Source organism: Trifolium pratense, linkage group LG4, assembly GCF_020283565.1.
Source record: "Trifolium pratense cultivar HEN17-A07 linkage group LG4, ARS_RC_1.1, whole genome shotgun sequence".
Taxonomy (NCBI): domain Eukaryota; kingdom Viridiplantae; phylum Streptophyta; class Magnoliopsida; order Fabales; family Fabaceae; genus Trifolium; species Trifolium pratense.
The window spans coordinates 49,410,975-49,483,063 of NC_060062.1; the positions used below are offsets into that span (position 1 = coordinate 49,410,975).

Genomic DNA, 72,089 nt, shown 5'->3' on the forward strand with positions numbered 1-72,089 from the left:
AAAAAAAAAAACTACTACGTATTAGTATTTACAATTATCATAAATATAAAATAAAATATATTGAATTAGAAGTCATGCATGTACTATTAATTAAAAGTACAATTGAAAAATGTACTTGCATTGAAAATTCAAAAGGTTTTTTTTTTTTTTTTTAACAAAGGAGGAAAGCCAAAGTGGCCAACCTCTAGAAATAAAATATAAAAAGCGAGAGAGATACAAAGGAGGGGGAAACACACCAACCTTCCCCAAGGTTAAGATAAATGAAAATTAGGCGGATCAAACCGATTACTAACAAGGTCGATCCTAAAAATAAATAGGACAACTATCAAACCACAAACTATCAATAATGTCAAGTCCTAAATTAGTTAACTTATCTGCCACATGGTTTCCTTCCCTAATAGATATGAGAGACTAGAAAATTCAATAGCATTGTTTATTTTGGGATTTTTTTTATAAATGAATCATTCATTATTATATAGGACACCCAAAATGAACATGCTCCTTTTTCCGTATTTATAAGAGAAAAACAAAAATAAAAACATATTAAGTGCAGTCGGTTAAGATGCAGTTAGTGCATAAAAATTGTCTGATTAAAACCGGACGACTTATTCACACTAAAGATAATGCAATGTTCCTACCAACTAAGTTATGCTTATGGGGACTGATTTTTTTTTTAATTCATAATAAGCATAAGTTGATTGTTATAAAAAACTAAATTGCATTACTTTAAAATAATATTCTACATGTACCAAGTTATTAGAAATCATCAATAATTGACTTTGAACTAATAATTGCACAAAATTGATGATAAAAAAAATTATGTTATGAAATTAATTAATCTAAATTATAGCAAAATAGGTATATATTTCATTTTGAAACTAATTACTCGGTTTAATTTGTTTGTTGGTTTGAATGCATGAATCTCAACCTTAATTTCCTTTTGGAAACAGACATTGTAGATTTAAGGAGATTGTGCATGCATGTTTTCAAAAATACAATTAGCTTTCAACATGTGGTCAATACTTTTGCTTAAATGACAAGTTACAATGTAAAGTCAAATTAAATAACCAAAATAGGACCACGATTTAACCTAATATAATGCTGGATAATTTAATTTACTTGATTTATTTGTTTAGAATGGTCCTCATATATATGTGGATATATAGTCATATGGTGATAATGAACTTAATTTTTCCACGATGTATTTGTTGTGAATAGTGAAATAAACACTAGTTACTGTATCCAATCGTAGGTTCAAAAGCCAAACTTGAAAATGACAGTGGTGAATAATCATTCTATCAATCAAAATATAGACTGTATTATGAAGAAAATTAACGTTTTTTGAGTGGAGATACTCCAAGCACAGCCATGTCAAACAAACTTAATGCATTTCATTTACTATGTACTGATTATATTTTAATCTTGAAATTCGGGAATCTAATAAAAAGAAGAGAAAAATAATACATTGACGGTATGATGTAAAATAATTTTATAATGTTAACCAATAACAATTAATATAATATAATTTATAAGATTACCGGTTTATATTTATACCAAAAAAAAATAAAATTACGGGTTTATCTATATCTATTCTATACACATTATATAAAGATGATACATTGTTTTTGGTGTGAATTTTTCATAATACCAACAATACACTTGATTTTTTTTTAACAATAATATTTTATTAACAAAGTCACTATAATATAAGACACATATTTTTTTTAGCGGTAAAAATCTTTTATTAATAAACTCACCATAACATAAGACATTTTTTTTTTGGGTCCGCGCCTGCCTGACTCGCTAGTAAAACAATAACAAGAAACCCCTAATCTCTCTCTTGAAATATTATTAGTGGATGTTGATATAGGACATTGACCCATTTAATTGGCCCATTATATATATATATATATATATATATATATATATATATATATAAAGATACTAATGTAACTCTAATCCTAATTCTTTCTCTCTTTTCTCTCTTGTTCATTTATATCGGCTCTGTTTGGTAAAATTAAGCTTATAGCTTATAGCTGAAAAGCTAGCTAATTGAAATTAAAGTGTTTGGTAAAATCAAGGTTGTTAGAACCGGACTGGTCATCGAACCGGCGAACTCACCGGTTCAAGGTTTAATTGGTCGGACCGGGTTCAATCGGGGTCGAACCGTTTTTAATTAAATATATATTTTAATTAATATATAAATAAAAATATATGAATAATTGCTCAATATTTCATAATTTCACACATTAAAAAGATAAAATATCACAAGTCAAAATAAAATAAAATTTATAATTCAAACCAAATGAAAAACAGATGAAAAACAAAAATCTTTCCTATTCCTACGAAGTTGTTGTTTTGTTTCAGATTTTTTTTTTAAAAAAAGTTAAAACGACGTCGTTTTGCTCTTTTTTTTTGTTTAAAAAAAAAAAAAACTGCAAAACCGCTTGAACCGCCCGGCCGGTTCGTCCCGGTTCGACCTCGGTTCACGCGTTTTTTTGCCGGTCGGTTTCCTATCCATTTTTTCTCAAAATCGAACCGTTTTCATGACTGGTTCACGTCCGACCGGCTGGTCCGGTCCGGTTTTGATAATCTTGGGTAAAATTAGCTTTTTAAATTATCGATAAATATATCCTCTGGTTGCTTCACTTCTCTCTGCTTCTACTCTCGTTTTTGTAGGAGCATCTTGCTTGTTATATTTGTAGCTGATCAAATAACATGGCTTCGAAAAGGCAAAGAGTGGATGAGAATTCTTCTTTGATTATGCATAAATATGAAGGGGATAATGATGACAGTGATCATGAACAAACAACTATTAGCCGGAAGAAATAGTCGCGATGTGGATGTTCGAAGGGACTGTCCTTATCTTGATACCGTTAACAAAAAGGTTTTGGATTTTGACTTTGAGAAGTTATGTTCTGTCTCTTTGTCAAATTTAAATGTGTATGCATGTTTGGTTTTGTGGTAAGTACTACCGTTAACACTGTTGAGGAATTTTTTTCTTATCCCTGAAAACTATGAACAATGTAAATCTCCACTTGTTCATCGATTCGGTGAACTGACTAGGAAGATCTGGCAGTAACAAACGGTTTCGGATAGGTGTGCAGTCTGATCCAGTTGAGTTTGTGTCATGGCTTCTTAATACATTGCATTCTGATCTTAAAACTTCAAAGAAGAATATGAGCATAATTTATGAGTGTTTTCAGGGTGAACTTGAGAGGTTATTAAAGAAAATGTTGAGGACGAATCGGATGGGGGAGATAAGGGATATGCATTCGACATTAAAGAAACTTCAAAAATGCCATTTCTAATGTTGGGGTTGGAGTTGCCACCACCTCTTTTCGAGGATGTGATCCCTCGGGTTACACTCTTTAACATACTAAAGAAGTTTGACGGTGAGACTGTCACCGAGGTGGTTCATCCTCGTATAGCAAGGATGTGGTATCGTGTTACCAGATTGCCTAAGTATATGATTCTTCACATGCCGCGATTTACTAAGAACAAAGATTTTGTGGAAAAGAATCCTACTTTAGTCAACTTTCCTGTAAAGAATCTGGAATTGAAGGATTACATTCCCTTGCCAGCAGCAAAAGAAAACCTGCAGAATTTCTGCTCTAAATATGATTTGATTGCAAACATTGTTCATGATGGCAAACCCGGTGAAGGTTCATATAGGGCGTTTGTGCATTGAAAATCACAAGAACTATGGTATGAGATGCAGGATTTGCACGTGTCAGAAACAAAACCTAATATGGTTTCGCTTTCAGAAACTTACATGCAAATATATGAGCAGCAACAATAGAAGGTCGAGAGCACCGTAGCCTGAAAGCAAGTGTTCTGAACATTATTGCTGCTGCTCATATATTTACATCACTTTAATACTTTCTTTCTGCTAAATATTTTATTTCATTTTCTGGTTACAAAATGTTTAATTCAAGATTAGGATCATTAGAATGTAGAGAATGTCAAATTTCAAAGATCGATCAGATATATTTAATTGATATTTATAGATGAAAGAGTATGCATCAATTTTTTTTTTTCTTTATTAACTTTTACTAACATGATTTTACTTTTATTTTTATGCTAATCTTTATTTACTTTTGTTGTTCGTGATATTCTAGGTGATCGAAATTCAATGCACCGTATAGAGTGACAATATTGTAAAATATCAATCTATATTGATTAAGAGAATATGTTTTAAGATAACAAATATCTGAATTGATAAAAACAACCATAAATTTAAACCAACTTCTTATGAATATAGACTATTTTTGAAAACTATAACTACTGTGAACTGTGAAGCCAATTGATGATTTGAACATTGCTTTTATGTATTCAAATTCTTACCGTACGATGATATTTTTATAGCTAAGAATGAAAATTCGTTACCGATGTTTAATCTCCATTGAAAATCTGTGAGGCACATAAGCTGCGTTTTCCCCGTTTCAACCGAAATTTTTTCATACGTAGGAGTTAGGAATAGAACCTAAGATCACCTGCTTAAGGAGCCTAAAACTAGTACCTGAACCAATTCATTATTAGTTTTGTTACATTTTCTTATTCTTGCCGGTAAGTATTCATCTCACCTATTAAAACACAGTCCTCCCTCTATCAAAAAAATAAAAATAAACACAGTCCTCCTATAAAACGGCTCTAAGGTAAACTCTTACTATTTTTAATAATAATATGATTCACCTTTAAAAATAGACCATTGTTTGATTAATCATGAAAGAAAGAAAAGTTTTTTAACACTGTACAATTTAAGAAACTTGCATCAAAATATAACTTCAATGAATAGTTAGTATGAGTCCCAAGTTTGAAGTTGTGCTCTAGGGTATTTTCTTATAACCCATAAGATTATTCCTTATAAAAATAAAAAATAAAAAGGTACTTAACTCGTAACAATGATCACAATTACAATGTTTGCAAACAACCCATAAGATTAGCAAACTAATAAATCTATTATTATGTGGTTATAAATTATTAGATTTATAACAGACTATTAGCCAGTTTGTTTTCAGTGACACCATTACCAACTTCAACCTTTTCTGTCAGTGTCCTTCCTAAATCTACAGCTTGTAGCTTCAACCACTTTCAATCAGAACATAAACTATATTTGAGTGTGTAATAATAAAATTAAAAAAAAATGAAAGAACAGTTTAAAACTTCAAATAAACAACTTAAATCCCAGGACCCAAATTTGAATCCTATAAGTACTTCATCGGTGGTTAATATTATGACATGAATAATAAATCATTGAAAAATCAACTATTCTTACTTTATCCACTTTAGAGGAGCTAAATCTATTGAAATAGGGTGAGGATAAACAGTCTTACACGTTATACATCAAACATACGATAACACAATTATCAGCAAAATCAAACTCCAAAAAACGTAACAATATTCTGCTTCATATGGAATTGATTTGGACGGCAAATTGATTTCTCTAGTAAAATCCACAAGTATCACTGCAGAGTCGGTCAAATTTAACTCGTCCCAACGTAAGTCCACAGATTGTAAACACAAAACTAAACATACGCTAAATTAGATAAGGATGCAAAGTGTATTTGACCAAAGCAATTTTGGTTTCTCCTAATCAGGCAGAGTTGTTATGGCCAGATCCCAGAGGCACACATTACTTGGAAGGTAATCAAGAAATTATAATCAGCATACATTCTTCGACTTTCTCTTAGCCTCTATAAGTGAAGTAACATAGGCACACTTGGCTTGGGCTTCCTTCAACTCCTTCTCCAAGTCATTGACCTATTTTATGTCAGCAACAAGAACAAAAATAAAATACAGTGACCTTTGTCATAAAAATCAAACTTAATTCTAAAATCACTATTACCGTCGTTTTCAACTCTGTTTCCTTTTGCCTGTACTCCTCACACCTGTAGAAAAGGGTTTCAGTGGAATTTATTCATTAGTAAAAATAGTAAATAACATGCCCAGGCACCTCAAGCAAGAGTATATATACCCCAAAGTGATTGTCATGTTGACCTTGAATGCCAGAATTTAAAAATATTTAACCGTTGGTCAATATGCCATAAAGTTATTAATGATTCATTATTTCTATATTGTACAACCAATATAAGATGTTTTAATGGAGCATAAACCATTTGATTGATGTGAAATTTCATTTATATGGTAATGCATGACATAAATATCAGTAACAAGAGACCTTATGAGAAAAACATCTAAATATTTTATCCTAACATATACATGTACATTTATAAAAGAGAATCATTCAACTAGAAGACAATGAGATTATCAACAAAAATGCAAAATCAAGAGAAAACTGAACAATGGTGGCTCAAAACCACATGCTTGTCATGAGTAGGATAAGTAAAAAAAAAATAATTAAAGAAAAAGTCAATATTAAGCTTTTGCTTGGTGCTCAACACACTGCACACCCATTAAGAGCATAAAAGAAAATTGAACAAGTGTTTATGTTCCTTAGATTGAGGGAAAGGGTATATAGCTTGTCGATAATTATTAACAAGGATTGAAAAGTTGTTTTCTTGAAGTATTTCATTTGTTTCTGTATAGTGGATAACTTGACAAAGTATTTACCTCGTGAAAAGTTTGATGTTTTCTTCACAGATGTCATCAATAGATACGGGTGCTGGAGCTCCAATTGATGTACCCTGTTGATAGAAACTACACATTACTCATGAGCCCCCAAAAGTAGTGTACTCAGAAAATAAAAGAAAAACATTATAAAAAGCCAATGTTTTTTGTTTTCGTAGAAGACTGAAGACTGATTTACATAGCTAATTCCAAGCTCAGATAAAAGTAGCAGTGGAAAACCAACTATTCAGCTACTAAGGTAAGACTTGGTTGTTGTGGAAAGGTTTAATTCTATCCATCTTGTCATTACCTTTATGCCAAAAGATCTACATAGATGCATACACAACCAAGGAAAAAAACAAAAGGAACTCTAACCTCTTTGTTGCACTACAGCATAAGAGATGTGTACAAGTATCAGCAACAAATTTAATTCACAACAAATGAAATGTTGGAAAAGTAAAAATCGTTTCTAAGTTGATATCATTGCAATCTGTGTACTTGAAGCCACGCCACATCAAAATTGTTTCAAAGTAGATATCATCGCAATCAATGGAGGTATACCCTTTATGTAAGGTTCATGTAGAAGACAAATCGTAAAATATTCTGAAGTAATAAACACAATTCCTACATCTTGACTAGCTGGCTCTATAAAAAAAAATTAATGTAACTCATTCTACTCAATATACATCATATTCATTAAGAAAGGAATAAGATAAAGCCAAAGACACTGTAAGAGTAATCCATTCAAGCAGATTTAAGCCATTTCAAATGTATACAGACATCACTTGACCCAATAATGCTAATTAACCAACATTGTAAGAAATTATGAATAGGACCACATTAAGGGAAAGAAAAACTTTGGTAAAAGAAAAGATACTGTACAAATGATGTAGCTATACAGGAGGGTTAGACGATAATGATTGTTTCAAATGCATGGGGGGAAAAGTCGATATCTACTCTGCTGTTTTGCTTCCCGCTTGAACACATAAAAGATATATGGAATAGGGAGATTAAAATGATTTTGGTAATTCCTATACAACTACCAAAACCCTTTTTTTTAGTAGATGGAGCCAACATGTCATGGATCATACAATGTCCAGCTATTAATCATGTCCAAGTTTCCCTCTTCCTCTCAACTATTTGGTTATCTTCTATCTAGTCTACCCTCCGTAACAGAGTTTATATTGATCTTCTCCACAGAAGCCCAAACAATATATCATGAGAGACTACCATTATTTTTGCTATGGGAGCTACCCTAATTTCATACTATCAATTTCTTTCTGAATTATATCATGTGTTGTGTGGATTACTGTCCACAGTAACACATTCATATCTTTGTAGAATTGAACCTTTTTTTCCAGGTTCTTTATTGCCCAACATTGAGTACCGTACAACATTGCAGGTCGTGCAATAAATTAGGTTTAAATGATATTTTTTTATTTTATAAATACTCCCATAGCATTTTACAATTAGATTAATCCTACTTGGAACCTATGGTTGTACTCTCCCTCTATTTTCCTCTACCATTTAGAAATTGTTGATAAGCCACTCAGCTAAATTGAGCACTCCTTCAATCCCAGTTAATATTGTCTAAAATTTAATGACCCCACTCTTGAACCAAACCCCAAATGCAATCAACTGAGGTGCTCTTCTGGCAAGTGCAACCTTGTATCAACTAAGCCTTGATAATCTGTTATACGTTTTCAAAATGTCTTCCTCTTTTTTGTTAACACTAGACATTAGAAGAACTCATGCAAACTGGCAGCTACTTCAAAGCATCATCAACATCTCTAATAGGTATGATTATGAATGCACTCTATTCACATTAGTATGCATCTACTTTTGTTAAATTAATTATTTAAAAAATATATTTCATTCCACATCCGGAAGCAAGTATTGATTATAGGTGGTAAAATTAGAGAAATACAGCCTTTTGCAGATTACATCAACTACTTACACACTGTTCATGAGTCGAACATTGCTTGTCAGTTGCACGAAAATCCTCATCTGGCTGATCTAAATTCACAACTTGTTGATGCCCAGATGCTAAGAAAATATCTTGTGGATCAGCAAGAAGCACATTCTGTGAATTAGTTAATTGCCCAGCTGATTGTCGAATAGGCTGATATCCAATAGGCTGATATCCAACTAAGTGACAGTGACCCTTCCTGTGTAGTCCAGAAAAAACTTCACCAAATCAAACAATGTAACCACATATTATGGAAATTCTAGAAAATAAATATCAGGAAGCACATAAACTTTCACATACTGAAGTCCTTTTTAGTTATTACTGGAAAATTCTCATAAACAATATGTTAGCAACAGACCTCCAAATGCAGGACCAACTGAATTATATTCATAACCGTTTTTTTAACAAAATTATATTCATAACTTGTAACTGCTAATTAATTGTGTTTGTAAGTGTAACTGCTTGGGATTATGACTGCAGCTATGGTAACTGTATTTAATTGTAACTGTCTGTGGTATCTGCTTAAATAGAATCAGGAATATGAAGTTAAGCAACCAATTATTGAAATTTGATATTGGTGGAGGACAGGCTTTCGAACATCATGTGTTGTTATTGTAATATTTTTCCATTTGTCAATAACCATTATCCTATATTCTATGAGAAACTGGGCTGACAGTAAAGACCGAGTAAAGTGTTGTATAGCACAACCGTCGGGAAGTCAGCTCGTAGGGACGGCACGACCCTCAAAGAGCAGAAAAATGTAATCATGGATTAAAATAAAGGAAACTGTTCATAATAAACTATGAAGTATAAACAAACCAGTAATCATTAATCATTTGTTTCAGCTTCCCTTCCAGACGTAAGAACAGCAGTGATCTCTCAAAATCTTGCTTGTCATGTGCCGGTTCTATAAAGTTGGCTTCAAGAACTCCTAAATAAGCACCAGTAAATTAAAAACCATGGATATTTTGAAGTTCCTATATGAAGAAATCAACACAGGCGGATAAGAACATACCAACAACACCATTCCCTTTAGATGAACCATCTGAGTTTACTTTCCAAAATGGCTACATTCTCACAAAAAGGTAACCACATCAGATGAGAATGGTATGCAAATATTACATTAATGAACAAATTTCTATTTGAATTGTCTTCTTAACAAAACATTGAAACTTCTAAACTTACCATGGTTCAATTGCCTTTCTAAAAATGATCGAAGTTTATTTATTAAAACATTATAAATCACTGAAGCTAAAATAAAAAATGAGGTTTGTGAGAATTAAGATGAAGAATACATTTTTGGGTCGAATAGGAATATTGGTAAGATCATCCAGAACCTCTGAAGCATACTGTTGATCTACCCAACCAAGCCTAATGAGATAAGGCCATACGAAGCCATAAGGCAGACAATCTTCTGACACAACCAATGTTGACGGAATGCATCTCGTCAATCAAGGCCGTGCTGGTTTAAGTTTTCACAAAGTATGGGATAATGCACCACCAATAGACTAGGGAAAAAATGCTAAAGATAAGGAATTATGTCATACATGATGCAAAGAAGAAAGTTCCCGATAACACAGTGATATAATGAGAAAGGTTATGTTGAGGGTGCCTTATAATCTCACTTAGCATTTGTTGTGAAAGTTTGGAAGATTTAGACTCTGCCTCATCCGCAAGGCGGGTGTCTCGGGATCTGAACCATATTTTAGCTTTATTTCATTAATTTGTTTTTTTTTTTTAAACTTGGTATCCGGCCTTAGGACCGACTAATCCAAGGGGACCAATCCCACCGCCCACTTGCGGGGGCCCCATTTAAAGCCAGAGTTTTTTTTTGCTCTGTATGGACTTAGCCCACCGAAATTGGCACCAGTGGGAATCGAACCTGAGACCTTGAGAGGAGCATACTCCAAGGGCCCAAGCCAACACCACTCGACCAACCCCAAGTGGGTTTTATTTCATTAATTTGTTGTGTAATCCTGAGAGATTCTTTGGAGCCTAGGGTGAAACCAAGAGGCGATTCTTAGGGAACTTGGTGCCTTTTGGGAGAGATTCTAGGGTTGGGAAACACTTGAGAAACACCTTCGGTAGCTAGGGATCATTGGAGGAAATCAAAGCTTTCTCTAATGGGTCTTGAGTGAAATCTATCGAGTGAGGGGTTGAGAGAGGATAGGAGAAAAATTGGGGATTGCTCTTGCTGAGCAATTGGAAACAATTTCTTGGTATCTTTTGTAACTCTTGTTAAGAGATTGGGAGAAAAGGGTAGAAAATAGGATTTGTTCTTGCAGAACTCTTGAAGCTATATTCTTGCAACTCTTTTGTATCTCTTGCAAAGACTCATTGATATTGGATCGAAGAGTTGCTCTCTCCTCTAGACGTAGGCCAATTTAGGCCAAACTGGGTAACCAATCTTGGTGTGTTTGTTCCTCTTTTCTCTTTATCTTGTGTTTTGGATTGACTGTGGTTTTGCTTTACACAGCTGCTATATTATTGCTTGGTTGTTTAGTTTGTTTGCTATTGTTATTTGCTCAACTCTGTGTTCTTGTTGGTGTTGAACAAAAGGTTTTGAATTCACAGCAGGTTACAATTTAGATTTATAACTTTTTCATGTAATGGGAGGCTCAGATTCAAGAGGCAGTGTTGGGAGTTGGACTTGGTGTCGAGTCTATACTAACCTCATTAGCAAAATGAGAACGTCAAAACTCCAAAGGACTGTGTCCAGAGGCATCGGTGGAGGTGGCTTACAATGGTAAAGTTTGAAATGATGAACATCGCTGAGTGTTCCTTAATGGGATGGGGTTATATTGGATGAACAGCGAGTGAGACAGTAGAATAGGATCAAGCACAGTAGGGGCATGAGCTCCATAGTTTAGAAAGGAAACTCTAAAAACGGAACAGATTCAAGGGGTAATACTGGCTAAGATGAGATAATGTAGTGGTCAAGGGAGCAATAATGATAATCCTTTAGGGGTTGAGCGAAACCAAGAGCGACACACTTAAAGGATCAAGCACAGCGTTTATTGAGAGATCTCATGTGAAATCATGTATGAAAAAGGAAGAATGCAAAGAGGCATTTGATTATCAAGGATAGAAGAGGGCATGTGATTTATTAGAATGTAAACAGTAGCAACATCACCACTCTAAAAAGGAAAGGGAATACACACACACTACAAAATGCCATAGTGCCTTTAAAGAGGTGTTGGTATTTATGTTTTCTAACCCCACTTTCTTGAAGAAGGTTGTATTTATGTTTTCTAACCCCACTTTCTTGGAGATTTTGAGATAAAAAACACTCAAAAATGTAAAACAACCCGTATCGAAAGAAGGCACAATACAACTAGGAACATAGACATCCAAACAAACTAAAGCAAATGAGAACTCAAATAAACTCGACCAAGAATGAGGATTTGTTGTATGAGAACGGTGATTTATTGATTTACTTTCCTAATTCCAACATACATAAGAACGGTGATTTGTTCATTTGTTGTATGGGAAAAGAAATAAAAATATGTATACATGAAAATGCAGCTGAAGTAAATACAATTTGAGATAAGCCATTTCAAGCACTCAAAGTCAGAACATACCTTGATTAGGCGGTTTTTGTGGTATACATTAAATCCAGCAACATTAAGATTAGGAGCCTCCTTTATAAATCCAATGGTCATCTCCACCATTGCCTAAAACAGACCGAAGTACTTAGTTTGAAAAATTTAAAAATAAATTGTTTTCTTAATCAGTTAAATGTTTGCAGGGCGATAGGATACTAGACAAATAATTATTGTTTGTTAGTCATCCCAATCAGATAATATTATATCTTCTTCTGATACTGAACAAAGAAAAAGATGCACAAAGGGAGTAATGGGGAAGGAGGGAGACAGTGCAAATCTTGGAGGGTCTGCTCATCCCAATCCTTTCATCATTCTAAACCACCTACTCTCTCCTCACACTTTTCCCCTTTTATAGACTCCACTAATCAAATACATTTTGATTTCTCTCTGTCAACTTACTAATTTCTACTTCTGCTGAATGAATATTTATCAGAATTCCCATATTGCACCTCCTTAGTCCCATGTGATACCTTTATTCACCAATCTCTCATACAGTAATGCTTGAAGAGACTTATCAATGGGAAGATTACCAAAATGAATAATCAGAAATATCTTGAATCTATGATCATTCCACTGGTTAACTAACTAATCTAGAAAATTACCCATGATTTGTCTTTCATTGAACAATCCCCCTGCTCTGAGCGGAAATCTGTTGATTAAAGGGTATTACATTGCTTACAACCCAATTACAAATTACAAAATAATTACAGATCTTTAGACTAATTGATATACCTTCCTAAAATAGCGGTCGGATTCCCAAAACTAACAATTCTATAAATTTTCGATTTAATGCCTGGAGCTAAAGAGCTATACAAACAGGTTTATATCATGCAAACTTCTATTTATCTATTAAACGATATTTCATTTTATGTGGAATATCTGGCAACTTATAATGTAGTGCTGTATAAAGTTGCTTTAAATAATATAAACTGTCATATTATTGATCTAACCGCATTCGCAGGCTTGTATCTAACAACTTCTGAATGTCTTAACTCATCCGTAATGTCAAATTGTTCAACAGGTTTTCCCCTTAGTATGATTTTGAAGTTTGAAAATCTTCTGAGATACAAAAGTGATACATATGCCTGAAAAATATTATAGGTCAATCAGAATAGAATTGAAGATTAGAAATCAATGGTAACAAGTATACCTAAAATTCTATTAATCATTACCCGAAAAGAATAACGGATGCGGTAAGAAATATGTGACTGAAGCTGAACAGTTTTTTTATTCAACTTCTTCCCACTTTCAGGCTTGGCCTCATCTCTCAGCATGATATCCTGTGCAGAAGAACAAATAAGATTGTCATTGCTATCAAAATATTGAACAATATCAAGTATAAAAAATTATAGTAATAGCACTCCAAGCAGATACTACACCCCCCAAGCACTCACTACCTTAGACATGTGTGGACAACACCAAAATAGCTGAATATGTGAACAGCAAGTATAAAAAATTATATGTTTTCTAGAATTGAGTATGACAGGATGGAAAAAATGGCCAAACCTAGCACTTGATATCGCTAATTTCTTTGCATCAACATAAATAACTAAGTTATGACAAAATTACATAAACCAAATGAAGGTGCGTAAAATCACCAACAAAAACCTAAGTCGGTACCCAAAATCATCTCTTGCAACTCATTTCTTGTGATAAAGATATTAATGAAGACTAGTAAGGCCCCAATCGGTTCTGAATTAACAATAAGACAAATAGGCGGGGACAATTAGAAACAACATCCAAGAGCATTATCATTAACTTTAAAATAAAAACCAGCATAAAAGTAAGAGCAGAAGAAAGAATGTAAATAGAGAAAAACGCTATCTCAGCCCTATGGCTTTAGGTACTCTGATTACCTAGATATGATGGAATGCCTCATGCAATCTTCTTCATAAAAAATGCTGTAAATTTTAAGTACTTATTTGTGTAGTCTGTGGAACTCACCAAGTAAGCTCTGCTGGTGATAAAGAGGCATCTAAAATAAGATGAATCTCAATCATTTTATGATTTTGTTTTGTAATTTTGTATATTAGTCTTTATATATTGGGCCTAACTCGTCTTTACTAAAAAAAAAAAAGGAAAAGCAATTAGGTTGAAGGTGTTCTTGGTGATTTTTACTAGCTTAGTTGTTTTGTTTGTGACTCATGACGCTGAGTTGAGAGTTTGTAAGACTTTATTTATTGACTTGCTTATGAATTCAAATTTATATAAGTATTTCAAGTGTGATTTGATTTAAGGTTTTCTTTACCATGTGCTGTTTTATATGCATAAATGAGTGAATTTTGTATATCCTTACTATTTGCACGCTTTGTGATTTTACATCCCCTTTCCGATTGTATAAAATCTCAATTTTAACTACCATGGTAGTAATATCAGTTTCTCCCAAATTGTTAGTATAAATAGGTACATATACATGTGCTTTGTAATTCAAACACATCGTATCAATATAATATGTCAAATAACCGATTATCCCAAAACCTTAAGGTCTTAGGATAGAGCCATATCAATGGTTTTATATTATTTTTAACACGCCCCCTCACGCAAGAGCCCACTTGGGCTTGAAGCGTGGATAATGCATAGGCCCACCTACCATATGCTTAAATTCCACTTTTTAATTAGAAAGTGAGGGGAGCGGGGATCGAATTCTAGACCACTTAGTCATAGAGGCTCTGATACCATGTAGAAAACAATAAGTGAATACTGTTGTGTGTTATTCCTTAGCTCAAGGCTGGTTTAAATAGGAAGAGTACAAACATAAAAGGAAATAATAGATAAGCTTAGAATCTCCTAGAAATAACAAACTAGGAAACTAAATATTTTCCAACATAATATATCAAGAACTTCTTTTCTTATGTCCCTACCCAAACCTTGTAATAATGTCAACACATATTAACCGAGATATATTTGAATATTTTTCTCATCCATTAAAGAATATCTGAAAATACACTTCCAATAACCTACAAACTAAAAAGTTCATAAATAGCAATAAATTTAAATATAAACAACATACCTCATCATCATCATCATCAAAACTCAATTCATATATTCCTTCATCATTCAACCACAAATTATATATTAAAATCTTGGTTCCGTGTGATCCTATATCCTCAAACTGAAAAGTATAAATAAACTGATCAGCAAAAAGAATCCATAGTTAACATTTTGAAGGTAGAAATGAGCTACCAATAGCTCTATTACATTTCCTTGATCGCATACATCATTTTGAGGTGATTCACACACTAGTGCTTTGGCCAGTGCCCTAACAGATTATGCCATTATAATGAGAATTGATGTCAGCATAATACAAAAAGAAATCTATATAGACCCCGTAACAGTAAGTAACTGCGAATTTATATCTCATCATAAAATGAAAAAAGGTCTGCTCGGATATGTTGCCCGTGTGCGGGTACGGTACCGGTATCCGATACGGGTACCGGTACGGGGTACGTCATTTTTAGAAAAACTATGGTACGGGTACTTCCCTATATTTTTTTTAAAATATAATTATATATATTAAATAATAGAATTATATTGTTAAAACAAATAATTAAACATAAAAAATATCACACCACACTTTAAAAGTAATTTAAATTGTTCGAAACATCAAAATATAAAATTAAAAAGCAATTAGCTCAAAAAGAGTCAATTGTTTCCCTCTCCATCATCACTAAAAAGAGCGACCTCTAGTTAGGTTCACCGCGAGAAAGACTAACAATTTCAAGAATATCAACTATATATTAAATAAATCTCATTCAACTATACGAATATCCCACATTTTTGTTGCACTTTCATTATAAGTATTATTATTTCTCTTCCTCGAGAGAAGACGAAGATCAGTATGAATAAAAACTAGATCTTCCTCTCTCTTTGAATTGAGCCTATTCCTTTTCAATGAATGAGTGAATAATTTCGGCGGCTACTTTGTTATTGTTTTTTAGCCGTAGTTGCTACTTTTATATTATAAACAAATAAAAAACCTAAATCTTCCTATAAAAAAAACTAATAAAAGAAAAAGGAGAAAAAAAATCATGTTTTTTTTTATTGGTGTACCACGCGCGTACCACAGGTGTACCACACGTGTACCCAATGCAAAAAACAAAAAAGAAAAATAGGTACAGCGTCGGTGCGTACCGGGGGAGTACCATACGCGTACCGATACCCGGTACGTACCCGGTACCGGTACTCTGTCTAAAATGGAGTACCCATGCAACATCGGAACCATAAACCACATGGGCATGCATATGAATGAAATTCCATGACTAGCACATACCCATATCGTGCAACAGTCTATTGTGTTATTTATCAGTCTATGAGAAATTGGTCGAACAGGCTAATGTGAAACTTAGGCTAGAATTCCGTGCAAATGCTCGGAGCTTAACTCATCATGATTGAAGTTTCTATGGCACAACAGTTGATTAAGGATAACATTGGGTACTTGATTTCTTTTTGGAGTAAAGCACATAATCTTTTAAGGGAGTTCACCTGACATAAATATTGGGGAACTACGAAACTCTGTTCCATTCATGTTTTCTCTTTTGTATTTGACTATTAGTTCAAAAGGATTCCTTATACTCCATTGTAATTTATTCTCCTCGTCTTAATGAAACATTTTAATCAGAAAACAGAAAGGTTTCATGTGGAGGAAAATGGCAGGTAAAGAATGTGAGTCCAAAATTTGGACATTGTGACTAATAAATTACCCATGTGACACTTCTCAAGCCTAAGCTATTCTCTAGAGGCAAATAACTACTTGAAATATTTACAAAACTGATAGTATATGTCCCAAAAATTGGTTTATGTTGTTTCAAAAAGGTAAACTTCCGTGGGTAATTTTATTTGGTGAAAAGATTCCATGGATATACAATAGAATGCAATTAACCTGAAGCATGAGATCCTCCTTTGATGTGAAGGGAGACCAATCAAGAATTGTTTTCAAGTTCTCTGACCAATCATCCAGTGAGCTATAAACAATTGGCTCAGCCCAGTTGCCAGATATGTCAAAATCTATCTGCAATGAAAATGATAGTGTATATATAAAAATACAGCAGTAGAAAGCATTCACTGTTACATATGTGAACATTTGACTAGGAAAATTACCATTGGAATGATTACATCATCTTGCCTGGTTTTCCGCAAAAAGGTATAGGACAGTAGACCCACACTTTGTGTTGCCCGGCTGAAGGATAGAAGTTAAAAATTCAATTCCAGAAGATAAGTTTTTTTTACATATAAATGGGATAAGGGAAAAGGAAAATATGTTGTCAAGAGTACTAACATTGCTCTGCACATAATACATTCACAGGAAAACTAGAAATGCATATACAAAGAACTAAATATCTCCAGAAAAAACACCATACCCTACATATTTGCTGTTTTCTTTCTTTATTTCTATATACCAACTATTGCAAATTGGCCATCAAACTCGAAGGTAAATTTTATTGAATCACTATAACACCAGCAACAGTATCACAGAAATGCTGGGGAAAAAAATGTCAACAAGACTTTTGACAGTTAAGAGTAACCGAGGTGAAAATGATGTGGTGGATGGGTGGCAATGGGATACAAAAGAAGTGAACATATTAGGCAAAAAGTTGGATTGGCAGTGTTAGGGGGTCGTTTGGAGGACAATAGATGATAAGGATACATGGTACATCTAAATCTACACCATCTCAAGAACAAAAGATTCATCATTTAGAATCCTCTGTTTCTATTGCCAAAGCTCTACAGTCATAGAATGACCCTTTTTTCATCAATTTGTATTATTATGAACAATAATTATGTCTTGCAAGCCCAAAATTCTTCTTCTCTTGATTCTCGTTATTCAATTCCCAATCCAATCTCTTCTCCCACTATGTACTAGCCTGACATTTCCGCTGACCTGCCTATCGCACTCTGTAGGTAAAATTCTATTCTACTCTTGATTCTCATCCAATTTACGACTTTCTGAGTTACCATAGATTATCTTTTTTCCATTGTGCCTTTATTTGTCATCTACTCCCACTAGTCACTATTAAAGCAAAAAAAGTGCTTCAAATCTTGGTCACTATTATAAGCAAAAGTTAACTACTTTTGAACTATTTAATGTTATTATTCCTAATATACCCTTCATTTAATACAAAAACATTTCATGTGAGTAGTTGAGTGAGTTTTTCCATTAAATATCAAAAGGGGCAATTTAGTAATTTTGATTCACGTTTTACACGAAATCTAGAAAACTAATTGCATTTAACTGAATTTCTTAATCACCGTGAAAGTAGTTTTTTTCTTCGTGTAATAGTGACCGGAGGGAGTATTAGCAATGATTGAAGAGATTATTGCTTTAGAGTCCAATAATACATGAACCCTTGTTCCACCTCCTAAAAATATATGATTAGCTGTCAATGGATATTTACTATTAAGTATTAAAGTTGACCTTAAGACAGATGGACCAATTGAATGCACGCTCCTAATTCACTATTGTGCCATTGCACCCGAAGGAGTAAGTATGTAAAACCAACTCAAAACTGAGAAAGTATATAAGATAATTAAAATCCAATCACACAAACCAATATATAAAGGATAAAAATGTACCCCGAACGTGTAGACCTGCTAAATACAATAGCATCAGCACCCAGTCTCATAGTACTAGTCTTGAATCCATTGCCATCTAGAACAAAACAACATGTTCTTTTACTAAGTAGGATCTGTGATGGGAACCCGAAATTTAAGAAACATAAATTAAGTAAAGTGATAAAACAGTGGAAAATAGAATGTATTTGATTAATGAATGTTAGAAATTCAGCCTTCACTGTGGTCCTCCCCTATTCGCCTAATTGCGGCATTTGGGTTGCCTTCATTGGAGCCTCCAACACCTTCATTGTGTTGGGTGTGAAGGGGTGGATTTAGTCCCACATTGCCTAGAGATATGACCTATTTAGTGTTTATAAAGCTTAGACAGCCCTCACCTTACAAGCCGGTTTTGTAATGTTGGGTTCAGCTCAACCCAATTTCGAAAAATGTTCAAAACTGTAGAAGGGAATGAATCTCAATCTACCCCAGAGCCAAGCTCCTCATAGATGGAGAAAACTGCGCCTAACCATAATGGCTCACTCAATAATATTACATAACTATCACAGTTCAACTCACCTCACTATTTATACTACTAACCTAAGGCATAACAAACTTACCAACTAAGCATCATAGCCCACTCTTTATTTACCATATATCCTCACCATACTCGTTATTACATATTACCCTTTTTCCTTATCACTACCTACACGGGTCTCTATCAACCTGTTACATGGGTGAAAAGATGTAGTATTGTCATGTGGTAAATTATGTCTAATGAAAAAACATTTAAATTTCAATCCTTCAAAGATCCACTACATGGTTCATTTTTTCCATTTACGAGTAATCACAAAAATGTAACATTTGCATTAATGAAAACAAAAATAAACCTAACATTCTGAAAAGATAAAAACATGTAAGCAATAGAAAAAAATTATTAGTGTTACTAGATTTCTTTAAGTCATATGCTGAAAGTACATAATTTTAAGACAAAAAACTCGTAATAACTAAGTTTCTGCAAATTATTATTGCTGATCTCTACACATTTTCATATTCAAAAAATGTTTTATGACTTTTTCATGGTCAATACTATAAAAAACATTCTCTCTATTTATGCAACTAAACAATCATTAAACCATTTATCTCTCATATGATTGTGCAACTGCCTTTGCTTAAAGAAACGAATAGAATAAATTCAGTTACACGCTTACACTGTCCAATTGTTGTCTTCGACTTCTTTGACGAATAACCCAAGCTCATACACTTTCGTAATGAGTTGGGATCCATTCCACCACCATCATCTGCATAGGAAACATGTGCTCCGTTAAATTTATTTCCAACAACCGGCATATCAAGCCAACATAAATTAGTAAATTACTATAACTAGAAATTATGCATGTTTGGATAGCATACCTTGAAAACATAGCACTGGTGAATTATCCTTCATGTTCTCAAGTTTGTCAACCTTAATAAAAGTCGCACCATTTTGAATCTAATAGCACAGAGGAAAATTTAGTACTCCTCTTGCTCTACGAATACAGTCATTTTTAATAGCTTTTCTAAAAGTTCTGACATATTGAGTGGGTGCATTTGTTTTGGCTTTAGAAAAAATGTTCTAAACAAAAAAACTAGACTTTTTTTAGAGAAATTAAAAAATAAAAAAATTGAACCCAATTTCCGTTTGTTTACTATCATTCCCTTCATCGTGCTGTGTATCCAGTATTGACTTCGTATGCTACTCCAGATAAAAATAATTTTTTTAGGATTTGAAGCTCCTACACTTAAGTTCCTTGTCTTTAGAAAAATAGATTCTAGAAAATCCATAAACACTATTAAAATGATAAGAGTGATTTTTTTATAAAAAGAAATAGATTATTTCTTAAAATATCTGAAACAAACGCACTCATTGGCAGGTCTTCATCAGTATTACATATCTGAATCTATACTATAGAGATTCTAAAGCTATTCTAGAGAGAATCTGAATATTGTATTTTGATTCTTAATCTGATTACAATGAAGAGTGAATCTATTTATAGATTAACCACAGCAGTATAATTGTGCCAGTTTTAAAAGTCAACAGAAATGCACATGGACAGCAGACTTTTTTAAACCGATCCTTCAACCACAACAGTGTACTTGTGCCAGTTGTAAATGTCATAACATATAGCCAACTAAGAGAACACTTATGCAGTCAAGAAACATTCAACAATATTTTTCATGTTTACTAACTAGTACTATGTAGCTACTTAGAAAACAGAATTGTTATTGATTTGAATCATACCTCATCAACAGCGTTATCCACTAGCTCAGCGATTGCTGCATATAATGAGAGGAGTGTATGAATAAGAGAGTAAATATCATATACTAAAATCCTGTCAATAGTTGTCACAAAAGCATTAAAAACTAGTCTTCATTTCTTGTCAAAAAAAGAAAGTTTTCATTCAACATAAGAGAAGCCATAAGATATTATAAACCTCTTCTTTTTGCTATATCCAAAATCACCAAAGAAGCATGTTGAGATCCCACATCAAGTAACGACTATAGAATAGAGATATAGCCAAATTATAACATATAAGCCTGGGGCAGTGCTCATTCCTTGAGCTTGATTTCCGGGTTGAATTAGGTTTATCCTGTGTCTATTATTCGGCCATCCATATTTGTCCGTGATCTAGATGTTCAATCCTGACCCATCATTTTCGTTATAAACCCCCAAAATCTTAAAAACGGTCTTAGAGAGCAATTTATTTTAACTTCTTGGGTACAGACAAGGAGGGTGCTCAAACATTTGCCATTGCCTGATGAAAAACTTCATAAAGCTGGAGAGCATAAGTTGTATCTTACTCCCTCCGTAACATTTTATAAGCAAAAATGCAGTTTTTAGGTTCATTGTATATTTAATGTATCTGGTCTATATTATAAACCAAATACATTAAATATATTATGAACCTAGAAAGTGCATTTTTGCTTATAAAGTGTTACGGAGGGAGTATGTCAAACTCTAACTTTGCCAAGCAACCAAAATCAAGAGTGATACTAAGTTACTAACAGAAGAATGCCCCAGTTCACTTGTTTCTTATTTGCCAAGATTTACTGTTAGATACTACAATCAGTTAACTTACTTTTAGTTTTTATTACACTTAATTGGTTCATGGTCCATTCTCTAGTTTTTGCTCTCTCCCTCTCAACCTATTTATCGTGCCTCTTTTGGCAGGGATGGCACCATGAACCTGCCAACCGGTTGTAACTGTCTTGTCCCTCTCTGTCATCCCGTGCCCCTTCAACATCAGTTGGAGCTTGGAAACCTTGCTCCTTTGAAGATTTGACATTTGTTGTTGGTAACACCATCTCTCTATTTTATATGGGCAACAAGATATTTGTTGAAAAATCTAAAAACTATCTTTAAACCAAATAAAACTTCAAAAGCAACCATGTATCTTGGAAAACCGATAATTACATACACAGACAATGCCCGAAAAAGAAAGAACAAAGAAAAAAGTAACATTATGTTTGGATTGAAGTTATAAAAATTTGAAAGTTGGCTTCATTTATTAAACTTCTTAGAATTGGGAGTTGAGCCCTAACTCAACCATACAAAACCAGTTTGTAAGATGAGGACTCCCCCCCCATGTGGGACTCCTTAACAAAACTAATTCGGATTGACACATTTTTCTCCGAACTCTTTTAATTGTCATGTCAAACACTTGAGCTACTCAAAATCAAATAAACTCCTATATCAAGACTTTTGAAACAAACAACTTTACAACTTACAAAGTTACCAAACAAATTAATTGCAAAAATAACATTTTGTTGTTACAAGCATACAATTGAGGTAAAAGAAAACACACCTCCAAAAGCCCACTTATGAGAAGTTGCATTGGAATGAAGAAACTTGGGATGAACTCGTGCATGATCCAAATAACCTAAAAAAAGCAATTAGGGCAAAATCAGTAATAGATTAATTGAAATAGAAAAAATAAATTTTGAAAAGGAAAATGTGAAGACCTTGAGAATGAGATGGTTTTGAAGTAGGACCAACAACATAATCACCGGCTTTCCAGAAACTCCGGCTTTCAGAGACGAACGGAGTTGAAGTTGACTCGGGAAGGTTTTGCTGTGACCGAACTGGTAAATGAACGTCGATCATTGTAGAGGAGACGACGTCGTCGCTGTCGAGGTCGACGATAGGGATGAGGACGCCGTTTGTCTCTGATTTGGGAAGCATTGACATGATGGAAGAGAAGAGGAACGAACGAAGGTACACTCTGCTGAAGCTCCAAACTTCTCAACTCTGTACTTTGCCTGGCCGAGTGAGAGAATAGAAACTATGGTTTGTTTTTTATGGTCTACTAAAATAGTTTGTTTTTTGAATTTAGATCTATGCTGAGATGTGGGGCATGTATATCGGAATGAATTTAGCTCGTAGGTAAGGAATTACCCATCTTCAAGTAGAAAGTGATTCGAAGATGTTGGTCGACATGGTAACAAGAAACTGCAACGTTAACGGAAAATAATCCTACTTTGATCAAGCGTATTCGTGATCTCAAAAACATGAATTGGCATGTTCAGTTTAACCATACATGGCAAGAAGGAAACAGATCAGCTGATTGGTTAGCTCATTTCAGTCTAACTTTGAATTTTTTTGATTTGCATGTTCTAGAGAACTCCAAAGTCTCATTTTTGATTATCTATCCGGCGCCTGCATGCCTCAGAGTGTTCGCGTAGTGTTCTAGTTTCTTTTTTGGGATCTGCCCTCTTTTTGTAAACAAAAAAAATAGTTTGTTTTTTTTGGTAACTATGGTTCTACAAATCAAAATGTTCTAATTCCTGAGTTGTTTTGTGTCTAATTTTTGTGTTTTAATAGCCTCGATATGCTTATTATTGTCGAGAAAAATTGTTTGTACTATGAGGGAATTGTGCAAGATTGCAGATAATTATTTAGTTTAGTGTAATAACACACCTCCGATTATTAGGTTACAGTCATCTGCAACAACAATCTTCGCAACAACAATCTAAAGAGTTATGCTAAAGATGATTTTGGCAATTGCAACATACATGATGGTTTCACTACTCCTGTAGTTATCGGTACTTCGACAATGGTCACCTATGCCAAACAGTTCATTGATGCTAAGGTTTTTTATTTCCCTATAATTTTGTATAACAATATGGTGATCATAGTGTGATTGACTTTTTGTAAGTTCTAAACTCTTTCATCTATGAGGGAGAAGATACATATGTTTTAATCATTGAACCTCGTGGGTCTTAATTTTTTGTGTTTAAATTGTATTGTATTGTTGAGATGCTTTTTTGGAAATTGTTGTAAAATTATTAACACTATTTGAAAGTGGTTGGAAATAAAATTTTGAATTCATGTTCTTAAATTCAGAGACGGATTTAAGTAGAGATAAATGGGAGCTGCTGACCCCACTTCATCCTATATTTTTATCCAATAAACAATATCTTTTATTCTTTGACCCCATTTGAAATATGATAATGCCCCCACATCACTCACATATGCATTCTTACTGTGAATACACTTAGAGCATTTTTATCCCTGGATTCTTAAATTGGGGGTGACAACTTGGGTACCCATTCCTACAAAATAGGTAGAATAGCCCATTTGAGTTGGCGGCATCAAGACCATCCATTCATTTTTCATCATTTATGTTATAAAAAATTTATAATTTACAATACTAGTAACTCAAAATAGTTTAATTGCAAAAACACCCACTAAATTTTAACACTAATTTTAATATAGATACTTCTTTTAGAAATAAAATTAATATAGATTTTAAAGATTTTTTATTTTGTCCCGTGCGCTTAGCTCAATTGGCAGGGACATTGTATTATATATGCAGAAAGGCGAAGTTCGAACTCCGGTCATCCCACTTATCCAACTTAACTTTGAACACTAGTGATACTCAAGAGAGAGTTAGGAGAAATCTAAGGAGGAGGCAATGAGGGCCAAGGAACTTCAATCCCTGTGGAGACAATAATTTATCACTTTATTACTTGGTAGCGATTTTGTGCACTTGCAGAAAAGTCCCATCAACTATCATAAGATTTTTTTTCTTCGATGAAATGATCAAAGTTAGTAATTAATCGTTAGTGTTATTTTTTTCTACTTCCATTAATTTGCAATAGAATTAGTTTTATGTGGGAGCATTTGATAATATATATTACACTTCCTCTAGTCAAAGTTAAAAGTAAAACTTTATATTTTCGATTCATTGAATAACTAATGTATATTATCCATATATTAGACTAGATATATCACTTACTCAATGAACATAAAAATTGAATTTTTATTTATAATAATTGTCGGAGAGAGTATTATATTTGTAACATATTTTTTTCATAATAATTTATTTTTAAAAAATATTTAATTAACTAATATAAAGTGTTATATTTTATAAAAATATCTTTGACGCAACAAAAAATTTAGAAAACATATTACTAAAATAAAGCTCGTTAAATCGAACCTAACGCAAAAAACGGCATAAAAAACGGACGCTCGTAGCAATCACACTCTCTCGCACTCTCTCTAATCCGCAAGTAGGCTTGGTAAACGCATGAATAGTATCATCTTCAACCTCTAGCGGGTCGACCCACGAACCAGAAACGGGTCAAAATCCGGGTAGCGCTCCAGCACATGTATATTCTGTTTTTCGACACCGTTTCGTATGATTTTTTGTGGGTTTCGACCGAAATTACATTTCTAATAATCTTAACACAAAATAATCAAGTCTTAAACATAAAAAAGTGAGGTTTACAGAGAAATTCGTAAATCTTTGAACTCCATGAAAGAAAAAGTTTTTTTTAGATTTCTCCCTCTATAATTGTCCAAAAAACACGAAATTTGTTTCATTATATTCGTAAAATCATGCTCTACAAAACCTCTATAATATTTCACTTCAGTTTATGGCATATCAAGATTCGAAATTTTGACTTACAAGAAAAAACGAAAATTATCCAGAAATTAGAAAAAAAGAAGAATTGTTTAGTTGGAAAAAAAAAAATAAAGAAGTTGATTTGCTGCAAACATGAAGAAGATGAAATGAAAATTTAGTGGATATTTTTGCAATTAAACTATTTTGAGTTACTAGTATGTAAATTATATATTTTTTATAACTTAAATGATGAAAAATAAATGGATGGTCTTGATGCTGCCTACTCAGATGGACTACTCTACCCATTTTTCCAATGATGGGTAGATAAGAATTTGCCTAAATTGGGGTTCTTAACACTATTCACATGGGTCCTATTGTGCCACGTAAGATTAAGCAACTTTTAAGGAAATGTCACTTCTTTTCTTTTAAACCTTAATGAAAGTGTGATAGTCGGTTACTGCAGCTAGTTAGCATAAAAGATTATATAATTGTTTAAATAATAATTAAGATGCTAAATTATTTTTAATCAATTACTACTACTAGAATTTCCTATATAATTTAAATGTATAATAAATTAAAAAATATATATTTAAAAATGATTTTAAGAGCCGCAAAATAAGTAGTTAGTGTGTTATTTTAGTCCATTCTTAATTTTCCATTTTTAAAAAGCTAATTGTATATCTTAAGAAAAGAATACAGCAGTGCAGTCAAAAAAAAATTGGACCATAGAAATTTCCTATAAATAAATATATGTTGTATAAATATTTAAGGCAAATAATTTCGACCCCACTTATGAGAATTTCTGGATCCGTCCCTGCTTATATTTTCTTTTGTGTCATGTTATCAGAAAAAATATTAATTTGAAAATGAAAATTGTGATTTCCTTAGGGTATATGTCTATAACTACTAGCATCTGTTTTAGACTTCGTGTTTATAGTATGAAAAAGGAAATTGATAGGAAAGAAAAAGAATTATGTCACTGAAAAACGATAATTAATGGAAATTCAACATTTATGACCGGAGATCCCATGAATAAAGTTCAATAGGAAAAAATAAAAATAAAAAAAACTACTTGTTAGTTATGTTAGCAATAAAATTATTTGTCCATTTTCTACGTGTTATGATAATGGTCGTGAGAAGTGCTAATTTATTTAAATTGATTTGAGAGATAAGCATTAAAAGCATTCAATGATTACCAAAAACTCTTATGAGTAGTGTATGGTTGTATCATGCACTAGAATCGAGAGTTAAGCCTAACTCAACCTTACGAAATCGGTTTGTAAGGTGAGGATTGTCTCTCACTTATAAACACACATTCATGTCATCTTGCAACCGATGTGAGACTTCTTAACATCATGTTAATTCTTTAATACACATTTTATTTGGATATGTACTGGTACATATGTTGAGATTGACAATTCTGATTGGTTCACAAATAGTGCTTATAAATTTGAGAGATATGTAGTAACCGAGAGTTAAGCCTAACTCAACCTTATGAAATCGGCTTGTAAGGTGAGGATTGTCTCTCACTTATAAACACACATTCATGTCATCTTGCAACCGATGTGAGACTTCTTAACATCATGTTAATTCTTTAATACACATTTTATTTGGATATGTACTGGTACATATGTTGAGATTGACAATTCTGATTGGTTCACAAATAGTGCTTATAAATTTTCCTATATTAAAACATTATTTGTGGACCTATTAAAGTTATACACCTCAACAGTTTTTTAAACTTCATATTCTCATGTTTTGCATCACCATCAGTTGGGTTAAGAGGGGACCCAAGAATCATCAGATTGAACTTTGAACGGACACACAAGTGACTTGAACAGTTGAACATCACATCTTCGCCCAAAACCTAAAAGCGTTAGGTATATAGATCATTTCAATCATACAATACTCAACATCCAATTTCCATGTGAGACTTTTAACTCACACTTAACACACCATTATCATGACTTATTTAGAACAGTGCTGCAACTAAAATCAAAGAGCTGATAAAGATTATTATATCAAGTAAGCATACGTACATATAGTAGACAGAAGAATGAACTTTCTATTCTATAATATAACTATGACATCAAATAATGGTTACAGTAGGATCCACTCCTAACTTTGAACCTGTTTTACACCATAACTCAACTCACCCCATAAACTCAACAACAAAACCAAATCACACCAACTCAATTTCCTCTTTCCGGCCAGTGCCCATATCCGGTTAAAAGGCCGGGGACTGGTCATCTAAATTCACATATAAGGGTCCAAATTTCGTTCAGATCCTTCGTTGGTTTCAGATTCACCTAGCTAGCTACCTATCGATAATTTACACAACCCCTTCACGTTACTACAATACTATGACATTCATTACTCAACCTATTCAACTTCCTTTAACTTTACCTATAACAATAAATCATTTTATTATTATGCATTCCTTTTTCTTGCAGTTCAAGTCACTGCACTCTACACGTAAACCAACGCTTCTTTAACCAATTAAATTAATTCGTAGTAGCTGGAGCGCAAACAGCTTCAACTGATAACCGCTTCATCACCCTTGGACATGGGTCTTTCCCGAAATTGCTATTTGATACAGTAACTATGCATCTTGGCTTCCCTACACATTTCTGTCAAAAACATGCACCAAAGAAACTAGTTAACTATAAGTATAATTTGAATAAAGCCTTACTGAAAATCAATGTAGTGTGGACCGTGAAATCATTTCAAGAGTATGGTAAAGTGCTTACCTTCTCTAAAATGGCATAGGATGTAGGGGAATGACAAGCTCCTTGCACGTAATTCCCACAAGTCCCGAGAGGAGTTCCAAAGCTTGCGAATTTAATGGAAGAGATGGTTTGGCCGGGGCTACAATGCAAGTGAACCTTTGGTGGACGGAATTCTTCAGACTTACCATAGCTGTCAATGTGCCAATTCTTAATATTTGGGTGGTACTCTGACACATCAGCGCATACACTGCTCACTGATCTCTTTACAAGTGAAATCTTTGAAGGATCTCCACCGAGTTCCTCAAAAATAACTAATAAATTTTGAGTTGGTTTCAACCATGATCGAGGCACATGGTACCTGAAACATTTTATATGAAATGCAATATAAGGTATTACGTTGGATACGGATATCTTGCACTAATGAAATTCATACAGTATTGCAGTTATCAAGTAGAGACATACAACTTAGATTTCAAACTTGAATTTAAATTTCTTTAAACATAATTTACCGAGCTTAAAATCTGAACAATTTGATCAGACAGTACTGACTATCGAATTTCATGACCGCAGAAAATTTGAATCCCATTTTGTGCTTGAGTGAGCAGTAAATGTTTTATTTCCCAATATGTTAACAATTGCATAAGCTACAAAGTTTGCGATACTTACCATCGTTGAGTTGGTTGGCCACAACCGAGTTGGCACTTTTCGGGCCTAAACGACCCTTCATAGTTACAGTCATTGCAATTACCATTAGCAAATGCAGTCCAATATCTTCCAATACTTTGTCCATTAATCCATATTTGACCTTTACCCATACCCTCCATATCCAACGCCAGTGGTTCATCTCCTTCAGGTGCATCAAAATTAGTCTGCACAGTTGACAGATAAACGTCATCTAATTTTGAAGCTAAAATTTTGTTTCTGGTCAAACTTTAGCTTTTTTTTCCCTCTAGTTTTTACCTTGTGCCATGTCAATGGTTGATTTCTTTGCACAACTATTGCTGACTGCATCCACTCAACTGATGAGATACTATTAGGAGATGCAAGATTCATGGCCTCGCCTTTCAGTCCAACCTGTTTATAACCATTTATTAGTAATATTTTCTTTTTTAGAGTCTGTCAACTTAAGTATCTAACGTAAGAATATGCGACCTGATAAGTCCATCTCTGCCGGGACAAGTCCCATTTTCCTTGGTTGAGTCCGTGGAGTGCAACGGGACCTAGGATTCCTGTGCTCCATGTCTCATAATGTACTCCCACATTCTTGACAACACAATATAGGAAAGAATTCAGTCAATAATTGTAGTCAAGACTCATGAGCTGACAAAGAATCGAGCCATTACTGATAAAAACATTCAGTCAGCAAAAGTGGGAAGTATAACTTACAGGAAGTCCGATTGCAACACTGAGCAGAGCTATTCTGTTTGTTCCAGCACGAAGGTTTACCTTGCCAATATGCATGAATCTCCTATACTCCCGAGTTCCATAAGTAGAACCTGGTTTTAACGTTTAACATGTTTACTTTTAGTAATCATCTAGATTCTAGAAAGAGGTACTAAACCAAAGGCGAGTAAATTTACGTACCAGAAAGTTGACCATTGATGAAAACATGTACAGCATGGCCTGTGGACTGAACAATAAGAGTTGGGAGTTCGCCTCCACGTAGAAAGGATTCGGATGAACCTATATCAATGCTGCAGAAACATAGACATGAAACGATTTTCAAAATGTCGAAACGAGTTAAAAGGTTGAAGAATTATAAGGCCAAAGAAAATCAGGCTTACCTAGTTATATACCAAAGATAATCACTTGCATCCCGCGTTACATTTATCTGTTCCAGAAGACCAGGAGCACTGAGTGAGTAGCTATCGTCCAGAGAAGAAATATCTTCATCGAAACTCTCCCACGAGAACATATGAGTATTTGTTGGTAACATTTGCATTTGCGATGTTTGCACTCCAATCTAAAAGAAGAAGTTTCTATTAATAAATCATGTCCAATGGTCGCATCAAAGGCAAAGAAATTGTGGCTGACATTTTACATACTTTTGCTGTATTAAAGACGGCATTTCTACAATCGGGAAGGATGCTGACGGACCAAGGGGCTAAACTATAATGCATATTATTGAACAGCACTTTAGCAGGGGATTTTGAATCATAGTTTGAGAGAAAAGCTGCACAATCTCCTGATTCTGTAGAGTATACATGAGCCTGTAAAAGTTACATATACTTTAGCATCAGTAAATAAGCTAAACACGCATGGCTGGAAAAATAACTTCGAATTGAGTACAAACCTGCTGGGAGCTCCCTAATGAAGTAATAATTGGGTCGGTTGAAACCAAAGCTCGCTCACACATCTTGATAGCTTTATGAAGCTCCTTTAGATGACCATATTTTGGCTGCCTAATCAAACCTGCATTGTTTTATAATAAAATACAGAACTATTCACATACTCGTCACTATTATTCACTAATATAGTTTGAGATACTGTTCCGAAAATCACATCTCGACAAATGTAAGCATTTGAGAAATAATTTGTCGCTTTTATTGTAGTGAGGAGTGACGAGTTTTTACAGTTCAGTGTATGCAAAATACATTCCACTGCATACAATGATCAGCAAAAACTCATGAAAGAATATCGAGTTCTCACCATATTCATCTAGTGGAGCATCATAGTCATAACTGGTAGCTACAAAAGGACCTCCAGCTGTTCGCCCGAAATTGGTTCCTCCATGATACTACAGGAAAATGCAAGAAAAATTAGGCTTGTTACACTTATAGCAGGCGCGTCCGTGAGCATGTTTTTGAAGTAGCTAGTTTTAAACTAACTAACCATATAGTAGTTTACAAATGACCCTCCTCGTGTTACAAATCGAGCAACTGCAAATGCTAAATCTTGCACAGGTCGTTTGTGAGTTGGACCTCCAAATTCTGTAAACCTTCATATTTAACAGAAAAGTTATGTATGATATTCATTTCTTTACTTTCAGTTTTTACTGTAATCTGGTGATAGTAAAAAAAATTTACCATCCACTCCAAGCTTCAGTCCACATTGTAGGCTTATAGGGTCTATTTGGAGTAAACTTGTCGCAATAGAAGCCATTACATGTGTTGATCTGTTACCACATAAACAAGCCAGATTAGTTTAACTAACACATTAGTTTAATAGATGAAGAAATGAACCACACCACATTGTTTCTGTATATTACTATTTTCTATATTTTAATGTTACATGAGGAAACAGAAAATGCAATGTCGGTGCAAAACTGTTTTACACTGACAACGAATCACAACTCGCCTACACATTACAGAATCACATAAACTGCTTTTATTTAAAGAATGTCAAGCATGATGAGACAAATTGAAGAGTTGTTATTGGTTGTGTAAAAATATTTTACACTAACGGTGCACATATCTATTAATCTCATGTTATATATTTGAAAATTAAAATAATAGAATAATAATTGAGTGGAATCATCGAAATGTGTTTAACTTCATGTTACACAACATTCAAGATGAAGACTGAGATTACTATACTCACCACTGGATCTGGTGCATCATCTTCCTTACACATTATCCAAGGAACTCCAGTTCCCATCTCTACAGCCATTTTAGCTGCCCAATTCACATAATTTTGGCCAGAAGCACCTTGTATCTTACTCTGCGGTCCAAATTCATTCTCAATCTGAGACAAAACATTGTCAAAATATCATCATTATTGCAAGATCTATATTGAAAAATTTCAAATAGGATCCTTTACAGTTGACTTTATGGTGCAGTTAACTGTAGACCGTTAGATCAAGAGAGGGACTGACTGCACCATAAAGTCTGCTGAAGAGGTTCCGGTTTCGACAATTTTTTAGTCCCTAGTTCCCTTAGATCAACACAATTTCCTTTACAACAGCTGTCAAATAAATTAAGCACTCAATGATTTAATCAAAATTAGTAGCATTAAAATATTCCAAATCAAAGCTAAGTAGTATATTAAAAAAAAAAGAGAGAGTAACTCCAGAAAATTCACCTGAGAGAGAATTATAGGGCCACCCTGTGATTCAAAGAGGTGGTCACTCTTCATCATTCCAACAATCTTCTCAGTGAATCTTTGCATCTCTTTCTGCAGCACAATTTGTATGTTATAATCTAACATAAAAAAAAGTTTATATTTTTGGAACTTATTATATATAAATAATAATTGTGTATGTGAAAAGTATTAAAGAAAAAACCTTGAAAGGTTCATTGTCTGTTCTAAAGCTAATGCCTGGAACATACTTCAACCAAACTGGAAATCCTCTGGAAACAAACAACAATAATAGTAAATCACAAAATACATCGTACAATGTTTGAAAATAGAATTTTTAAGATATTAAAATAAAACATATAGTTTGGAATATATTATGAATAATGAATAAATAAAAAGAGTAAATGTACCCAAAATTCCATTCAGCACAAACATAAGGTCCAATGCGAAGATGAGCATAGAGTCCAGCTTTCTGAATTGTCTTTATGAATTTCACTAGATCATATCTTCCTTCAAAATTGTACTAAATTTGATTGCATGCAAAACAAAAACATTAAAAAAAATGAAATTAGACAAGAAACTCAAGTCGAAAAAAACACATGACAGAACAAAACAGAACAGAAATTCGAAGTACATTGCCCTGAGAAGGTTCATGAACATTCCAGAAGACATAAGTTTCAATCACATCAAGACCACCTTCTTTAGACTTTTGAATCAGATCTTCCCACATCTGCAAAATTCACAACAAAATCAGAAACTGTTGTAGAATTGTAAAGTTAGAATTTTTGTGAGCTTATTATATTACATCAGGGGTACTTCTAGGATAATGTATAGAACCAGAAAAAAGGATTCTTCTTTGTCCATTGATGAGAATTGCTTTTCTGTCATAAGTGACAGTAGAGTGAATGAATTGAGAGATTAAGCAAAGTACAAAGCAAAATGTGAAGAGCCATTTGGAAAATGAGGTAGTTTCCATTGATGGGAAGAAGGGGGGTGAGAAGAAGTAAAAAAACAGAGGTGGGGGTGTAGGTTTTTTATGATATGATTTTGATGACAGCGATGTTGTTGTTGAGAGATAGCTAACTAATTTATAAGTACTGTCACAGAATGCGTGGCTGCAATGAGAGTTACTACCAAGTGTACTGTACTGCTGTTAGAGAGAGAGAGAGAGAGAGCAGTGAAATCTTTATGGTATTGTCAGTAATGAGTGGTAACAGAAAAAATGGAGAATGGTGAAGAAGTTTTTCTCACGTGAAGGTAATAAAAGTGAAAACAAAATTAGTACTATAAGGGGAAATGAAATATTTGTCATACTAAAAATGTAATGTAACATTGTAACGGTTGTTTAATAGTAACTGTAATAATCATAATCATAATGAGAAATATTAATCATCATAATAATGAGAAATATTAAGGTTTCTGTTGATAAGATCATTACTCATCAAGGCACTAAGTTTGAACTAGTGGTGAGGGATTTGGATAGTATAATATAGATTTTTGATTCGATCCTCAGCTCATTGTAAACAAAAAAAAATCATTACACATCAATTTGGTGACATAAAGTGTTTTGTTTAGTACAAAGGTGCCATAAAGTTAGTAAGTAACTGAATTTTTCCAAAGTATGCGTTAGATTAATCTACTCTAGTACAAAGGACTCTGATGCGTGTGTAACTGTTGTAAATTTAAGAGGATTTGTTTGATTTTGTTGATAATTTTATTTTTTGGGTCTTATATTAATGTAGTGTGTGCATCAGAAAATTTGTTAAACATATGATTCTCTTGACAGAATTTTAGTATTTGAGAAGTTAGGCTGAGCTAAGAAGACATGTTAGTCAGCACCTGATATGCAAACGAGATCTAGAACATGTAATTAATCGTATACAGCATAATAGCATGTTGTTTAAGGAAACCAATTAGTCAAACAGAATCACTACTCAATGGAAATGGATCCTAGGCAGCCGAGATTCCTGCAGCGCCCTCTGCTGCTATATTCTTGTTCGTTGGATTGAATCAAGCGTAGAGATGTGACATGAAAAATAAAATTAAATAAATCGTGAAAACACTACTCCATCCGTTCTTAATTATACCTGTTAGATAGAGTCACATCAATTATTTTATATTATTTCAAACACGCAACTGATGGTTGAGTCTAACTCATCTTACAAAATCGACTTGTAAGGTGAGAATTGTCTCTAGTTTATTCAAGTCATCTCGCAACAAATATGATACTTTTTAACACACCTCTCATGTGTGGATATTATCAAATTACTGATTATTTCAAAATTGAGCCACATCGATGATTTTATATTATTTTTAATACGTCTGCTCACTCACGCACGAACCCACCCGAACTTGAAGCGTGGATAATGCATAGACTCACCTATCATATGCTTAAATTTCACTTTTTAATTAGAAAATGGAGAACGGAGATCGAACTCTAAACCACTTAGTCATAGAGACTCTGATGTCATATCAAATAATCGATTATCCCAAAAACTTATAATTAAGGATGAATAGAGTGTCTTCTTGCAACTGGAAACAAGCATATTCATGAATTGGTGATTCATAATATGACCCCAAATCATAGCTTAACCATTAACAAAAACATTTGAGTACAAGATCTGGTGAAGATGGTACCAATGCCACCCATGGTAGCCGACCCACGGCGAAGTACGGTGGCATAATTGTTTTCACCGTCTCCACTATGCTTCAATGCTTCACAATTCAAGTTGTTTCTATTTTTCTATTTTAAATTTAGCTATGTAAAAGTGTAAAAAGTTAGTCAGAGCAGGAACCGATTGGGTTAAGGCAAATTATATATTTTTTACTTTCTAATAATCTCACCCGTAAAATTAATCTAATGGTGGAAATCTTCGCTGCAAAAATAGAGGCAGACATTTTCGCTTGCCGAGAATCCTTATCCTAATTAATTAAATATTAAGGAAATGCAAATTTCTAATTTTAAAAGAATGCAAAAATATAGTAATATTCTCAGTTTATCGTAAACCAAAAGAATGCAAATTTCTAATTTTAAAAGTTTTAACATGTACAAATCGTTCGGTAGAATTTAAGATCAATTCTACAATTATTTTGTCAAACTTTACTTACTTCAATCAAACCGTTCATAAGCCTTACCAAACATCCTTAGCATAAAACATAAAAATTACAAGCAGAATTATCAACAATATTGGCTAAAGAACTAAGGGTCCGTTTGGTTGAACGGAAAGAAAGAGGAAGGAAAGAAAATTACGGATTTCAATCCGTAATTTTCTTTCCTTCCTCTTTCTTTCCGTTCAACTCAACATTTTACTTCATATTGACTCAGAAAAATCACAATCTAAAAATAAATAATTGGTAGATTAATTACCAGGGAAAATAGTCATTTTAGTCCATCAATGTGCAATTCGCTATCATTTTGATGTATCTCAATAACATATCAAATGATTTTGAATTTGTCCGAAGTTTTACATAAATGATCTATATGATATAATTTTTCAATCCAACAGTGGATTTTATAAAATTTATATCGATTAAAATATTATTGAGAGGTGTAACATTTGATGTCAAACTAGTTGGTTTCATTTGATCATGACCCTGCTTTTTACTTTCTTTCATTTATTTTATCTTCTTTCTCCCATTCTTCTTCATTTCTTTAATTATCTACTATAAAAAATTATGAAAATTTTATATTTTGATAATATTCGTCGAGACAAATTGAAATATTATAAAGTTTTTTTGAATAAAAGCTTTTTTATAAAGTTAATGTACCTTTTTTAACATCGGGGACCAAAATAACTAATGGATTGCAGAGTCAAAAACTATTTTGTATTTTTTTCTTGAGTCATGGACCATAATGACAGAGAGTTGCACATTCAGGACCAAAATTGTTGTTTCCCCATCCATAGTGCCAACTTAGTAAGCTGACGTGTGTCAAAAAAATGTCACGTCAGCTTTTTTGTTGAGTTAACTGTCAAACTTAACAACAGAGACTAAACTGACTAACGGAATGCACATTCAAAGATTATTTAGTTGTTTTTCTTCGGTGAAAGATCAGAATAACAGCGAGTTACACATTAAGGTATCAAATGACTATTTTCCCTAATTACTACTATTAAACAACGGTGAATATTTCTTTCTTTTTTTTTGGTAGAAACAACGGTGAATATTTCAACCATCATATCATATGATCTATAACTTCGTTATAAAAAAATTGACTATCCTAATAACTAAAATAAGTAATTGCTATGATTGTAAAGCTAGGTAAATTGTAGTTACTGAGTAGTCCTATTTGGGAATTTTTACCTGAGCGGCATATTCTTGAATTCTGACATGAAGGCAGCAGTAGAGTACAAAACAGTAAACCAGACCATTGCAGGGTTTGACTAGTGAATTCCAGTATTGGTGAATTAATCCATTTATAACTAACTAAATCAAGATTTGAAAATTAAACAACTAGTATACTAAAAATTGGAAAGGCGTTGTGCGTCTACCGGGTACCGATACACATATGGTATTTTTCTGGTACGTGCCGATGTTGTATCTAATTTTTTATTTTTTTTTTGCAATGGATACGCGTGTGGTACTCCAATCCAAAAAAATATGGTTTTTATTTTCTTTTTTATTATTAGTTTTTTTATAGGAAGATTTAAGTTTTTTATTTGTTTATAATATAAAAGTAGCAACAATTGCTAAAAAACAATAATAAAGTAGTCGCCGAAATTATTCATTCATTCATTGAAAAGGAATAAACTTAATTTAAAGAGAGATGAAGATTTAATTTTTATTCATATCAATCTTCGTCTTCTATCGAGAAAGAGAAATATTAATACTTATAATGAAAGTGCAACAAAAATGTGAGATATTCGTAGAGATGAATGAGATTTATTTAATATATAGTTGATATTATTGAAATTGTTAGTCCTTCTCGCGGTGAACCTAACTAGAGGTCGCTCTTTTTAGTGATGATGGAGAGGGAAATAATTGACTTTTTTGAGCTAATTGCTTTTTAAATATTTCTTATTTTGATGTTTCGAACAATTTAAATCACTTTTAAAGTGTGATATGATATTTTTTATGTTTAATTATTTGTTTTAACAATATATTTTTATTATTTGATATATATAATTATATTAAAAAAAATATAGGACGTACTTGTACCTTGATTTTTCTAAAAATGATATACCTCGTACCGGTACTCATACCATATCCGCACCCGGACAACATAGGGTCTACCTACACGTTGCAGATTTCATGTGAACTTCCATAGCGTGCCTTAGCTTTTTCTATTTCAAGCTGAGTTTTGATAATCCAAATTTATTTTAGGAGTAGTTTGTAATTTATCAAAAAAAGAAAAATTACAAACTAAGTGGAGTGTTTTGAGTTCAAATTATAACTCATAATATATGTGATATGATGTGTCTATCAATTGAACTAAACTCACGAAGACAATTGCAAGTCTCTTTAATCTTCATTATATTGAATACGAGATTCTCATTGCTAGGATTATTATTATTAGGAGAATGTTAACATGTGCATATATGACACATATTAAGGTAGTAAAAATAGAAATTATGCCTTAGAATTTGTGTATTTTAACTTTTCAAGCATTAAATGTCTTGTATCATTAAATGTTAAATTTCTATATTAAGATATCTTATCATGTGCCCTATATGCACATGTTAACAAGACCCTTATTATTATTATTATTATTATTATTATTATTACTAGCGGGCTAGGCAGGCGCGAACGCGCCTGCCTGTGTCTAACTTATGTACCCAAAAAAAAAGATACGCCTTATGTTATGGTGAGTTTGTTAATAAAAGATTTTTGTTGCTACTAAAAAAAGCAAGAGTAATGTTGGTATTATGAAAATTCTACCCAAAAACTCATGTATTCTTTTTATATATTATCGTATAGAATAGATATAGATGAAAAAACCATAAAAAAAAAGAGAGGAAGTTAAGGGCAATTATGGAATAATTAAAAAAACCATAAAGAAAGTTAAGGGCAAAATGGACCAAAAAAAATCCAGCCCAAATTCCCTTATCCCCTTTATATATTGTTATAGATTATTATTATTATTATTATTATTATTATTTTGGTTTTCACCAGTAATTTCGGCCCACTTAACCGCCTAATTTAATTTGGGGTCAATTTTTATATCAAATTGTTTTAACCCTCTCTCAAAGTTAGGGAGGATTAAACTGTAACCAATCCTAACTAATGATTGATTACTATTTTTTATTTTAGAAAACTAAATGAAAGAACACCTAACCAACACAATAAAGCCCAACTTTTTTGTCAATTTATTTCCCGCATTAAAGTGGCACCAAACTCTTCCCTCTTCCCTCTTTTTTGTCTTAAGAGATCACTTTACGCCTATCATCATCAAAAGCAACATCAGTAATTGTATTTGGATATGTAAAATTGATTCTTACGAAATTTAAAAATTAAAATGAAGGTAAAATTTTAGTGTAAAAATTAATTTTAGAATTAGAAATTAAATAAAGTGATTAAAATATTTTTTTTTTGTCATGTTATTGGTATGAAGTTTCAACCGTCAATGGTGAATCTCTAACTACATGTTTAAGGGGATCAAAATAATTAGTATTCGAACACGTTAATATAAATGTGAGCTAAACAATAAATTTTAGTGTAAAACTTAATTTTAGAATTAGAAATTAAACATAGGTGATTAAAATATTTTTTTGTCATGTTATTTATACGAAGTTTCAACCGTCATTAGTGAATCTCTGACCACATGTTTAAGGGGATCAAAACTCTTACTATTTATTGTTGGTAAGTAAAATAAATTATACTTTAGATAAATCAAACATGTCAAAATTAATTCTACACATTTTTAAAATCAATTTTGACTCTTCTAATGGAACCAAACATAAATAATAAAATAAATAACTATGACTTATTTTTCTTTTACAATTAAAATGCATTTTCATAAGACCTAATTTAACTATCAATGTTGATATTGTTATGTTGGACATAGGAATGAGCACGAAACTGCGACTCGACTCAAAACCGATATAACTGACAATACATTGAAGTATTTGGTCGGGTGTGGGTTGGATCTCGACTCTCGGGTCAACAATTGCGAAATATCGAGCATGGACAATTGCGAAATATTTTGGATAATGAAGTTTTAGATGTAAACAAAGTTTCAATTTAACGCGTAATAACCGCCACCTGTACGGCCCAACACCAGAACAAACCGAAAATATAAACAATCGAAATTGGATCCAAATTAAATAGCTACGATTTTTATCAATTTAGTAATTCTTGACCCGAAACCGACGGATGCTCAAGCTAGTTGGACACTCACGTTCAGATTCAAACACTTGTAGTTTTATGTTTGAAGTTTAGGTGGTAATGTGGAATTGGGGTGTTTGTCGACATAAAAATAATCTTGGGCTGAAGTAAAATATTTTACGTAATTATTAATACTGTCTTTCTTGCTTTAAAAGCAGAAGAGTCCTTCTTAATGAAAACTACTACTCCTTCCGTCCCAAATTATAAGAGAAAAAAACTCATTTTTTTGTCCCAAATTATAAGAGAAAAAAATCATTTTCAATTTTTTTTTTTTTTTTTTCATAAAATTAAATGCAAATTGCATTTAATTTCTTTTCTCTCATTTTCTCAATAAACAACAATCAATAAAAATTGTTTTTACATCTTCCTATACAACTTATTTCAAGGAAAACCCACAAAAACATACTTCAAATTCTCATATTTTACTTTTTCTTAATAAGTATGATTTTTTTATTTTCCCTTTTAATTTGGGAGGGAGGGAGTACGTAGTAGTAGTAGTAATGATCTATATATCTCCTTTGACTCGTCTCTGTCTGGTAGCTAGTACGCAAGTACACTAGCTGTCTGTGTGTCCTTTATTTTTTTCCGCCTCAACCTGTCTATTTATGCCACAGTATAGTAGTAGTATAACTAGGGTAAGGTTCAAATTCAAGCCATAATAGAACAAATGTAACACTAACCGCAATAATTTACTGTTAGACTAACCTGAAAATAAATATAGTAATACATTTACTCGTCTAATTAAATACTCCGATGATTTTATTCTTGCAAGTATACTAATTAATTGTTTTAGTTCATAAGTTATTTTTTTGTTTAAATTCAGTCTTTGCAAATTTAAAAACTCTTAGATTTTTAGTCTTTAACATCATGTGTATATGCCGACACCGTGAAAAGCTCATGTGTATATGATCCAATAAAATCACGTTACTTTTTGTCCGTTATATATATAATGTAATGTTCTACCAACCGAGTTAAGCTCACGAGACTCAAATAAGTTAACAATATAAAATGAAAGCAACATTTTTTTTTTAATTTTTAGAAACCAAATCCAAACAAAACAATTTTCAAGAACTAAAACTAAAAAAACAATATAATTAAGAGACAATTAGTTCATTCGTATCAAATTTTATATTGAGAGAGAATGTTATGTTAGTTAAAGGTAGTTGGTGAATCTCCACTTTTTCAAAAACAGTAAAAAGCCAAAATTAAGGAAAGGTAAAGTACTGTCATATACCTAGTACTTACACTTGTGAGCATTAGTTTACTTAATTATTATAATAATAAAATAAAAAGCATAAGTACTTTCTCTGGACACAAATAAATAGTATAAGCAAGAAAAAGTTAATTATTTTTAAACTAATTAATACTACTATTTTTTATATACCCTTATTTAATTCTATTTTATTTTAGGTATTTATTTCACTTTTACACTTTTTAAAATGGATAATATAGTAAACTTAACTTATGTTTTGCATTAAATCAAGAAAATTAACTATACTTAACTATATTTTTTAAACACTGCGTAAACAATTTTTTTTCCTAATATTTATGTCCGGAGGGAGTATGATATTTTACGCTTGAACTATCCATTATGGCTTAGATAATAATTTTTCATGGACTCCTAAGTTGTAGAAAGTCACCAATTTAAGCATAATGTGGTTGTTGTTTTGGTCCTAAATTCACAAGTATCTTTCAAGAAGACCCCCACATGGCCATGTTTGGTTGTCTCAAGGAAGCCACCCATTCAGCTTCAATATTAATGATGTTCAGATTCTAATTGATTTCTTAAAGTGTTACTATCACTTACTATTTCTTTACTATATTTTTTCTTTTAATTTAAGCTTTCTCTAGTGTTCAATTACGGCGGAAACAACGGAATTGGATTAAGATTTGGAACCCAAATAAAGCGGGGCTTAATTAACTTTAAGTTTCTACTTTCTAATATCTCACACACTATTGTTTGTCACCCACTCCATGTCTATTAATGTTTCATTTTCATGTAGTTGTTTCATTATGTTTATTTGGCCACGGCACATTATAAAACTTTTTACCTAATTCTCGTATAATAGATTAAATCCTTTTTTTTTTTTTTTCATTTGTCATGTCATTTACAGGACAAAAAACTTATGGGCAATGATTTCAATTTTCTCTTAGATAATTAAATGGTAAACACTCGTATATTCTAGAGTTATTTGAAAATATATTTATCATCGATTATCGAATCTTTTATGTCATGTTTATTTGGATTTCGTAGAGTCGACAAATTATATGTTCATTAACTAAGTCTTCTTCTCTAGTTTGGTACTATATTTTTAGGTGGTTAGGATTTAAGTGTATATTGCCCGCAGGAATTTCAAGAATGTTCAAGTCCTTTATCTAATATTTGTTTAGCAGACTTTATGGGAATTCAATTCCCTAAAGCATAGTTTTTTGTTGTGATCCCCTCTTTTCTTTTTTTCTTCTTTCCCTTTGATAAATTTTTTTTTAATCCTAATTTAATTCTTTTTTTTTATTGTTCCTCCAATAACATATCGCAGCCGACGGTGACAAATAAATTAAAAGAATAATATCTATAAGGTCCTATTAAAGATATATTTGTGGATAAAAAGTGTTATACTCCGTATTTGATAAAAAAAACAATAATAAATCCAAAGTAGGAGTATGGTCTAAAGATCGTGATTCTAAATAAGTACGGCTTATAGATTCGGTATTGTACGGATGCTTGCGAAATCAGTACGTGGTAGTCTGATATAGATCCATTAGAAGTAAAACAAAGGAAGCAATGAAGATAATAAATACTCGGACTATATATGTAATCTCGTAGTTTCTGAAAAACTGACAATCACAAATAACCTTACTTCAAATGTTGTAATGTGTTTAAAAAGGTATTTAGTATCTAAAATTTATGTAATTAAACTAATATTTGTTACAAATCAAGTCATATTGTGAGCCAACCAAACCATTTTGTAAACTTGTGAGAGAAAAAATTGTTTTTTGACGAGTCATGGTTACATGGAAACAAATCTGGTTGCTTTTTAAACCAAACCATTTTTTATGTGCTTATCAAAAAAAAAAAACCATTTTTTATGTGCTTATCAAAAAAAAAAAACCATTTTTTATGTCAAATATTAAATGCAATTGTCACATGTCATTGTCATCTTTTCAACTTTGTCATACACTTATCCAATGAGTCATACTCATATTCAACTCTTTATTTTCCTACCAAAGAACAATTTAAAATTTGAATATATTCTTTATAAAAATTTTAAGTCGTGTACAGTATAAACTATATATCATTGATAAAAATTTCACTGATAAAAATTTGCACGGGTAAGTTATATCTGACATAAATTTTAAATATCCTATGCGGTATAAACTATCATTGATAAGAATTTCAAAATAATCAACATATATGAGACAAATTATAACTAATGGAAATTTTAAAAAAAACTATTTTACGCGGCATAAATTTCCAAATAACCATTATATACGGGATAAATTATCACTGATAAAAATTTCAAAAAAATTATCATATGTGAGACAAATTTTAACTATTTTTTTTTCAAAAGAACTATTTTACACGGGATAAGTTATAACTGACATAAATTTTAACTACCATATACGGGATAACTTTAATATCAAAATTTACATTAATCCATCCTTAAATATTTATAATGTACTAAATAAATCAAACACTATTGTACCAAAAATAATAAATCAAAAACTGGATAAAATATGCTATTAGATACGGGACAAATTATAACTGATAAAAAATTCAAAAGAATTATCACATATACTAATTAAATCATACGCGGGACAAAATACGAAAAAACAATATTTATAAGTACAAAATATATACATTGGTAAAAAAAAATGCTTTCACATACCGGATAAATTATAACTTATAAAAATCTCAAAATTGCTATTATATATAATAAATAAATCATTAAATATTAATAAAAGTCTTCTGCTTTTTCAAATGACTGTCTTAATGCAATATTTTATTTTCTTAATTTTAATTAGCAAAATGTAACTTCAAAAAATATCGACGTAACGTTGCGACCCGTGCAATAGCACGGGTCTATTACTAGTTGGTTAAAGAAATCTAATATAGTAAAATTATATTAGAATTTATATAATTAATAGTTGTAAAATACAATCTAAGTTTGAACTTGAACATATATCTTTTAAAATACAATCAAAATGATATATATATATATATATATATATATATATATATATATATATATATATATATATATATATATATATATAATGTTACACTGCTCAATAACGTTTCAACGAATACAAATTTTACAAAATCCACTGTTGGATTGAAAGTTTATATCATTTAGATCATCCATGTTCAATTTTAAAAAAATCTAAAATCGTTTGATATGTTATTGAGACCGATCAAGATTAACGTTTTATGTGTTTTTATTGAATACCGTTAAACTTGATCAATCTCAATAACATATAATCTTGATCGGTCTCAATAACATATCAAACGATTTTAGATTTTTATAGAATTGAACATGAATGATCTATATGATATAAACTTTCAATCCAACGGTGGCTTTTGTAAAGTTTGTATTCGTTGAAGCGTTATTGAGCGGTGTATCATTACTCAAATGTTACACCGGTCACTACAAGAAAATTGCCATATACCAACGGTCACTTTTAGCTACAATGGTCATTCCGTGGGTATAGGTTTCATACACCATTAAAAGTAGAAATATTTGTCCGTGGGTATAGGACTGACAATTTTTTTTGGTACAAATTCAGTTCGAGTTCAACCCACTATAGAAGTCTACCCTCTTTTACTCGACTTTAAAAATAGTAATTAGTAAATAAAGAGCAAAACATATATTTTTAACCATAACAATCGTATAATACATGCATTTTTTTTTTAACTTTGATATTTAATTTTTGTGTTTAACTACATAGACTATGTAATGAACCCACCATATTGGATAGGCCCAAATAGGAGTAAGTCAACTTAAGCCCAAATAATGAGACTATGTGGAGACATGAGTTACTATTAATAGGGTAGTAAGGGTATTTTGTGAGTTATGTGTGATTGGTGAAGTTGTTATTCTTCTCTCCCAAACTCTCTTTTCACATCTCTCATTCCTTTTGTATTGCAACTATGATTTCTATCATAACTTTATTTTCTATTCAATTTTAGTATCATTTCATTGGTGCTTTCATTCTCACCATGGCAGAGTACGTGAAGAACATCGCCGAAAAGGATCCATGGAATCGATGGGAGAAAATGCACGCTCGCAACAATGTTGCTTTCGACAGAATCCTCTCCAAATTGGAGATTCTACTTCAACAATACAACTGCTCGCCGAGCTCTTCCCATGGTGCATCGAACTCATCCAAAGACATCCCTACTTCTGAGCCATTCAATGTCAATCTTCCGATTCAGGATGAAATTCGTTCATCTGCAAAACAGATCGAGGTCCTCGCTAAGCCAATTTCAGAATCGTTGAGTGTTATTATGCCAACGCAAGATGAGTTACTTACTCCCGTCGAACAGATCAATATCCCTTCTCCTCTTGAGCAGAGTCTATCGGTGGAAATGGTAACTCCGACGAGTGATTTAATTGAAGATGTTCTGGATCTTTCCGCAACAGCAAAGCTTGACGACAACAAGTTCCAACCGTATGAGCTCATAACAAAAGGGAGAAAATTCTCCGCGATTGCCGACACCGTTCCGGTGGTTATTGCTGACCAAAAGGAGCTTGTCAATGCAATTGGTAAGGATTTAGATCAAAGAGTTTATTTCGGTTTTAATTTTGTCATTCCAGATTTGGTTTACGATTCCCACTTAGCGTTCGCAACATTTGCTCCTACACCCGTGGTACCATTGTCGATGAAGACGGCTCTGAACACTATATCCACAGCACCACCACAACACCTCGTTCAATCGTTTGACCCTGGCGGAAATTCTGCTAAGCTGTTTGATGCACAAAAGCTGTTTGATTTTATGCCTCATAGAAACCAGATTACTTGGTATCACACTAGTTCTATGTATGTTCAACATAGTTTCAACATATTTGGCTTGGTGTTGTGTCTTACTAGTGATACAAAACAATGGATTCACCATATACTCCAAACCTTGAAAAATTTAGAGATTAATGGTTTCACAAATTCTATAAACATAGATCAAAGTTCAACACATCTTTATGTTGGTTATGACTTGGGACATGTTTTAGCTTTAGACATGGGTGACTCAAGCTTGTTATGTTGGACACTTGTTGACCTCTTTTGGCAGTTTCTAAGTGTTTATTTGCATTGGTCTAAAAACCACATGTTAGAGGTTGGAACTAATTATTCTTATAGTCTTCCACTTGATATTGAAAAATTTAATTCATTGAGCACAAGATCAGTTGCAAAAGGTGGAGTAAATTTGAGTAAATGGACTCATATGGAGAAAGCAACAGCAAAGTCATTGTACATTCTGTCTTCCTTTGAGAGTGCTCTATATGTCTCTTCCTTCATGCTTATGAGTCTTGGAGGAGTTGTCTCATGGCATCAATATCTTGCTGTGAAATTTGGAGAGCAGTTTCACCTCATTCGATTTGATGATTTTATTGAGGGTGTCACTCTTAGTTTGTTTCTCAAATATTCTAAGCCACACTTTTTGGAGCCATACAAACCTTTAAAGGAAGAGAGATTGTTACTTGTTAAGGAGTGGATTCTTGAGACAATTGCAAACACTTGGTTATGTTTTCATCATAAATGTAGTCCACTTTGGATTCCCGAAACTGTCAACAAAAGGTTTATATCTATAGCCTTGTCACCCCGAAATTGTGATTTGATTTTGTGTACTCTTAGACCTGGAAGTTATATTATGGAACCTAACTTGGAAGATTGGGATTCCCTTAATTACTTTCTTGATTATTTTCAAGCTTTGTTGTTTGGAAATAATAATGTTTGTGAAACATTGGAAGAGTTGTTATATCTTCATGAGAAGCTACTAGCAGGGGTTTCTGTTGCAATGAGTTTTGCTAAAAGTTTCATTGTCATTCTCAGCTCATTCAAGCAACCAAATCACTCCCTCGGTATATTGTACCGGATGCATCCAACAACTAATTCCTTTCCAAGTTCACGCTCTCATTTGAACCAAATTTTTGATGTGGCAATGGTGAAGGTTGTTTATTTTGAAGCAGTTGTTTATGTTATGACACTCACAAAGGTTGATTCCTTTGTTAAGCTTGTCATTATTAGGCCTTGGAATTTTGGCTTACTTGGCCAACTTCATCCAGACCTTAGTATTAGTGTTGTTTCATTAATGCTTAAGAACTCTCCAATCATCCTTACTTGTATGCCTGACACCAATATGAAACATGTAGCATTTCTAGGTTCAAATGGAACTAATGTTCTAGTCTTTATACTCAATCTCTACATGCTTTCCATGAGTAACAATATTCACATAGTTATAAATTCCACTCCTATGTTCATTATCATGGTTGTTCCATCCTTGATCAAAATTAAAAGTCAACATCTACATTCAAAATGTCATGCTACTATTGATCAAGTTGAGTGTGAGAAGGCAACTTGGCTCCACATTGGAATATCATCAAAGCTAATTGTCAATATAGCATTTGATCTTGAGGACAAGATCACTTTTAGAGGAGTTGGTAATGATATGATCAATGTTGTATTGATTTCCTGTCTGTTCACAAATATGCTTTACAATGAGGAAATTATTTGTGACATCAAGGTTGTTGAAGTTGAAATGATGGAAAGAATTAGGCATAAGAAGATGCTTCGGTCATCATCATGGAATGATGCACTTGAATTTTACCATGTTCAAATTATGGATCTTCTTGAAGTTGATAGTTTGAATTCTCAAATTTTCTTAACTGAGGTGGTGAAGACATCCATTTGGACCATTTGTAATCAGTTTCTAATTTCTTTTGCCCACTGCAAACAATGGGACCCTGGTCACCATTTGGAAATGTGTACAACAATTGGCTCCTTCAAGTTCAAGCAATGGGATCCGGGTAAAATTGGTGTTGTGAGCAATTGCTACAACCTTGAGGACAAGGTTGGTTTTAAAGGGGAAGGTATTGTAATGAACCCACCATATTGGATAGGCCCAAATAGGAGTAAGTCAACTTAAGCCCAAATAATGAGACTATGTGGAGACATGAGTTACTATTAATAGGGTAGTAAGGGTATTTTGTGAGTTATGTGTGATTGGTGAAGTTGTTATTCTTCTCTCCCAAACTCTCTTTTCACATCTCTCATTCCTTTTGTATTGCAACTATGATTTCTATCATAACTTTATTTTCCATTCAATTTTAGTATCATTTCAGACTACCAAATGTACATAGAACCACAATAGACGGCAAACCTCCATGAGTTTTAACGCTACATTTAGAAATGAATTCATACTCATATTCTCTCTTGAAATTTTTTTATCAAAATTTGAAAACCTCTATATAATAGGCAAAATATTATCTATATATTCATCAAATAAATAAAAGGAGACAAAAAAATGTATGGGTCATGATCGATATAAGTACGGGCTTTAGATTGTGCTTCTAGTAATCTGTATAAAGATATTTTCATTTTTAAAATATTTTGTAGCATTATTTTCTTACCAACATCTTTGTTAGGTGTGTACAATATATAGATAGATTGTAAGACAACTTTTATTGAATGGTCTAGTCTTTTTTTTCATTTTTTTTTCATAAATAAAAGGTGAGAGAATAATGTCTCAGTTCATGGCAGAAAATTAATTTAGTGCCCAGAAAGTACTAAAAAAGTATTTACACTTAGTTCATTTTAAAGAAATTAACGAGGGTCAAACCTCAGACTTCTCATATTCAATATTTCTTTTTCACAATTCGGATTGAAGAACTAAATTAGATAGTTATATCGGTGATAAAACAGCTTATATTGAATAAATTTTCAGAATACTATATTTCTATTACTTTTCGTTATATAGTATAATATAGTGATTTAAAATAGCATTATAATCTTTGTCTCCGATACTTGTATAATCTCCGTCTCTTTATTAAAAAAATATAAAATTAAACAATATTATAAAAAAAATATAGAATCAAACAATTAATTCAACTTTTATAAGGCCTTGAAATCAAAATTATTTTATAAAAAAATCATATCCATTAGACATTACCAATGTTATTGAAAATTTCTTCAAGTCTTACATTAAAAACATGTAAGATATGGAATTTTTTTTATAATTTACAAAGAGTACATACCTTACATTGCAAACAAAATTTTATAACAATAAGTCACACTCAGTAACATTAATTCATATATTAATATATTAATTATATAAAAGTATTATTAGAGATAATTTACTGCATCTGTACTCAACCTTACACAAGATTCTGTCCTTAAAAAACGTTACAAATATTAGGGACCAAATGTTGTAAAATAACTTATGGAATGTGGTAGAGTACTCAAATTGAACACTAGCACGGGTAGTATAGAATATATGAAAGGTAGAGGAAGTTACGACAAAGCATGCATAGTTGGATGGTCCATGTGAAGCATGGTTGGGTATGTATGTATTTTGATGTGGAGTCCACCACTAACTAGCGTCGGTGCACGTGCCATGCATGATTGTTAATTCCTTTCATGTGTGAAGAAGGACAAGTTAGTTAGTTGACGGTAAAGCTGCTGCGGCGTTAGCGTCGGTGAGATACTCCGTTAGGTGAGAAGCATAGCAACAACAAAACAATCATCCCATTTGGACTTTACTTTGTTTTTAATTTGTAATATATTCCCCGCACGAGGTAAGTACTAAGTATGTATGAGCGTGTATGGTGTTCCTATGAAGCTTCATGCTTCATGCTTCAAAAATGACGAAGTATCGTGTTTGATACGTATTCGATATCGATACTCTTCGATACATGTATCGGAAAAATATCGAAAATTAATATTATTTTTTTAAAAAAAATATAACCGATACGTGTCGGATACTTCTCCGATACACGTATCGGAAAATATCGAACAATTAATGCTCTTTGATGATGAAAACGTAGGAAAGGAGACCGATACAATTCGTGTTTTCTCTTAAGTATTGAATGTTAGAGTATGATGTTACCAACTATGTCTTTGGATAGTACGTATTTTTTTTAATAAGCAAATTGTTATATATTATATTGTTATGTTAGTTATTCTCCTTGTCAGGACTTGAATCTTGGATCTCCAACTGCTTAACTCTTAGCTCAACTAATTAACCAGTTAAGTTACTCATCTTACTCCCTTTTTTGGATAGTACTTAACTTAAAGATATGTAATTGCTACTTGTTTGCTCAATTTGAGTAATTTGAATGTTAATTTTTTATCATTATCGATTTTAGTTATGTTTGTATATATATATATATATATATAAATTTAAATTTAATTTTTAAATAATGTATCCCGGCCGTATCTTATCGAGAATTTTGAAAATTTTCCCGTATCATCGTATCGGTGTCGTATCGTATCGATATCGTGTCACGTATCGGGTTCATATATGGTTTTCATGCTAACCATATGCCTTTGCCAAACTCAATATTTGCCTCTTCATTCTCTACACTTAGAAGTTGTTGGGTCATGACTATGAGGGCCAGGTTCAAGAATCATTATATTGAGTTTTGAAGAAACGTAAGTGATTTAGACAATGTTAACATTTGGTTTTCACCATCAGTATTCGGTTTACTGGATTGCCTAATCTGGTTCGGGAGTTAGTTCAGGCTTCAAGTGGTTAAGTCTCCTCCCGAACACAGTTTCGGATGATCGAACCATGATCCTCTATACCAAATTCAGCGTCAATCATCAATAAACCAACTAACGATTGACTTAGACAATGTCAACATGGAAAACAAATTGAAATTCTTTGAATAATAAAAAGTCAGAAATTTTATGGTGCTCTAAACAAAACTTAATGTACTGATACTATACAAGATTTAACTAATAGGAGAGTAAGTTTCGTCCACGTAAACATTTAGAATCTCTTTGGTGCACATGATAAGAGACAGGATAGGATAATTATATTATTTTGTTAAAGGCTGACCAAACTAATATTGCGGTACATTTTTGTCTATGCAACTTAACTTAGCCCCGAAAAATTATACAAGTTATTCATTAATTAATAATCATAATTTTTAATTATAATTATTTGAAACCATTTCATATTGAAGAAAACAAAACAGTCATCTCATCTCCATCTTTGTGAAAAGCGTAGATTGAAAACAAAACCAATTGATCTTGATCTCTAAAATATCAACTCTATTAATTTGAGATTTTTTGTGAATTCAAGTTTTTTTTTTTTTTGACAAACTTGTGAATTCAAGTTTTAAAATTTCATCAATTTGTAAAACTATAGACCTCATCGCCCCACTTTCATCTTTGCCAATTTATCATTAACCCGATTCCTTTATCATTGTTCCATATCTCAATTTTTTTGGACAGAACAATTTAAATTTACATGTCTTAAAAGTAAATTAGGAAGTTGCCAAAAAGTAACATCCATTTGGAAACATTCTTTGAAGCACCAAAAGAAGAAAGAAAAAAGTTTTGGGGTTTTCAACTAGATGAAATTTTGCTTGGCAAATTTGGCCAAGGCAGAATGCACAAATTTTAGCAAACATTTGTTATTTTATCATGTGTTTTGATGTGCATGTAAAAACAAACATGATAATACTCTTTCACCATGTCATATTTTTGGTACACAACTTATAGTAATATGATAAGATATATGTCATATTTAACGGTTTTAGAGAAACTATTAAATCCTACAAAAGATTTTCAACTCCAATTCAGTTCGTCAATAAAGTAACACGTACAAGAAATGAAATCTCAAATCGTAAAACCAAACATGAATCACAAGGAGAACCAAATGAAGAGGAAAAATCATATTGTAATGAGGAGGATCGTGTTGCGAGGAGGAGGCAACCCAATGAAGCTTGCATGTTTCAGACGATTGTTAATTTATCATAGAAAAAATTTAATTTTGGCATTTGTTTGTGCAAGAATGCTATTTTATCAGCAAAAGAGGCGTAGACGTGTGGTTTATTAGAATTTTTTTCTTTCAAACAATATTGTTATAGCAATATTGTTTCTACAATTGTGTGCATTTCTCTTTTTTCTTGCATAACAATATTGTTTCTACAATTGTGTGCATATCTCTCTTTGGTATTCAAATGTTGGTTTGCCAAATTGTGAAAATCTATTTCATTTCCTTAAACTCATGTTGATAATGACTATGATTATGATGATTATTAAGTTACTCAAAAAATATTATTTTTTCGGTTCTTGGGCTATAAGTGAATGAACGGTCCAACTGTTTTCCCTATCAAAGGGCTACCAATGCAGGCCCGTTATCAATGCAGTTTTCATAATGCAGTTTACTTAAAGGTCATTGAGGCATCCGTCTCTTACAAAATTATAAAACATTAGGGACTAGGGTCATTTAAGTTCATAATGCAAAATCACTTCTAATTGCAGTTGCAAAATTGAATTTAGGGACTAAGGGTCATCAAAGCATAATAGATATCCATCTATGCATTATGAATAAAAATTCATATTATAATTGCATTTAACTTTTAAGGCAACAACAACTAGCTTTCACATTCAGACAATCCAGCATTTTTGAGCATCAAGACATTCAATCCATTATGAAAACCAAGTAACAAAGAATATCCATCAATCCGTAGTTCAGATTTGCATCGAGCATCATAAAGTGACAATTTCATGAATACAATTTCATATGAAAATTGCATTATTGCCATCAATTCATAACTATTTTGAAAGCAAGTTGATAAAGGCAAACATTCTTAGAGTAAAGAGCCAGAATTGAAACTCAAAACTTGTAGAAGAAAATGACATAGTCATGAATCATTGAGAATCCACTCCCTTAAAAATAGGGAATGGTCCCGCAAAAAAAAAGGGGAATGGTTAGTTAAGGAAAAAATTAGCACCTTAACTAAACAATATGTAATTTTAGGCACAACTTAGGAAACATAGTGAGAGTCAGGAATAGAAACCTTTCCTCGATGTATTGTCTTTGAACAACGGAAATCAGACAGCAAGTCAACCAATTCCAATCTGCTGACGAGCTGAATCTTGATACTAAATAGAATCACCTCAAATCCAAAAACTTGTATTCATGAGAATAAGATCAAAACAGATATCCATACATAAAGGCATTTCCGACAACCAAATAAACATGTCATGACTAAAAAAGGATTTGGTAACACGTTTCTTCAAAATAAACTCCAGATAACATCCAACCATAGAATTCTGGACATGCAAGATAAACACGTCACATTGTGCATTATAAATTAAGAAAGATCCTCGAAGTACCATCAACTCTATAGCTAAACGAAGAACCATTACCCAAAAGGGAAACAAAGAAACTATAGAGCAAAGACACGGGGACAAAAGTATCAACTAAACGCCACAGGTTCTTTGGAACATATATGTTTCTATGTACGTATATATATGTAGCAGCAGTCAAACCCCAGCAGCAATGACAGTCAATTCGGTTCATGGACTACGAGGAGAACGAGCTCGGACTGGTGTCTTTGACGGACTTACCCTGCATAGTGCGCATACCAGACATAAGAATGGTTCATAATTCAGATGGCATTATAAGAGTTCCATGAAGGACAGATAAATCAAAGATAGGCAGCGCACCCAAAATCACGCCACTGCAGCTTAGAGCAACAATTGCTCTCAACCTGAAAGAATGAAACATTAGGAACTAGAGTCATAAAATTCATAATGCAAAATCACTTCTAATTGCAATTGCAGAATTGAATTTAGGGACTAAGGGTCATCATCAAAGCACAATTGATATCCATCCATGCATTATGAATAAAAATACATATTAGGCATTTAAGGCAACAACTAACTTTTCAGATTTGAAAAAATATTTCATCTCTCAGTGACAATTCACTGTTCAGATTTGCATCAAGGGTCATAAAGCGACAATAGTGCCATCCCTTACATCATGAATACAATTTCATATGAAAATTGCATTATAGCCATCAATTCATAATGCATTTTACTCTACGGCCACTGAGGCATCCATCCCTTATAAAATTTATGAAACAAAGTATATTCACCGATTCCAACATTCATATTTGGGGTTTAGGGACATATACTCCACCCCTTTTTTAGATAATGAAAAAGGGGTCATCTCATAATGATCCACATTCTTTCAGAAGATTGAATATTCTTGAATTATCAACAATGAAAAAATCTGTATCGCATCATTTATCAATAATCGTAAGCTGATATGTTGGAATGAAAATTCCAAAATCACTGTAGCAAACAAAAAAAGTTATCATTCAAAATATTGGAACCAAATTAGGTCTTGTGACAGAACCCATTTGCAGAAGATTGAATGTGTAGTTATTAGGCTCATATATCAGTGACAATTCGTAGTTCAGATTTGCATCAAGGGTCATAAAGCGACAATTTCATGAATACAATTTCATCTGAAAATTGCATTATAGCCATCAATTCATAATGCATTTTACTCTTAGGGTCATTGAGGCATCCATCCCTTAACAAAATTTATGAAACAAAGTATATTCATCGATTCTAATATTCAAATTTGGGGTTTAGGGCCATTTATACTCCACCCCATTTTTGGATAATGAAAAACATTCCAATTCACAATGATCCACATTCTTTCAAACGATTGAATTTTCTTGATAATTTCACATAAATGAAATGCAAACCGACAATAAGTTGGACGGCTAACCCTTTTTGAAGGAAAAGGAAAAAGTTTTCTTTCAAAATATTGGTTCCAAAAACTGACCTAACAAAAGTTATTGGGACAAAACACTTTTGCTCAAATAAGATTTCTTTTGTTTTCTTCTCTCAAAGTTTCAAACAGAAGATTGAATGTTTTTAAATATTAAAGAATGAAAAAAATGGGTATTTGAAGATGCATCAATGTAAATAAAAAAATTACCGTAGAAGCAAGCATGTTCTGATGTTGCAAGTAATAGAGAATAGAGATGATTGAGTGACCCAACATTCACACAATGCAACATAGGTTCTGATCAGTTTCATACTTTGACACAGTGCAATGAACAAGCCGGTTCTAAATTCTCATGATGTTGCGATGAACATTCATAGTTCAGATTATCCGTGACAATTCATAGGTCAGATTTGCATCGAGGGTCATATAAAAGGACGATAGACACCATCCCTTACGTCGTGAATACAATTTCATATCAAAATTGCATTATAGGCACCAGTTCATAATGCATGTTACTCTAGCGTCATTGAGGCATCCATCCCTTATAAAATTTATGAAACAAAGTATATTAATCGATCACAACGTTCATATTTGGGGTTTGGGACCATATACACCACCCCTTTTTTAGATAATAAAAAAATATCCCATCTCACAATGATCCACATTCTTTGAGAAGATATTGAATATTCTTGAATTATTAAGAATGAAAAAATCCATATCGCATCAGGTATATCAAATATCAATCGTAAACCGATATATTGGAATGGAAATTACAAAATCACCATAGCAAACCAAAGAAGTTATCTCTCAAAATATTGGAACCAAATTTAGTGTTGGGACATAGCACATTTGCAGAAGATTGAATGATCAAAAATGGGTATCCCAACATGTATATCAAAACAAATACATAAAATTATTATCTTTCAAAAGATTGATACTTCAAATAAGGTTTTTTTTCCCCTCAGGCAGAAGATTGAAAGTTCTTGAATAATCAAGAATGAGGAAAAAAAATAGGCAACATTATATATAGGCAATATTTCACCTAAGCAACAGTTTCACAATTAGGGTCACAAAAAGACACAAAATACCATGCATGTTTTGAATAAAATTTCATATTAAATTGCTTTGAAAGCCACCATCCAACTTATCATTATGAATAAAGTGTTCATAATGCAATTTACTCAAAGGGTCATTGAGGCATCCATCCCTTACAAAACTTATGAAACATTAGGGACCAGGGTCATTAAGTTCCAATCATGAATTTAGGGACTAAGGGTCTTCCAAGTTCCAACCATGCATTATGAATAAAAATTCATATTACAATTGCATTCAAGGCAACAACTAGCTTTCGCATTAAGGCATCATCCAACATTTTTAAGCATCAAGACATTCAATCCATTATGAAAACCATGTAACAAAGAATATTCATCAATGTAGTTCAGATTTGCATCGAGGGTCATAAAGCGACAATTTCATGAATACAATTTCATATGAAAATTGCATTATAGCCATTCAATTCATAATGCATTTTACTCTTAGGGTCATTGAGGCATCCATCCATATTAATCGATTCCAACATTCATATTTGGGGTTTAGGGCCATATACATACTCCACCCCTTTTTTAGATATGAAAAAGAGTCCATCTCACAGTGATCCAATTTCTTGCAGAAGATTGATTATTCTTGAATTATCAAGAATGAAAAAATCCATATCGCATCAGGTATCAATCGTAAACCGATATATTGGAATTGAAATTCCAAAATCACCGTAGCAAACCAAAAAAGTTATCTTTCAAAATATTGGAACCAAATTAGGTCTTGGGACATAACCCATTTGCAGAAGATTGAATGTTCTTAAATAATCAAAAAAGAAAAAAATTGAATCTTTCAAAAATTGGAACCAAATTAGGTCTTGGGACAGAACCCATTTGTAGAAGATTGAATGTTCTTGAATAATCAAAAATGAAAAAAATTGAATCTTTGAAAACATCGGTGCCAAACATCTTTGCTCAAATAAAGTTTTGATTTTTTTTTCTCAAGCAGAAGATTGAATGTTCTTGAATAATCAAGAATGAGAAAAAATAAACAAATTTATACGCAGAAGATTGAAAGTTGTTGGATAATTAAAAAAAAAAATTACCGTTTGAAACAAGCATGTTCTGATGTTGCAAGTAATAGAGATGAATGAGGGACCCAACAATCACGCCAATGCAACATAGGTTCTTTCTGATCGGTTTCATAGTTAGAGTCGGTGCAATGAACAAGCAGGTTCTGATGATGTTGCCATGAACATTTATACTTTGGTTCTCTCTCTCTCTCTCACACTTTGGTTCTTTTCTTGTTTTTGATTTTTGATGAATAGCGTAAACTTCTAAGTTGTGTATGCCACGGGCTTATAAACCCTATCTCATCACGGGCTTGTATATTCGGCCCAACACCGAATTAGTAATTCAAGGATTTTTATTTTTATTTTTTTTATTAATCATTCAAGGATTTTCTTATATATATATATATATATATATATATATATATATATATATATTATTAAGTTTGACCATTAAAACTGTTGATTCACCCGATTTTCCAGTTTTTATTCCAACTCATGTGCATTCTGATTTTCATGTCCAACTGAGTCTGACACTGGTCCGATTTTTGGTTGAATTGATCGGTCTGGTTCGATTATAATTACTTTAAACTAAACCATTGCTTCTATTTAACTATGGCTAAACCTTTTTTTAAAAAATAACTATCGATAAATTTGCCGCCCTTAAAATGATTTTGTGAAAAATAGATTTTTTATTTTATTTAATTACTTGAAGGTTTTGGTTGGTATTTTAAAATCACAGGATTGCAAAATTAGGAGGGCTGAAAATACAATTAAGCCAAAAATAAATAAAGAACTAAAATATATAACAAATTAAGATGAAAAATGCAAAATTTTCCAATTTTTCACCTCTATCCTATTAATTGTTGTGCATTTTTTGCCAAAGACTTATTCTTTTAATAGCAAATGTTTTCAATGATAGTGGGACGTGAAGAACAAATGAACTTTCAAACAAATGAGGCATGGACAAGTAGATAAGGTATGGTTCATTTCAAGCATCAATAATACAGCTTCATAAGAAGGGTGATAATTCAATGTCATTTATGTGTATGGGTCTAAGACCAAAATTATACCTCAACAACTGAGACATTCCCCTCAAATTATTCATCTATAAAAATATTTTTTAAAACCATCCAATGAGTTTATTAAATATAAAATATTCAATATAAAAATTTAAATTTTCATAAATCAAAATCTTAGTATCTTTCATCATTTTAGTGACGTCGACTGTGGGATCTTGGTACAAGTTTGTACAACTATTGAAATAAAAATAGATGAACATTCCAATACTTAACTAAAAATTTACGTTAAAAATTTACGTTAAAAAAAAACTAAAAATTTGTATAGTTAATTATTGGTATTCTTTTAAAAAAATTCAATAACATATCATATTTCATATTAATTTATATTTTAATTTGTTAAAAAAATGATATTTTAAATAAATTTTACTAAAGAATATCGTTACTCAACAATATAAATAAAATATATAAGAATTTATCATAATTATGAATATGGGACCAAGACCACAACTAAACCCACATGGTGATCCAAACACACCACAAACATATTACATTGGACAAACATAAATATTTAATGGAAAGAGACATAAGATGTGAGAGTAATTAGCTTCAATCATATCAAATGTTAATTCAATTTTAAGAATATAATCTAAAGAGGGTCCATTGGCACCTTTCTCATAATAACAAAAAATGGATTTGACACTAGAGCTAATGCAAGTGGACATAATCCCTTTTTTTTTGGGAGCTATAGTAAAAACTTTTTTTTTTATCTCAGATAGTTTAATATGAGATTAGATCGTTAATAGAAATTAAACGGATAAAAAAAAATAAAAATTGGCCACCGTATTGTTTTGTCTACTCAAATTTTAGGAAACAAATTTCTTGCAAGTGTCATTCTTTGTTCGATTTCAACCGTCTAATCTAAATTAATGATAAATATTGTTTGCAATTATTTTTGTTTTTTTATTGTGTAATTTGAGTCGTTCATCTTAAATTAACGGCCGAAATTATTTAATGCATGTAAATATGTACTTTTCTTTCAATAGGAAATCCATGTCCCAAATTTAAATATATACAAGAATTATAATATTCTCCAATTCAATCATTGTGTTAGTGGTTTAGGGTTGTCTTGTCACACTAATTGGGAGCTTCCTTTTCATCTTTACTGTTGGAAAGTAAATGATTTCATCTTTTTCAGCAACCCATCTGCAAATTAAGTACAATCCATTTACAAAACAAATTCATAAAGTAATTTAATTTTTCCTACACAAGTGATTAATTACCTGTAAGTTGTAACAAAATGATGAAGGAAAATAGAGAGCTCTAGCCTAGAGAGTTCTATCCCTGGACACAATCTTTGTCCACCACCAAATGGTGTAAAACAATTGTTTCTAGTCCCAGCTTCAGTTTTCTGCACTCACACAATATATAATCGAGTTATTACAATGCGAGACTCTTAACATTTTTTTTTACGATAAAATAACGATGCATTTTATATAGTCATTTTACGATAACTAATATAACATCAACTATCAACTAATCACAACTAACTTGTAACTATGGTAAAACAACGTGAAACAAATTATACCAAATTTCTAACTATATCTCGCAACTATATTTAAAACTTTTAGGGTGTATTTGATCCGTTAAAGAGTAAGTACTGGACAGAACAGCATAAGACATAACAGCACAACACATGGCAGAACAGCACAGAACAAATTTTTATGATATTGAACAATTTTTTGTTTTATATGATATTTGGTGAACAAAATGATATTTTTGTATTTTAGACAAGTTGTACTTGAGACAAAAAGTCGTGTTGTGGTTTAGTGAGGGACAAAAAATTCTGTTTTTGTGCTGTCCCTTGGCTCCAAATTTGTCCAGTCCCTGAAACAGTTTTACAATCATACACAGTACAACTGGAGTTGTCCTGTCCAGTCCTTATTTTTTAGCAGATCAAACGCACCCTTAATCAGCGACCGCAACTACGTACAATTTAAAAAAATATATAAGCTATAAGTTAGACAAATCTTGATGCTTGATTACTTACCTCCCATCTCCATGGATCAAACTCAAATGGTTTTTCATAGTTCATGCCATCTAAATGAACAGATGTAAGAGATGCCACAACACACCAATCCTTAGGAATTAGGTACCCTGCATCATCATATTTTTTCATAGTAGTGAAACCACATCAAGTATTAATATTTTTGTTTTCTTTGTGCAAATGATTTAGGGCCAATACAAATAGTTTCTCCATAAAATCTCACCTTTAATATCTACATCTTTGATAGCTTTTCTCCAAATAGCATTGACAATATTTGCCATTCTAAGAGTTTCACTGATTACCTAGTTGAAAGTAAATGGAAGACAAAGCAATGAAGAAAAATGTGATGCTTTGTTACTTATTTTATAATTAAAAGGAAAATTTATGGTAGATTGGCAATTTAGTTTGAATGTAAAGTCTCACATTTTGAGTAAATTGTAGTGAGAGGTAGTCTGTCCATGCATAACCATCAGAACAATTCTTGTTCCTCTTCAATTCCATGTTCTCTTCCTAGTATAAACAACCAAATATAAATTACACTACTTAAAGATGTATCTCAAGAACTTATAACTTAAATCCTATGGAAATGGCTTAACAATAACAATAACAATTATATATATTTTTGTTGTTGTTGTTAAATTTACGTCCAATCAAATCATATTGTAGTGTGACAAATTATAAGTTGATTCTTAAATATTTCTACAAATATCTATAATTCTATAGGATATAATTTAATTGAATGCATGTATAAAAACGTTTAGATTCTCTATATATACACTTTTTTTTCTTTTATTAAAAAAATCAGATTTAATTTATATACGTTGATAGCGTAAATCTTTTTATACATGCATCCAATCAAATCACATCAAGTGGATTTTCGTTAAGAAATTTTAGAATCTGACTTATAAAAGTGGCACTATGGTGTGATTTGATTGGATGTATGTAAAAAAAATTACATAGTCGATGTATAGAAATTAATCTCTTTATTATTTTATTTTTTTGGTACAATAATTTATGAGAATTAAAGATATATTTTAGACATATATAAATATACAAAATAATTACACATTAATGAAAGGTAAACAGACAATAAACTGCACTGCTAATCCTTTCTAAATAGCAAAACCAATCATTTTAAAACTTACATCCATAAGAATTAGGAGAAACAACATTATAATGCGTGACCCATTGAAAATTTTCAAAATATCAACAAAATAACAATCAGTTTATAAATACTCCATTCATAAAAATCTTGTAAGTAATAATTTTAAAAACTAAGTAAATAAATAAATAAATAAATCAATAAAAGAAAAAGTTAAAAGAGAAGAGTACAAAGTGAATAAACGAAGAGTGTGGGGGAAAAACACAAAGAGCAGCAGAGCACAGAGGAGACAAGCAGTAGTTGAGTGGAAGAATTAATTAATTAATTAAATTGGTGGTCCTGATTGAATTAAATTGGTATCGTACGGTAAGGAAACACACACCCCATATGTGCAGTGAGTACATCACGTCCATGTGAACCCCACACTCATTCATTCACTCACTCGTGCGCTATTATTATTATTATTATTATTATTATTATTATTATTATTATTATTATTATTATTATTATTATTATAGTACTTTCCAACAAGGACACACATGGTGGGCCGTACTACGTCCGACCACAAATCTTATTATGTTATGGCTTCCTAAACTTTCTTATAGATTCACTCTGTTCTCTTCTACTATTTTCTACACACTTTGCTTTCTAGTAGTAAGTACATCAATGGATTGGCAAGCTATAGTTTTCACTTTTCACTCAAATCTTCATTTTGGATCGTGGGTGAGAAAAATAGATTTTCTTTTATGGTCTATCAGTTTCTCGTGCGTCTTATGAGTTTCTATTTTTATTCTTACACTATTTAAATAACGGACGTTATAAAAATGAGAAATTTTGAGAAAAAAACACTCTATATGAATTTCAAGATTTTTACCTGTCTGCAACTTAAGTAGCAGACATTATAAAAATAAGAAATTAGAAAGGAAAAAAAACTCTTAACATGAAAGTTTCAGAATTTTAAACGTCCGCTACTTAAGTAACATACATTATAAAGAATTATGAGAAAAACACTCTCCTAATATGAAAATTTCTTATTTTTATAACGTTCATCCGCTACTTAAGTAGCGGACGGATATTTTGATAATTTTATAGGGTGCGCAAGAAAATGAACAGAGTAACAAAAGTAAATCTCAAAAAAATTAGGAATTATAAATTAGGGTCGACTTAAAAGTAAGACTACTAAAGTTCTTGTTTTAGGCCTTATAAATTTACTTTAAACCTCATTTATTATTAAAAATTATTTTACCGGGTCCTATATGAAAATTGTACTCTGACGTGTCCAGAGATATAAAGATAACTTGGTTGTAGAATGTGAGAGTTAAAAAATGAAGCGCATTTTATAATCTTTTTGTTGGGCTATCCCTCCTATTTGGAGTGACCCAAATGAATGTAAGTTAGTGGCCCATATGTGTATGCCTGTGTTATTATCCAACAAAGAAGAATATAGTTATTATTATGTGAGAAACAACAAAAGAAAAGGAGAGAGAAGAGTGAAAAAACACAACAACAACCTCCTTTCCGACAATTGCTTTTCTGCTCAAACTAGTCCCACTAAATTGCAGGTTTCTCAGAATGTTCATGACGCATAGGAACACATTCTGACCGTTGGGATTTGGATTTTGAGCTTTCTATGTCTGCCTGGTGAGTCCATTTGTGAGGTACGAAAACATGGTGTTTTGGGTTGTTTGTCTCTCTAGATTCTTGTTGTATACCAAGATTGATCGTAGATCTTGATGATGTTTATGTATGCCTCTAACTAGTGTTAGAGAGAACCTTAATTGTATCATTTGTTGATTATAGTAGAGATTTAAAGTGGCCTAAGGGTCCCATTATTTTTACTCCTAATTAGCAGAAGTTTTTCCACACTAAAATTGTGTTGTGTTGTTTAGTGTGTTTTGTTAATTTTCTTTGCATTTAGTATTTGGGAGAAATTGCATCGTTGATTTGTTCCGTTGCACTTGTGGTTCCTCCCAACACTTTTGTCAATATGACTAAATTACTAAAATTCAAATAAGATTTTACGGAGATGAGGGGAAAATATAAGAAGATAAATTGAGTGAGTTAGGATAATCTTTTTTCTCAGATTGGCAAAAAATAAGAAGATAAATTGAGTGAGTGGAATAATCTTTTATCTTACATATCAAGTGTATGAAACTATGAATTGTATATTTTGCAATAGATTCTGAGTATCCCTTGTACTCAATAATATATTTTAGACAAAATTACACCGGAGGTTCTTTATCTTATTTTTTTGTAACACTTTAGTCCTTTATTATTTTTTTGTAACATTTTGGTCCTTTATTTTATTTTTTTGTAACACTTTGGTCCTTTATCTTTTTTTTGTAACACTTTAGTCCTTTTTTTGTAACAATTTAGTCTTTTATCTTATTTATTTATAAAAAATAAAGGACCTATATGTTACAAATAAAAAAAGATAAAGGATCAAAGTGTTACAAAAAAATAAAATAAAGGACCAAAGTGTTACAAAAAAAAGATAAAGGACCAAACTGTTACAAAAAAAGATAAAGGACCAAAATGTTACAAAAAAATAAGATAAAGGACCTTCGGTGTAATTTTGCCTATATTTTACAATTCTTTTTTACATAGTACTACTTAAACCTCTCTATCCTTCTTTTTACAATTTTTTTTTTACATAGTACTTCTTCAACCTCTCTCTATCCTTCTTTCATTTGTTTAGATTAATAAAGACATCCATATAAATCATTTACAAGATTAAACATATCATATAGAACTTTATTAAGTATCTTATATATTTTAGATTTTTAGCAAAGAAATAAGCAAAATGTTTGAAAATAATGTGCATGAATGATAAAAATAAAGTTTAAAATGTAAACAAACATACCACTAATTTCGATAGAGCAAGAGGAGAGTCACTAAGAAACTTGACAGCCATGGTCATAGCTGTAGGAAGAGTCTCTTCCCCAGGAATCATCATCTCAATAATATTCTCACTCATATTTTTCAACCATATATTAGGAATTGTGTTAGAGTCACCTTTATCTTGTAAGAGTACATCCACTACATCATTTGTCACACAATCCTTATTATTCTTATAATAATTAATCCTTTCTTCTATTATTCTCTGCACAATTTTCATCATTCTCTCCTTAGCCTGCACAATTAAATTGCCCGTAATTATTACTACATCTGATCCTTAATATAAGAAAAAAATTTACTTTTTAGATATATTGAATAACTAATGTATCTGACATATTCAACCACAATAACAATATATATATATATATAGTCTTGAGTTGGAGAAATTATAACCTTCAAGGATTTATATAGTCTTGTTCCTGGAAATTTAATTGGCAAGCAAATCAATCCTTTGATGAACTCTTCAAATTCTCTCTTTAACATGTATAAATCTTCACCAGGATCAATGCTCATCAGAACTTTCACCAAAATAGTAAATGTAATCTGATAAATATATATGGCAAAGGGAGGAAACAAAGTAAAATGTTAATATCATATCAATTTAGTAAAATAGTGGATAGTTTAGTAAAATAGCTTCACATACTAAATTATTTAATTAATAATTTTCTTTTAATCCATGTAAAAAAATAATGAAAGCCAAATTTGTTCAAGGGGAAACTACTTAAAGTATTTATTACTTTATAGATTTCTCATGTCACCTCTCACTCAACTTAAATATGGGATCGAGGTACTCTACCGTCCTCTACGGTTGAAGATTCTCTTTATTCACGTAGTCGAAACATCAATGATTATTTGATCGATCTGTGTTTTCTAAATCATCTGACTTTAGTTGTACGATAACAAATGTCAATAATGCATGAATACGAGATATCCTTTAATTATGTGCACGGAATCGGAATTCTTTATTATATGTTTGTGGATTGGATCTTTCCACTCATATAGCATTATGGTCTCATCATCTCTTAAAAGTAAATAATGGTCTCACTTTGCTTTAGGCCTCACATTTTTTGTGGGGTGTGATCGGGTTGAATATTAGAGTATACTCAAGGGTAAACTTTAATGTAAAGTTGATGAAATAAAGACATTATGGCACAGAAAGGAGGAAAGGCAGCAGGAAAAAAAGATTTTCTAATACCCTCAAAAGAGGTGTGGGAGGTGTTTGGGAAAAAAGGACAAAGAGAGTTAAAAACAATAGAAAGAAAAAAAGAGGAAAGGCAAGAGAGTGATTCAAAATAGATTTTATATAGATTTATATAGAAAATGAGAGTATTTTTTTTTGTCTTACCCAACCGATTTAAGGGAGCGAGACTATAATAATTTAAAATTTGATTGAAAGATAAATAAATTATGATTATTTTTAGTTGTGGTTAGGATTCAAAATTGGATTTTCTCAAACGATTCGTCCTCAATTATCTTAAAGTCATTAACAATTTGAATTCAAGTATTTATTATAGAAAATGAAATAAGAAAAAAAATAGGAAGCTAATATAATATATTGAGTATATAGGAGAGAATGTAATTTTTTTTTTGTTGTGATTATAGATAATTTAATTAGATCAAATAATCCCTTTGCCCCTAAATATAAGTATCTATTGCATATTTTATTCTTAGTAAAAACATTATTTTTAGAGGAGACTGTGTCAACATATCATCTTTAGTGGAGCAAATTGTTTATTTTTCTTGGTTTTGGTTTATAGGCCGAACAGGGAACAATGTTAATTTAGTTTTTTCTGAATGGCGTAATAATCCTTTAGATTGTTTTCAACGCATCTAAAGTGATCTATTCTGAATTGTAAGGGTTGAGTACCCCTTGTACTCCTTATAATTCATTTTTTTGCTTATCAAAAAAAAAAATTCTTAGTAAAAAAAAGTTGTTCGTACATTATAATTAATGTGTATGTCTTTATGTTCTAATGTACCTAAAATACCCTTGTCTTAGTTAATCTTAACTTTTCAACATACTTAGTGGTATCAATATTAGGGTATATTTGGAAGAAAAAAATTACTAATATAATATCTATTAATTTGAAAATGACTTATATATATCGACAATTTTTTTTTATCGAAAATAATTATACAAATAAAAAAAAATATGGATGAATTATGAATGATTAATTTAGGGAGAGATGAGTGTAAATGACCTTTTTAACTTGATCTTGAACATATATTGTTGGTTGATGTGTCCAAGTAGCTAAACATTGTTTGACAGAATACTCAATATCTCTTGTGATTCTAGCTTTGAATTGTGGGGATCTCATAAATCCTCCAAGGAGTGAATGAATTTTCCTATGCATGTTTCCATTCATTTGTAGTATAGAGTGTTCTCCCATTAGTTCTCTAATTGATTTTGGGTAAGCAGGGACAAAGATATTCCCTTGATTTTGTAGAATCACCTTATTCACTTCTGGATCCGTGGACACAATTACACCCGTTCCTAAAATGCTTGTCTTGAACACATTGCCATACCTACACACAATACATTAGAAGATCTTGAGTGTAAAATATATATATATAGGGTTTGCTAACTTAGACTCACCTAAAAACATGAAGGTCTAAGTCAACAATGTGCACCTTTTCACTTTAGACTAAAACATCATTTTTTACTATTTTAATATAGTTTCAAGCGAAAAGGTGTTTTAGTTTAAAGCGAAAAGGTGCATCTTGCTAACTTAGACCTTCATGTTTTTAGGTGGGTCTAAGTTAGCAAACCCCTATATATATAATACAAGATTGCATAGTTTTAAAATTTAGCTAAAACTTGACTGTCCGACTAATTTAATCGAAAATCAGACATGTAATCCGTTCAATCAAACAAATTAAATCGGTTATACCGGTGACCCATTGATCTAATGTTCTGTTCAGATTGAGAATTGATTTGATTTTTAAAAGAATGTTCGTAGGAGATATATTGAGTTGCATTATAAATTTGGTAACCAATCTCAATTGTATGATCTTTAAGATAGGGAATTTATTTCCAAAATTATATAGTTAGATGGAGTTTGTGGGTTGGGGGGTAAGAATATTAATGGTGGGTGTGATAACTACCTGCATAAGCAACCTCTACTGCAGTTAACAAGGAGCCAAAGTTGTATGTATAGCTAACTCTAGTTACTGTAGAAACAGGCTTTTTCTGTTTCTATACTCTTCTTTTCCTACAAACGGTACAACCCCATAAATAAAGGGACTAGTGACATAATTTATCAATAGAGCCTTAAATGTTCCTAAACCCCATATTCTCTACCTGCATTTCTTGAGCTACATTCATTCATGCATTCAATTCAATTTTAGAGGTATAGGCTGTAATCACTCTGCCAGTCTATAGGCTTAGATATACATAACTACATACATTATAAATTTTGATTATCTTTTTTTGTTTTGTTGGATAAATTACATATTTTCTATGCGCAATTGTGAAAATTAATCCTTCGAGCCTTGTGAAATTCAAATGGACGACATACTCTCCCTAAAAGTTTTAACCTGCTGCATGTCTAAGCCAGAGATCGAACTCAAAATCTTTATTAAGTTAGAAGAGACTTGTGTCATCTCATGTAAGCGTTTTTGGATAAATTTTGATTATTTTACCGGTGACTTTCATACGCAAATATTAGAAACTGAACTCCTAATGTTTTAAATTTAAGGAAAATGCTAAACAGTGCCCCCGGGACACTGGTTAAGGAAGCAAAAATAGTAATTTGATATTGGAGTTTGTTCAGTCAACTTCTCAAAAGTTTAAATAGTGTTATTTTCTATTCAAAACTTTCTTTTTTTTGGTTTTCTTAACCGGTGCCCCGCCCCGGGGCACCGGTTAGCATGACCCTAAATTTAAAACGCAAACATGCAAAATAACACGGCTTTGCATTTGAAATGCTTTCTTCTTTTTTTGACAATTTTGCCTTTTAAATGTCGACAATAAAGGATAACAGTCATGATAATTAAGAATAACAATTCAAAATTAGAGTAATTTGGTTTATTAAATAAGACCAAAAATACTTTATACGAAGAAAATAAGGAGAGGTTATCATTACAAATGGTTCATTTCACTTTACTCACTAACATACAACTATTGCGCTAATCCATCAAATAGACACTTTCTTAAAAGCTTCTCTTTTTTAATTCTTTTTTGACACACTCTTTTTCAATTCTTAGATGACTTTTTTTCGTTATAGGATGCTAAAATATTTAATTTGATGTTATAAAACAATAAATTTAAAGAAACTAAAAAGAAGCAAACTTGTTAATTAAATATTTCTCTAGCTAACCGATCTTGTATATAAATAACAATTTAGTTTAAATCAAACTTATCGATTATTTAATAAACTTAAAAGATAAATTGTTACTTTTTCTTTCTTTCTTTTTTTTTATTTGACAAAAGATAAATTGTTACTTATATATAAAATAAGAGGGAGTAATTTGCTCTCGTAAATTTAAGTCATTATTAAAAACATTACATTTTATAAGTAGAAACTGAAATCCGAATCTCGAATATTCCATTTATTCTGGTCACTAGGCTAATCAGCAAAGAAGAAGAAAAAAAAGGGAGTAATTTAAATTTGTGGTGATAATTATTACTATGTTAATTTAACTACTTTTTTCCTATATGGTGCTGCAATAGTATTAGTATATACATGTGGACCATGTTGAAGGAGAGAATTATCACCCACACATGGTCACCAATAAAAATATGCAAATCTTGTAAAGGACCACACTATATAGCTTCATAAAGAATGAAAGAATAGACTAGAAGAATAACAAGGATGATAGACAAAAACTTTTATGGTTTTAATTTATTTTTCATCTACATTGATATTCCTAAAAAAGAATCACAAACATTTCTTTCTAAATAAATTGACCATGATAGTACGTCTTGTCACTAGGGAAATCACTTGTACTCCTCAATTTTTTAGAGAAGATAAGTAAGAACAGAAAAATGTACGACATAGGTAGTTCGATTGATAAGTTAACGAAGAAAATCTAGGGTTTGATATCGAAAACTAATATAATCACTAACTTATGAAAAAAAATAAGAACCTTAAATGAAAAAGAAAAAAGAAAGTGGTTTGAGCATGCATGTCATTTCCCTCGTAGAGAATGAAAGAAGATGAGGGTATACTATTATTTTTTACAAATTAATATAAGAAACATATAAATTGATGAAATTAAATGATCATATAATAGGAAAAAAAAAAGTGAAACTTACAAAGACTTGCGTTTTTCCATGAAGCTAACCGGATTAGAGGTGTATCCACAAGCAATGAAATCAAGGGTCTCTCCAAGTAAAGGCCAACCTTTATTCCCTTTTGGAATTTTTCCTTTCTTCATCACTTTATTCTCCTTCTTCACACATAGATACCACCAACATAAAAAAATACCCATCAAAGACCATAATCCTATAATCCACCCCATATTAATTATCAAAATCTCTTCTTTCCTTTTCTTATGATGACTTTGATCAAACCCTAGTAATAGCTTGTTTATAGTGGTTACTTGTTGAGTTCATGCAGCTTGTGTTTTTTTTTTTTTTTTTTTAGGGTGAAAAACAAACTATAGCTAGGGAGAGAAAAAGAGGGAGAGAGAGAGAGAGAGAGAATGAATGTTTGATGAGGAATAAACTTTTTTTGTCGTTCTATAGGGAGAGAGTTATAAATGAGAGTGGGAGGATATCACATATTGATAGGGAGATTCTGAAAATCTAGGCCTTAAAGCAATCATTTAATGTGATGGTTTTATTGGGTTCACCTAATCAACCCCAATCGTTTATTTTGTTTGTCATCACTTAATTTAGATTTTTATATATGGATATTTACTTTGATGGAGTTTTTCTCCATGTCTACTAACCCATCCTTTCACCAAAAAAATAATGTCTAACCCCACCCCCATGCCATTATACTACTTCATCCATCTTCAATTATTTTTTGTATTTCCTTTTCCTTTTTATATACATTTTCCTCATTTTTATTGACCAAATTATTAGATATATTTTAGTACTATTATTTAATTATAACTCAAATAAAAATAATTTATTTAAGCACAGAGTCTATTTGTTTAAGTTTGTGATCAAGCAAGTCTACTTTGCAAATCAAGCAAATCATATATTTGAGCCATTGTAGTAGTCAAGACTTGTTTGACAAAAATAGCAGTTAGTTGATGGTTGATAGTATATAATTGATGAGCTAGTTTAAGTTTTTGATAATGGTTCGTTTGGATTGATTTATTTTTAAACTTAATTATGTGAAATAATTTATGAAAATAAATAATTTTTTATGTATTATTATAATTTTTTCAAGGTACTTTATGAGAAAATAACTTATAAAGATACAATTTTTTTTAGTGAAAACTTATGAATTAACAAAAAAGTTTAATTATTTGCATAAACTATTTTTATAAGCTCAAAAATAAGTCAAATCCAAACGAGCCAAAAATTAGTGGTTTTTTTTTTTTGGTAAAGAAAAATTAGTGGTTTAAATATCTGATAAATGTAAAATGGCGTACAAAAGCATTCTTATAATTGATAATAAAATTTATAGCAAATTAATATTTAAATTATCTAAAATTTAGTAATTTAAATATATTAATTTAATGTATATTTTAAATATTAATTTAATATATCTTGTATATCAAATTAAACATAACAACATATATTTAATATTAAATTAAAATAGATAGGTATAACACAGTTTAATATTTTTTTTTTTTGTTGCCTTAGTATATTTTTAAAGGGGAGTTGAGTTTTTTTATGGTTGAGGGTATTGTGGTGTTCTTGTTTTTTTTTTGGCGTAAGTGTGCTTGTTTGGTGTGCATTTTTTTGTTGCTGTCGAAGGTTTTATGTGTTTGTTTTTTATAGTTAATTGTATTTTTGTCTTTGTTTTGTTTAGATGGTAAAATAATCCCTGAAAGAATAATTTTTGTTTTGGTCCGTCACGTCAAAGCATATTTAAAAATCGCATATGCGGCAAACAGAAGCTAATTAACGTGGCAGCATGTGATGTGGCAAACGAGGATGATGTGTTAAAGATAATGCTCAGTCATCCACTTAGAATGACCAAAACCAAAAATGAAAGAGGGATCATATAAAATAAAAAAAAAACTAAATATATTGAACCCAAAAACGTATTTTTCATCTTCTTTCTCTAAACTTAGAAATTAACTCATGTTTCTCTAAATCCAATAATATATGTTGAATGTACTAAAACGAAATTTTCTTCTTCCTCCTTTCCTAGAAACTCCAATCTCTCTAATATAAAATCCCATAAACCTTTTTAACCAACAAAAAATTGATTTAACTAATACACCATTTATTTTCATTTAATCAAAAGATCATATTAATTTCCTAATCACCATCTTCAAAATTTCACATAATTTTGGAATCAAACAAATGTTTATATTGCAAAATCCAATTTTCATTAAAATCTCTATTGTACACCTTGAACTTAAACCAAGACATTTATCATCTCAAATCTCCACCCAAAAAATCGCAAATTTTTAAGATAAAATGTCTCATTTTTACTCTTTTTCTTTCTTTCTTTCTTATGAATCTCTCAAATCACATCCATTAAAACATGTTTTGGTAGTGGACGGTGATTTCATCTGATAATTGGAAGAAATTGAATTGTGTTTTAGGGTTTTTTTTTGGAAAAGTCGGTGATGATTTCATGTTTGAATTTGAGGCTTACTTTTATAACAAAAACAAGAACAATAACAACGTTTGAATCTCTCTCTCTCCAAACGTTGGCTTATGTTGAAAAATTGGGAAATTCGAATGAGAGCTAAGGAAAAATATAAGCTACACAAAAATTATCATTGACTACACATAAAATAACCTGCTTGGATAAACAACACAATTATAAACTACACATTAAATTATCATTGACTATTATTGAGTTGCACATGCTCGCTAACAACAAAAAAAATTAGAATTTGAATCTCAAGGTACGTGGTTCGATTTCCACTCTCGCAGTGATTTTCAAAGATCAAGCTGTTGATTTTGACTCACAAAATAAGAAGTCACCACTGAACTTTAATTTTTTCAAGGGAAGGGGAAAAAATCAAACAAAACCCACAAATAAACATGCAAAACTAAAGAAGAAATAAAGCAACAAGCAATGCAATAAGAGATCAAGATACGGGGGTTGATTTGCAAAGGGAAGGTATTAGCACCCTAAGCATCTATAGTAGGAACCTCTTGTAATACATATGTTTTTGGCTAAAGTTGTTTTCTTGTAAATGATTGGGGGGATGAGAAAAGAAACATCTTTTTATTAATTTTTGATTTGGAAAGATATGAAAGTCTTATGCCTACATACCAATTAAGGATCAAAACCTCGTAGATCGAGGTAAAAATAACAAAATGTTTGTTGTTTTTAGGAGAAGAGACAAATTGTCATCTTAAGTTAAGAATGTTTTAATCCACCACAAACATGACTAGTGACATGATGAAGATAGATTTTGTTTCACAATAGGGAAA

At 31.8% G+C, this 72,089-nt stretch overlaps 3 protein-coding genes and 1 pseudogene across 3 annotated transcripts; 1 reads left to right on the forward strand and 3 right to left on the reverse strand.

Moving 5' to 3' along the window:
- The first annotated feature begins 2,788 nt into the window (after positions 1–2,788).
- LOC123922826 lies at positions 2,789–3,802 on the forward strand (annotated as a pseudogene).
- Positions 3,803–5,172: 1,370 nt separating this feature from the next.
- On the reverse strand, positions 5,173–23,338 carry LOC123920569 (protein MICRORCHIDIA 2-like). Its single transcript, XM_045972851.1, has 18 exons — positions 22,693–23,338; positions 22,536–22,610; positions 20,972–21,006; positions 20,104–20,182; positions 19,902–19,991; positions 18,715–18,790; positions 17,242–17,320; positions 17,024–17,152; positions 15,155–15,256; positions 13,317–13,424; positions 13,095–13,229; positions 12,121–12,213; positions 9,555–9,606; positions 9,359–9,470; positions 8,528–8,738; positions 6,574–6,647; positions 5,849–5,891; positions 5,173–5,763 (listed from the first exon to the last, which is right to left on the reverse strand). Exons 1-18 carry the CDS (start codon positions 22,916–22,918, stop codon positions 5,665–5,667), a joined length of 1,818 nt encoding a protein of 605 aa, XP_045828807.1. The 5' UTR covers positions 22,919–23,338; the 3' UTR covers positions 5,173–5,664.
- A 4,223-nt stretch (positions 23,339–27,561) lies between these two features.
- LOC123921055 (beta-galactosidase 3-like) lies at positions 27,562–34,072 on the reverse strand. Its single transcript, XM_045973454.1, has 19 exons — positions 33,129–34,072; positions 32,958–33,053; positions 32,734–32,846; positions 32,529–32,595; positions 32,327–32,419; positions 31,847–31,990; positions 31,333–31,421; positions 31,139–31,244; positions 30,956–31,043; positions 30,600–30,718; positions 30,352–30,516; positions 30,091–30,269; positions 29,891–30,000; positions 29,693–29,802; positions 29,459–29,569; positions 29,267–29,380; positions 28,973–29,175; positions 28,328–28,664; positions 27,562–28,207 (listed from the first exon to the last, which is right to left on the reverse strand). Exons 1-19 carry the CDS (start codon positions 33,297–33,299, stop codon positions 28,082–28,084), a joined length of 2,541 nt encoding a protein of 846 aa, XP_045829410.1. The 5' UTR covers positions 33,300–34,072; the 3' UTR covers positions 27,562–28,081.
- A 24,391-nt stretch (positions 34,073–58,463) lies between these two features.
- On the reverse strand, positions 58,464–69,321 carry LOC123924335 (3-epi-6-deoxocathasterone 23-monooxygenase CYP90C1-like). Its single transcript, XM_045977193.1, has 9 exons — positions 68,826–69,321; positions 65,770–66,094; positions 63,962–64,111; positions 63,534–63,803; positions 59,992–60,078; positions 59,792–59,870; positions 59,572–59,678; positions 58,805–58,932; positions 58,464–58,727 (listed from the first exon to the last, which is right to left on the reverse strand). Exons 1-9 carry the CDS (start codon positions 69,029–69,031, stop codon positions 58,640–58,642), a joined length of 1,440 nt encoding a protein of 479 aa, XP_045833149.1. The 5' UTR covers positions 69,032–69,321; the 3' UTR covers positions 58,464–58,639.
- Positions 69,322–72,089: the final 2,768 nt, after the last annotated feature.

Coding starts and splice junctions, on each gene's coding strand:
- LOC123920569 (XM_045972851.1), bottom strand. CDS start 22,918: ATGTCAATGCTTCCCAAATCAGAGACAAACGGCGTCCTCATCCCTATC. Junction 20,183..20,971: donor TGGATAACGCTGTTGATGAG/GTATGATTCAAA, acceptor CTGTGCTATTAG/ATTCAAAATGGTGCGACTTT. Junction 5,764..5,848: donor AAACAGAGTTGAAAACGACG/GTAATAGTGATT, acceptor GACATAAAATAG/GTCAATGACTTGGAGAAGGA.
- LOC123921055 (XM_045973454.1), bottom strand. CDS start 33,299: ATGGAAACTACCTCATTTTCCAAATGGCTCTTCACATTTTGCTTTGTA. Junction 32,596..32,733: donor TGTGCTGAATGGAATTTTGG/GTACATTTACTC, acceptor GTTTGTTTCCAG/AGGATTTCCAGTTTGGTTGA. Junction 29,570..29,692: donor GTGTTGCAATCGGACTTCCT/GTAAGTTATACT, acceptor TGTGTTGTCAAG/AATGTGGGAGTACATTATGA.
- LOC123924335 (XM_045977193.1), bottom strand. CDS start 69,031: ATGGGGTGGATTATAGGATTATGGTCTTTGATGGGTATTTTTTTATGT. Junction 64,112..65,769: donor TTCAAGATCAAGTTAAAAAG/GTCATTTACACT, acceptor TATATTTATCAG/ATTACATTTACTATTTTGGT. Junction 63,804..63,961: donor GACTATATAAATCCTTGAAG/GTTATAATTTCT, acceptor TTAATTGTGCAG/GCTAAGGAGAGAATGATGAA.